The 72089-nt window shown below is 42.5% G+C and overlaps 1 protein-coding gene and 1 long non-coding RNA gene across 4 annotated transcripts in view; both read left to right on the forward strand.

Moving 5' to 3' along the window:
* The first annotated feature begins 1949 nt into the window (after positions 1 to 1949).
* Positions 1950 to 29010, forward strand: LOC132648353 (uncharacterized). 2 transcript variants are annotated; one of them, XR_009586740.1, is made up of 5 exons: positions 1950 to 2103; positions 18226 to 18301; positions 19914 to 20076; positions 21040 to 21130; positions 27240 to 29010. It is a non-coding gene; the product is annotated as an uncharacterized LOC132648353 (long non-coding RNA). The 2 variants fall into 2 exon arrangements; XR_009586741.1 differs by lacking the exon at positions 27240 to 29010 and adding an exon at positions 21588 to 21657.
* Positions 29011 to 56055: 27045 nt separating this feature from the next.
* Positions 56056 to 72089, forward strand: part of Phyhipl (phytanoyl-CoA 2-hydroxylase interacting protein like) — a 148611-nt gene continuing 132577 nt past the window's right edge. Inside the window, exon 1 of one of the 2 annotated variants that reach the window (XM_060369374.1) lies at positions 56056 to 56075. The gene's annotated coding sequence lies outside the window, so the exon portion shown is untranslated. Of the gene's footprint in view, positions 56076 to 58610; positions 58630 to 72089 lie in introns of those variants that run through there. The other variant, XM_060369373.1, reaches the window with a different exon arrangement.

Genomic DNA, 72089 nt, shown 5'->3' on the forward strand with positions numbered 1-72089 from the left:
ATTCATGCTCGTGCTCTTTTGAGGAGGAAAAAAATCATTTGCTTGTGTGAGCTCTAACTTTTAGCTATTTTGTTAACAGAGCAGTGGGGATCTGGGTTCTTCTCCCACAGCACTGTGCTTAGCATTCTGTACTCAGTAAATATTATTCAACCCACATAATGGACGTGAAAGGGCTAAAACCAAGGCTTATAGATTGGCCAGTACTGTAGAGAAAAGAAAACATCTTTTTTCTTTACCCCCTCTTGGGGTGTCCTGTAGAGGCCTTGTGGATTAGACAAACGACAAATTAACAAGAAACACAAACAAACAAAGTTTATTAACATGAGCTTTGCAGATACTCATGGGAGTGCTAGTAATCCATTTATCAAAGGACTGCTAGAAAGGGGGCTTACATCTTCCATCTTAAGGACAGAACAGTTCATGTATAAGGGGCAAAACAAAGTTTTCAGAGACAGCAACTTATGAGACAGCAAAGGAGTCAGGAAACTGATGGGGGAAGGTTTTTTTTATTTATTTATTTTAGTGGGGTTTTTGTAGGAGTGGGTATGAAAATCCCTGTAGGTCCACCTACGTGTGAGCTGAAAAGGGTCTAAAGCTGTCTTCATCACTTAACTTATTTCTGATAAAGAACGGAAAGTTCATGCCCTCATTTTAGGCAGAGAGCTTTATTGCGTCTCTTGACCAATTGATTCGGCTCAAAGTAATCGTCACTGCCAAAGTGGCATGTTTGGGTGTTGACATCTTCTGCCACCACTCTTCACCGTGCTTCCTTGATTCCTCCATCAGCCCTCAGCTTTCATCTTCAGTCTAAAAAGCAGTCTTCCCTGAAAGAAGCGACTTTCCACTAAATAGGTCACCTATGTTCTCTTACAGGAAACCCCCGGCATACTGTCCAGATATCCCCGAGCATGTAGCTGTGTGGTAGCACACTCAACTACAAGGGAAGGAGACCCAAAGCACCAAGGTTCTACAGTCTTCCAAAACTGGCTTTTAGGCTCTCCCAGTCTCCAAACAAATTTGCTTTTTCGCCTGTTCTCCGCACTGACCAAGTCTCTTCCCACCTGTCCAGTGAACTCACTTTGCTCTTCTCCCCTCTCTGCCTTTCCACATCCTGTTGCCTGCGACTCTCTTTCTCTGTGCTGTCAGCTCCTACGGTCAGTCACTCCCCAAATGTGCTAGACACAGAAACACCTAGAGTTGCCTTTCACATCCTGTCCCAATTCAACAGGAACCCCTGGGAACACAATTTGGACATGAGGAGGTTTTTTAATCCTTCCCATGTGACCCTAACGTGCAGCGTGTTCCAGAGCCAGTGGCTTCAGAGGGTGTTTTGCAACTGTTGATGGGCATGGTGTCACCTGGTGCTCTTGAGGAGGCTTCAACATCTTCAACAGACTCCAGGGAGAGGTGCAGGTGACATTGCTACTCTGCAGACCTTGTTCTAAATGGCAAACCGGGAGGCTTCAGCTCCTCCAAGTGTGATTCCAGGCTAGTGCCATTGGTTATTATCTGGCAAATTGTTAAAAATGCATACCCTTAGCCACACCTATTAAGTCAGACACTGGGGGTCCACAGGGTTTAAGACATCCTGCAGCTGGTCCCACGTGCATTGACATCTGAGAACTGCTAACCTAGGCAGTGTCCCTGGCAGCCACATTGACTGTCTTAACTCAGAATCTTCAAAATGGAGAGTCCTTCCAAGGATGAAGATGGAGATGAGAAATTTTTTACCAGACCCCAGGGTCTGTAGGTTCCACATGCATGCCACACACAGAGGTCAGAGCAAGAGAGGTAGAGCCACCAATCAATGTCTTTATCAAGTCTCAGGTATTAGCAAACAGGTTTCTCCTTGGGAGTTTCAGTCAATGGGTTTAAAGCAAGCAGGGCAAGACTTGCAGTGTCATGCTGTGACTAAATGGGAATCATTGTGGTCACCAGATCACATTGGAGCTGTCTGTGCGGTGTCTGAGGATCAGCCAAGTAGGCTGCTTATAGGTAGCAGTTCTACAAGAAGGTGGACCACAGGAGGTTGCTTTGCAAGACACGAGTCTGGATCAACCACACTGTTGAAGAGAGGAGGTGCGGAATGGGAAACCATTGATGGTGAGTGAACCTGCTTCTGGAATGAGAGTCCGGCAGAGATAAACCCAAATTCTAACTCACTGTAGTCTGGGACATTTCTCACTCTAGTCTCTGCCCTCTAGAGGATCTGATGTCTCCCCTGCAGAAGGATGTCTGTCTGCTTCTGGGCCTACATATCTGACCCTGGAGGAGGAGGAGGTGTGTGACGGCTGGGCCTGTGGGATTCCCCACGTAGCACAGCAGCCGACACCTCTAAGCATGCATGTACTCTGTAAACATTTGTTGAATGTATTGAAAAGGGGGGGCAGGTGGCCCGATTCTACCATTTGGATCAATGTGGATCATTTCTTTTCTGGATAGCAGGAAGGATGGAGAAGGGAGAAAGAACAACGCTATAAAGCACTAGCAAGGTTACCTTGTACCCGAACTCTGTCCTTGGGAGTGCTTGTACGCTTGCTTTGTACTACAGTGAGATAAAGGGAGGGTGGTTCTCACCGTTCCACACATCCAGCTGGAAACAGATTCCAGGGCATCGCTCAGCAGATTCACCAGCTGGTGTAATTCTGGAAGAAGAGGCAGAATCACTTCTGACCCACCAGGGAAGACACACGGGCAACGACAGTCCTCCAGTCTGACTCACAGAACCCACACGGGGGTTCTTTATCCCGTTTGAAGGCTGAAGCCATTGAGGACATCCCCAAAAAAGGATGCTCAGCTCAGCCGACTTAGCTCTTTTTTCCTGTGACAAAAAATCTGAACAAAAGCAACTTATCGGACAAGAAATTTGACTCACGGTTTTAGGATATAGTCCGGCTGGTCACATTGCACTCCCAGAAGGGAAGCCTGTTCATGGGGGTGAGTCTTTATGTTCAGCTGGCTCTCCCTTTTTATTCAGTCCAGAACCCCAGCCTATGGACTGGTGCTGCCTAGTGGGTTCAGGGTGGGCTTTTCCCCACTTTAACTAGCCTAATCTAGATGATCCAGAAGATCCAAGAGGCATGCCCAGAGAGGCTTGTCTTCGAGGAGATTCTAGATCCCGTCAGGGTGATTGTATTAACCATGACACCAGCCTTAGATCCAAGAGAGGAGACTCCGAGGGGCAGGGTCCAGGTGATGCATGGTCCCAGGGATGGGATGGGCAGCTTGCTGAATCACTGGCATCCTCTTAAGACAAGGTGTGGGTTTAGGAAGCCCACAGTAGATGATGTGAAAAGGAGTGAGCCAACTCTCTAGAGATTCATGTAGAATCAAAACAAACAAGCAAGCAAACAAACAAACAAACCACTCAGGAAGAGGAGGGAAGGGAAAGGGTTGCAGAAGTGAAGAATGATAGCCACTGTAGAAGGCTCCAATTAGGTAGCCTCTAATCCCACCTACTTACTGGCAGAAGCCTAAAAGTCAACCAGGAGGGTGAGCTTAATTGTTACTGGCTGAGGAGGTCGGGGAGAGACACTCGGGGGGGGGGGGGGCTAGGGAGGAGAAGAAGGGTTCAAGGTGAGTCGGTCTTTGCGTTGTTTCACTTCTCCAGGCTGAGATCAGCACTACAGTCTCTTCTGGCTGCGTGGATGCAGTGTGCATAGATTTGTGGGTGTCTCCCTACATTAAAGCATGTTCTCAACAACAAAAGAAATAGTGATTAATTCAAAAGGCAAAGATTCTGCATTGGCTTCTGTAAATGAGGGTTATGATGCCCTAAGATACAGGTGGCACAGTGGGGGCCGGGCAGGGGCTGGCCGTTAAACTGCTGGGTCACAGAGCCAGCACCACCTCTGCGCTTCTTCGGCTTAAGCCACGCTGCCTGAGGTTCAAAGCCCTGCTGCTCAGGAGCTCCATTTCAGAGGATGCAGGCCTTTCTCTGTCTGGGCTCTACCAGCCAGTGACAAAGCTTCAGTGCATTTCTGCAGGCAGCTCAAGTGCCCGTGTTTTGTGGTGTGACCTCTACAGGACTCTGCACTTGGGCTGTAGAGGAAAGACACAGGTGGACATGCCAGCAACAGGAAGGCAGTCTGTCGGTTGGTCTCTACACTGAAAAGCCCTCTCTTGAGGCAGCCACTTGCAGTGCAACACAGGAGGAGCATGCTTCAGGGCTGACACAGCAGATGCGTTAGCAACTAGACTGAGAGTGGCATTGGAGTGATGCAGAGACTAAAGAGGTCTGCCCTTTTGACTCGCCTGCCCTCTCCCAGGACTTTGCAGGCCCCCAATAGCCGGGTGTCAAAGCGAGCGCTCTCCCTTGGGTCCTAGCTAAGATGTTTGGGAGGCAGGTGCATAGGTCATTTTCTTTGGATAAAGAGCACAGCACCGGGAGTTGCTCTCTTCCCCTCCCATGTCAGCCAGGCTGGCCTGTCTGTCACTGCTCAATGTTCTCTCCCTGCTAGCAGCATTGGTGTAAGGAGGGAGGAGTGGAGAAGTGTTTTTGGAGCATGATTATAGCCCCCAATTAGGCCAAGCAATCAGAAGCCTTAATGGAGGAGTGCCTGTCAAAACACAGCACGGTGTCTGCTAACCTTTGAGGCTGCTTGCTCGCTATAAGCAGAAACCATAAAGTGACAGGGAGACGGGAATGGATGAGTCTGTTTCTTACACCTCCTTGCCTTTGAAGAGTCTGACAATATTGTCAAGCCTTCTGTAGGGGGAGGCTCTGGAGGATCTGGCTGCATTCTTTCTTGGGGAATTATCCAGGGCTACACAGTCAAGCACTAATAACAAGAATAGTACTAAAAATAACAATGCCAAAATTGGAGACTTGGGCTATATATATTTTTAAAGTTTATTTTTTATTAATTACAGTTTATTCACTTTGTATCCCAGCTGTAGCCCCCTTCATCCCCTCCCAACCCCATCCTCTCTCTCTCATCTCCTCCCATGCCCCTCCCCAAGTCCACTGATAGGGGAGGTCCTCTTCCCCTTCTCTCTGACCCTAGCCTATCAGGTCTCATCATGATTGGCTGAATTGTCTTCCTCTGTGGCCTGGTAAGGCTGCCTGCCCCCTCAGGGTGAAGTGATCAGAGAGTCTGCCACTGAGTTCATGTCAGAGACAGCCCCTGTTCCCATTACTAGGGAACCCACTTGGAGACTGAGCTGCCATGGGCTATGTCTGTGCAGGGGTTCCAGGTTATCTCTATGCATGGTCCTTGGTTGGAGTATCGGTCTCAGAAAAGATCTCTGTGCTTTGGCTACATATTTAATGCAGGAATTCGAAGTACAAAAATTTCACAGGAAGAAACAAACAAACAGATGAACCCATTACTCAGAGAGGAGCTAAAGGCAGCAAGTGATAACTTCCCTAATCCAACCTTCCAAATGGACAAGAGGGAGGAGGAATCTGTTTCTTTTTATTTTTCTTTTCTTTTTAAAATTGATTTATTCACTCTGTATCCTGGCTGGGCCTCCTCCCTCATCTCCTCCCTGTCCCACCCTCCCTCTTCTCCCCCTATGCCCCTCCCTCCATTAGTCCACTGATAGGGGAGGTCCTCCTCCCTTACTATCTGACCCTAGCCTATCAGGTCTCATCAGTACTATATGGACCCTCCTCCTCTGTGGCCTGGTAAGGCTGACCCCCACCTTCACCCCAGGGGAGGTGATAAGAGCCAGCCACTGAGTCCATGTCAGAGACAGCCCCTGCCGTGTGGGTTCCCTAGGAATCCTTTCCTTTGAGCATTCTGCCAGCTGCGGAAACTGCAGTGTCATCCTCTTCATGCTGGACTGCAGTAGGAAGAAACACCCTTAGTGCCTGCCTGCAGGGATGTGGGGAGCCAAGGACTGCCCTCTGGGGACACAGAGTACAGCCACCCTTTTGTCACCTCTAGCAGAGCAGTAGTGTCTGGCAAGACTTCTCAACAGAGCCCTGAAGGCTGGCAAGGCAGAAAGCTGTGCTTCACTGATGAAGGATGTCCACCTTGAGTATGGAAGCGGGCAGACAAGCCTTGGCACACCCCATGTTTCACTTCTCTTTGCCTTTTCTATTTAGCTGCATCTTTCCCATTTTCACTGGCAATAGCATCTCCATTGGATTCTGATTGCGTTAAACCATGCTTCTCGGAAGGTTTTAGCTTAGAGGAAGGGCAATTCAGGCAGCAATTACCCATTTTCTAGATCCTACGGGACTGGACAAGTTCATTATTCAAGTGTCAGGGACACGCCCTGCACCCACCCCAGAGTTGCCTCACTTGCCAAAATGCCTAAAAAACTCATGCCAAAAAGAATGGCCTTTGATTTTAGGTTCGCCCTCCCCAAATTAAGCAAGCAACACTTGCAATTCTATGGCCCAAATGAAAATCTCAGTGACTAAGCCTCATCTCAAGAGCCTGACGCAAGCATCTCTGAGCAGGAATCCAGCTTCCCAGTGGGCCCTCAGGCAGCGGTGACAGCTGTGGTGGGTGATGAAGGGAGAGTGGCTGGAAGCAGAACCCTGTTCCCAATGTCTTAGTGCCTGTGGGAGGAAAGACGAGCACAGAAAAGATGACTCAGGCTTGGAATCCAGATAAAGAACCAAGTGGAAGGACAGGGAAGGCGGTGTAGAAAAAGAGACAGAGCAGAATAGAGGAAGGAGTGAAACCTTTGCAGCAAAGAGCCCCACCTCCACAGAGACGTGAAAGACCTTTGTTTTTAGAGTCTAAAAGAGATTGTATAGTATCACCCAGACACACCCACCTTCTCTTCTATGGTCCCCCTTCCTGACAAAAATGGCTTTGAAGCGAGATAATCTTCAGATGGAGAAAATATACTGCATTAGCTGACCCAGCCCACAGTCACCACAAGGGAGGCAGAAAGGTCACAGTTGGTGAAGGTAGCGTAGCCATGAAGGGAAGAGGTCGTAGAAACACGGGGCCACAAAGAAACTCTTGCAGGCACCCTCTGAAACCTGGGAAAACAAGGACAACCTTCCCCCTCGAGTCTCCAGCAGAACACTGTCTTAGGGACCCATCTTAGGCTTCTGACCACCAGGATGGTAAGAGCAGAAGTGTATGAAGCTTTATGTCACCAAGTCTGTGGAAACGGAGGAACACCTGCCCCCTGGCTTAATTCTGAAGTATTGGCCGTCCACATAGTTTCGTTCCCATGGATACCTGCTTTTTGAAAATGAATGTCACATGGTACTTAGAATGTACCTTGGTTACACATTTCCATGACCTTGGCAGGGTTTTCCTCAGGGCAGATTTTATCCAGGTTAAAAGACACAGAGGCACAAGGGAGTCAAAGCCAGGCTGTGCACATGAGCCTGCTAAGTCAGCACCCCAAGACTCTCACTGTCCTGGGCAGAAAGAATCTTTAGAATAGGGACTTCCTCAGTTCTTACCCTTATGAGATGTACTTGCTACAAGAACATGTTTAAAGCTATATTAAAAAAAAATCTCTTCATTCATTTATTTATTATGGGGGAGCACATTTGGAGATCAGAGGAGAGCTTGTGAGATCCGGTTATCTTCTTCCATCCTTGGGATCGAACTCAGATCCTCCAGTTTGGCAGCAAGGCTCTTCACCCTCTAACCTGTCTTGCCTGCTTGTATTTATTTATTCTTGTTTACTTTTAATTTTGTAGTGTTGAGATCAAATCTAAGACCGCAAATACGCATAGACAAGTGCTGTCCTACTGAAATATTCCTTCAGCACTGATTTTCAATATGCTCTGTTGACCTTCCTCTGTATCAGTTAAGTTACCATGAAAATAGTTTCAGTATCAGCCCTTCATCTATGACATTAAGAGAAAGAAATGACTTCAGTTAGGCATATGGATTAAAAACATCTAGATCTTTAGAAGCTAAAGGAAAGTGCATTGAACACGCTTTCCAAATAATTTGTCTAAGGTTTCCATGAGGCTAGGATAGGGCTTCCTGAAACCTTCCCAGTGAGTTGTACCACCCAAGAAAGTAGCTTGGAAAAGAGATTTCTGAGACATAGAACTCAGATGTGTGAATGACTTAAAGAGAAAATTTTTGGTGGGAATTTTTTACTCTGTGAATTTCCCCCAAGAAAAATGCTGTGCATAGAAAAATGCCAAAGGGTATCACTAATTTTTGAAAGAAATTTAGTCTTTGAGCTGGAAGACATTTTTTTTCCTTGAGTATAGATCCTTGATATGATTAGTAGGGAGGAATTTAATTCTCTCTTTTATCTTTGGTTTGAGTTTTAAAATTGTGTGTAAAGGGTATGTTTTACATTTATCGTTAGAGAAAGGTCATTTTACATGAGTGGGTTCTTAAGGAATATGGTTAGATGGCTGGATTTCTAATAGACAGCCTTAGTTTGTAACACTGAGCTTTTCAATTCAAGCACTGTTGAACTCTAGTTTTCTAATAGAAAACTGAGACGTGGAACGAGCCAGGAGATCCAGGGAGAAGGTAGACCTTAAGTCTGTTTCTTGCTTGTTTGGCCATAATGAAGTTACTGAGCATCTTTCAATGTCCACATTCTGTGTGTACCTTGGCCCCCAAATGGGAACCTAGTGGAACTCTTGAAGAATTAAATGAGATGTGAGTGCTGTTATCCCATGGCTTGCACACTGCAGACTCAGCACATGTCAGCTCTTAATTTTGTCACAAACACATTGAACATTGTTAACCTCTATGTTAACATTTCCTGTTGATATGCAGACTGTCTTTTCAGTGCATACAACGGAAAGCACTAGGGATTCTTAGGTTCTTCTGTAGCAATAATTAGAAATGACAGATTAATTAGGTGGCCAGGGGACACGATTAACCTCTCTGGCTTTTGGTATGCTCATCTATAAAAGAAGGGTGTGGAGTTAAACGACCTTTAAGGTTTCTTGCTGCTCTTTCAAAATTCCAAGTTTTGTTTGTTTGTTTGTTTGTTTTTTCTTTCCTTACATTGAAAGCCTTCATTTGAAGAATGACTTCCTGAAAATTTAATCTTTTGTATGTGAACTACAATCGACTCCCTCTTGCAATCCATTGCTCCACATGAATATCTGGGAACACAGTAAGAAAGATGTTGGTATCTGGCCACTTGTCTTTGTGTACTGTAGCCAACGCTGGTGGGTAGCGTCTAACTGCTCTTGTTGTTGCTCAGGGAAACTCTATTTGTCTTGGAAATAGACTACAGGATGACATGGTGTACAAGTTTAAAAGCCGGGACTATTGTTATAGAGAAAAGAGCTAAGCGATTCACAGAGACTGATGGCTAACTTTATGATAAGGAAATTAAAGATTATGCCTGACTAAAATGAGAAGTAATTTTTTGTCTTATAGGTTACTGTACCATGGCTGCCCAGGGCTACCAATTAAGGTGCCACCTCCTCTAACCTCTTCCCCTGTCTCTTTCCCTCCTGCTACAAACATGCCTGCCAAATGTTTCATCCCCTCAGGGCCTTGCTTCTGGTTGCTATGGCAACAAGCTAGCTACTCCAAGCTAAATGTGCCCTCCTGCCTCTTCAAACTAGGGGAGACTTCACGAGACACTCTCTTCCTGGAAGTGAGATGACAGTAACAGGAGAATCTCAAACTAAGATTGAAGACAGGCATTTTGAAGCAAGCAATCCATACCCCTTAAATCAGAAGAGGGAACCAGTCTTCCTGCCTACCTATGCAAAGAGCCAATACACTCCTTGTCACTCTTGCACAGTCCTTTGTGAGACATCTTTGCCTATCTGCTGTGATCACAGTGACATGCCTACTGTGGTCTGTCCTGTGGAGAACTGTTGAGGGCTAAGACTCTGTAGTAATATTCAAATTCAATTAACCAGTGTTCTGTCATAGCCTCTAACTAGTGAAAGCTGCAGAAAGAGAGGATCCCATGTAAACAGGGACAATAGGAAATCTATAGCAATTTCTTATTCTGTATCTCACAGCAGGAACAAAGGAAAATCTACAGCAGTTTCTTACCCTGCAGCTCACTAACATCTTTCTGTCAAAATGCCACTCCCATAAGCTATGTGAATTTGGGAGGTGCTAAGTTTGAAAAGAAAAAAGAAATTTTTTTTTTCCATAATTTCAGCATTATGGAAGGGTGTGGGGGGAGGGCTCTGGCATGAGATTATCATAAAGTGAGATAGCCTTGGGCAAAATTCCACAAGAGCTCATTAGTTTCACAAGCTGCTTAACCTACTTCTAAAATTTCTCATCTCAGGTGTTTTTGTTGTTGTTGTTGTTTGTTTGTTTTGTTTTTTTGTTTTTGGCTAACAAACCCTGTCCCTTCTCAATCCTATTATAAGTTGGCATGAACTTAAAAGGGTAAAAGACCAACAGCAATCTAAAGCACAACCCACCAACCTAGGAATACAAAATTGTTATTCCAGCTCTTGGGAGGCAGAGCAGAAGGAGGATAAGTTGGAGACCAGCCTGGGATACCTAGAAAGACCTAGACTGCCTCCTTAAAACAAAACAAAACAAAACAAAACAGATAAATAACACAAAGATGTAATCTAGCCCTAGAATTACATACATTTTGGATAAACAACAATTAAAAATAAATGCTAAGGAATTTCTTATCCTGTATTTTATTAAGTTCTTTCATGCCAAAGATATATTTTTCTCAAAAACCAATATTCTAGAAAATAGAATTCAAGTGTACAATCACAATGCTGCAAGGGGGAATTAGAGATAATGATGAGAGCGCGCGCGCACACACATACATACACACACACACACACACACACACACACACACACACCCCAGTTTGGTAGTGAATGGTAAAGATTTTAAGTAAGTGGCACACACCTTTAATCCCAGCACTTGGGAGGCAGAGGCAGGTGGATCTCTGAGTTTGAGGCCAGCCTTATACACAGAGCCAGTTCTAGGACAGCCAGGGCTATACAGAGAAATCCTGTCTTAACCCTCTCTACAAAACAACACAACAACAACAACAACAAAAAAACAACAACCAAACAACCAACAAACAAAACAACAACAAACCCCACTGTTTGCTACATGGGGAAACCAGGCTTGAATTGTGAATGAAGGAGCAAGGTGTAGGTCAGTGGGTAGCAAACATGAGAGCAAGTGTGCATTCTGGCTAGATGACCTACCAGCCTCTGAGGCAGGGTTATGGGCTTTGGGATGCTGAGTGTAGGGGTTTGGATGGGAAGCGGTCACCAAAGGCTCAAGTGGTGAAGGCTTGCTTCCCAATGAATGTGGTATCCAAAAAGGCAGCTTAGGGGAAGTGAATAGATAAGCAGGAGATGGAATTCATCAGGTAATCCACAGTGGATGGATAATTGAATAGCATCACTTTGAATTGGTAGAATGGAGAGGGAGCCTAGCTGGAGTGTATTATACAATACTCCCTGTTCATCTCCCTTCTCTCTCTACCTCTCTTCCCTGGTTGTCAGGAGCTCTGGTCTACCACAACCTCCTGCCACAATCCCTGGCCCCACCGTAGGCTAGGAACAGCAGGTCCAGCCAGCCAAGGACTGAAACCCCTGAAACCATGAGCCGAAATTCCTCTTCCCATTTCTCCCATGTATTTGTCACAGTGACTACAAAGGGTTAAACGTTAGAGGATATCAGACTTCACTGGATGTTGGGTGGCTAGATATTGGTGGTGGGGACTACCTGCAAACTGACTTTGTACAATTCTTATTAAAATCAGGTGATGCAAAACCAAACACCAATGTTGAGGCCTAATGGGGGCCCTCTTACTACTCGTCAAAGAGAGAAACTCAAAATTTTAGGAGATGAATAATTCATATAAAGTGTCAAGGGATCAAATATGTGCTTGTTATATAAATTTTTATCACAAGGCTTTAAGCAAAAGTGAACAAGATTATAAAATTAAAAGAAATCATGTATTTGGAGAAAAGTTTTCAAGTCCTTTATCCTTTCTTTCTTTCTTTCTTTCTTTCTTTCTTTCTTTCTTTCTTTCTTTCTTTCTTTCTGCCATTGAGTTGAATGAGTTCTTTTTATTTTCATAAACTATTTACCTTAGCAGCTGTATTTTATTGTCTTTCTTTGTGGTGCACATTTTTTTTTTTCCATTTGGAATAGTCCTACTTAATTTAAAACAATGTTTGCCTTGGTTGCCTGTGTTTTAGATATCATATGAGAACAAAACAACAATACAACAACAAAAAACACTGCCAAGATCATTGCCAAGTTTGTCCCTGACCAGGCCCATGTCAATAATGTCAGCATTTAGGAGCTACAGACACAAGGACCAGCAGTTCAAGGTCACCTTTGGTGACATGGAAAGCTCTAGGTAACCTGGATAACAGAAGAAACTTGTACTTTGTACTTCTTTTAGTAGTTTCATGATTTCATGTCTTGGCCAATAGTTACATGAAAAGATGCCCAACATCACCTGGGGTTAAGAGAAATCTAAGCTGATCAGAAGATGCTATTGTCAAAACCTTTAGAAGGCAGTGTTGGTGAGGGTGTAGTGAAGAGAACCCTTGTAGACTGTTGTTGGAAGTGTGAATTGGTTTAGTCATTATGGAAAGCACTATGGAGATTCTTGGATGGCAAAAAAAAAGACAACTCCCCAAAGTTGTCCCTGACCTTCACACATATCCTGTGGGATACACTTGCCTTCTCCCTGTCCCCACACGAAATAAAACAAAATAGAAAAGAAAAAATAAAGTTGAAAATCAGGATTGTCCACCTGTAATCCCAGCACTTGGGGAGGCAGAGGCAGATGGATCTCTGTGAGTTTGATGCCGACCTGCTCTACAAAAACAAAGGACAGCCAAGGCTACACAGAGAAAGCTTGTCTCAAAAACCCAAAACCAAAACCAACCAACCAACCAACCAAACAGCAACAGAAAACAAACAAACAACAACAACAAAACAGGACTTCCATGTGATCCAGTAACCCTACTTCTACGCTGTAATGGAAATGAAATCACATCTGGGAGCTGTCTAAACAGCATGATCAGTACAGCCTCATTCACCACAGCCAGGATGTGGAAGAGATCTAAATGTCCTTAGAGCAGTGGGTAAAGAAACTGTGATTTATGTATCAGCCTTTGAAAATAATAACAGCCACGGATGGTGCCAAGTGGTTTTCATCCCAGTGCTGGGGAGGCGGAAGCAGGAGGGTGTCTGAGAGTGGAAGGCCAGAGTGGTCTAAATGGCAAGTTCCAGCCTCGCATGGCCTCATAGTGAGATCCTATCTCAAAAACACAAAGAATCAATCAAACAAACAAACAAACAGAATAGCCTGCTAATTGTCCCAACATGGGTGAAAGTGGAAAACATCACGCTAATGTTCCGTACTTAGAAGACACTCATGGACTTTTAGAAAGTCAATTCCTAAAGGAAACTTTTCAGAATTTCACAGAAGCAGAGGGTAAATGGTTGGAGGACAGAGGATGCAGGGAGAGGCCTGTCAGAGCCTGTAAAGCTGCAGTTGCTCTGGATGCCTAAGCTCTAGCAACCCAGTGTGAAGCATTCCCTGATAGCCCCTGTGCTGCTGCTACTGAAGTTTACTGAGAGTTCGCTCTCCATGCTCTCACCTCACAGATAACTATGCAGAGATGGATATGCTAGCCCTTTATGAGAATGTACTTCAAAGTTCCAAGCTGTATGTACAACTTCAATGCTTATAATTGCAATACAAACACTGCGAAGGACTTGTTTCTTCAATGGATATTTATGGATTGCCCAATAATGTTCTGAGTTGTCTGCTGAGTAAAGGAGTAGTGAAAAGGAGGCATGAAGCCTTTGACATTACAGGCCTCTTGCCCTAACCCTCCACATATTGGGTGGAAGGCAAAAATAGGCACCTGCCTGCCTGCTTTAGGGTAGTCATCACCCTGCTTTACTCTTCTGAGAGTTGCGCACCATCATGCTAGGAATGGATTTTTATGAATAAAGCTGTGTAGGGGCAATCAGGCGAGGATCTGTTGGGAATAATCAGGAAAGCATCCCCAACTTGCTGGATTGTTGGGGGTGGAAGAGAATTTTCTGTTACCCCTATCAGTGGGTGGAAATTTCCTCTGTTAGATATAAGACTGACTTTGAATTCGAGGCTGGGTCTAAGTGAAGGGTCAGAGCCAGGGTGTGGCAAGCATCTGTTACATGCCAGGGGCTGCTCTCACGAATCACCCAGTCACACAGTCATCTCTCACGTCAGCCAATGAAGGCATTGCTATTCTAACTTGTCAGATACTTGGAAACTGCTGTGCTAAAGGGCACTGACACCTCTCTCTGGCCCACAAGTAGAATCAGATGAGAGCCTGGGATCTGACATCTCACTTTGGCCCATAACTGAGCTTGGCATCTTACTGTCTAACTCCCCTGGACTCTGCCTAGGCATGTAAATTGTTCAAGGAGTGTTTATGTATCTGACCCCTGTCTCATCCCCTTCCAACGCTGATAGTGCAGAGAGAGACCATTGTCCTAAACATGAGGGTAACTTGGATTCCAAGGCCACCAGAGGCCTTACAGAACTAGGCATGCCCAGTTACTATAGTAACTCCTTTAGGCCACTTCTCAATACCAGAACTGAGACGGTGATGGACCAGAGTACACTTTGACCAAGCCACACATGCCTATGCCAGGTGCCAGTCCTTCCTCCATTAGGATCCTTGGGCTCTTTTATCTGTGCTTCCAAATATGAACATGTTGATTAAATCTCTCTGCTTTTCTTTTCATCATTGCTTATCTCCTCATTTTATTGGGATAGGTGGCTGAGATTTAACATGTCAGGGTTTCAGGAGATCAAGTTTCACCCCAAACTCCATTTCCAACAATATGGAAATATAGGTTTGAAGAGTTTCAGCAACTTGACCCACCAAAATAAGGGGCTGAAACCATTCTAACAGGTTTCTCCCATTGTGAGTAAACCATCCAAGTAGGACCATAAGGCCGTGGTAAATAACCCCCAACTCCGTCTTTATTAAGACCTTAAGCATGTGTCCCCAAACTGTAAGCCTCATATTCGCCTAACAGAAACTTATATTACAGCAGTAGTTATCAACCTACCTAACGCTGCGACCCTTTCATACAGTCCCTCATGTTTTGGTGATCTCCCATCCATAAAATTATTTCATTGCTACTTCATATCTGTAATTTTCCTACTGTTAGGAATAATAATTTTAATACCTGCTATGCAGGATATCTGATATGAGACCCCTGTGAAAGGGTTGTTTGACTCCTCCAAAGGATTCACGACCCATGGGTTAAGAACTGCCACATTACACCAACATGCCTCTGAGACCTTAAGATTTCTGCTTGAAAACAGACAACTGTCTATACTGCAAGAATCTAGGGGAGGTAGGATGTAAGAATGACTTCTACCATCTCATCCTGATATTCAAGGCTCAGAAAATTCCGGCTGTTCTTTCTGGGGAGCTTTAAGAGCAGCTAATAATTTTTTTGTTTTGATATTTTGGATGTGAAATTAAATGGAAGATTACAAATATATAGGGTATTTAGCCACCTGTAAAAAGTACACTATAAAGAAGTATGACTTTTTAGAAGTTATTGGACAAAATCACTCTGGTGTTTTCCATACAAATGTCCCCCATTGGCCCATATAGATATATGCTTAGTCTCAAGTTGGTGAACAGTTTGGGTAAGATTAGGAGGTGTGGCCTTGTTGGAAGAAGTGTGTCACTGTGGGTGGGCTTTGAGGTTCCGAAAGCCCATGCCAAGCCCAGTGTCCTTTTCTCTGCCTGCTGCCTGCGGATCAGATATAAAGCTTCCAACCACTGCTCCAGCACCTACCTGTCTGCTCGCACTCATGTTTCCTGCTATGGTGTTTCTGGACTAACCCTCTAACGCTGTAAGCAAGCCTCCACTTAAACGCTTTTTTTCTTTTATAAATATTGCCTTGGTTGTGGTGTCTCTTCACAGCAACAGAACAGTGGCAACGACACTTAGAAAGAAGTAATTGTGAAGGAGACAGTTGACACTTGAGGCACTTCATACTTCTTTAAGATGCTTCTTGCTTAAAATATTTGGGAAAGAAGAAAGAAGCTTCTAGATAATATTTGACCTTGTACACTAAGCCACTAGTTGGGTGGCTTTATTTCCTTTGTGAAAATGAGGATTCTGAGATCCAGAAATGTTTTCTGAGCCACTGAATACTATTTAGCAAAATTTGAGACCCCACCACCTAAAATTCCAAAAGTATTTTGGATTTTACATTCAGGACTATGTGCGTGATTCTCCCAAGATACTGCTTCTGCCTGGCCATTTTCCTTCCAAGGCAGTCATGATTTAAGCACAAGTGAAGTCAAGACTGAGCAGATAACCACACCTTTTCATGTCACTTCTGTTATCTGTCCTCACTGAAACGTTGCCTCCTGCGGGATGGAGGTGGGCTCAGAAGACTTGGGATTCAAGAAGCCCACAAAGTCACAAGACTCACAAGGTTGCTGCCAAAGCTCACACCCAGACAACCGTTGGGAAGAGCAGTCTCTTCTGTTGCCTGCCAGCAAGGTACACATGGAATTTCAGGGATATGGCTTTCCTGAGTCATTACCTGTTATGATGTGGGCTTTTAGTTTGCAGGTGCCTTTGAGTCCTCAATCCTCCTAGAACAGTGGTTCTCAACCTTCCTGATGCTGTGACCCTTTGATACAGTTCTTCATGTTGTGGTGACCCCCAACCATAAAATTATTTCATTGCTACACACTGTAATCTTATGAATTGTAATAGAAATATTTGGTATGGTACCCTCCAAGGGGTTGTGAACCACAGGTTGAGAACCACTGTGCTATTATATCCCCTCTCCCTCATGCTCCTAGAAGCAATCCCAATAAACTCATCTAGTCACTAAAGCTAGACTTAGGGTAGAGTTGCTGCTTCAGTTTGTCCTTGGGCTGAGTAGATACTTGTTCCCATCTTGTTATGAAAAGTGACACAACTGTATGTCAGACACACAGAGAGAAGGACAAACAACCTCTTCATGCTTTTTTTTTTATCCATGTTTGTTTTGCACATAACCAGTGGATGATTTTAGATTTAAAAGTCAGTTAATGTGTAACACGCCGACCCAGGTGTCACTCATGGTCAACTGCTATTAATTCACTAGTCAGATCTTTGTAATGTAAGGCAGGTGAATTCCCATCAGTATGAGCTTCAGGAGGCTCAAACATTAGTGGCTAGGCTGTAAGAAAAATGAGAGAGCTGGGGGTGGAGCTGGGAGGTTGAGCAAAGGAGACTTGAGACAGGGACTCTGAAATGGGCTGCAGGGAAGGGAAAAATGCAGGAGGGAAACCTGCCTTCACCTTCTTAACAGAGAAAGGCATGCTGGGATAAGAATATAATGTAGAGCTAAAAATTGCCCTTCGAGGAGTCACTTAGAGCCTCAGAAGAGGTCATGGTAACCTTAGCTACCTCAGGGAAAGCTTGAATATTTTTCTTACTTGCTTCATTGTAGAATTAACTGCAGCTAATTTTTTTTTTTTTTGAGAGCTGTAATAACTTCTTGAATGTACTTGTGGCCATTGTGGAGTAAAGACCTACCTTTAACCCCATTCATCACTAGAAGGGAGAGAGTCATTCACAAATGTCTATGTGCTTGTATTTATCCAGGCTGCTAGGAACAGCTTCACCAGGTAGATGTATGTAAGTTTCTTTCCCTAGTTAAACCAGCAAATACATGAGTGCCAAATCATGACGTCTTCCAAACACATATATGGGGATATGTGTATTGTACATTGTGGGGGATGATTCTCAGGAAGAGAAACCTCAATAACACTGCCAGCCTCATTTGTGCAGCTATAAAAAGTAGCAGCACCTTCATCGAGGTGCTTAGAATATGGTATAAAATGTCGGCATATAATTAATTCAAAATGCTCCATCGTTAAATCATGTAATGATGCTTTGTGAGCATACATAAGCTTAATTGGGAGTAATGTAACTAAGGAGATTGAGATCTGGAGAGCTGTAAATAAAACAACTCCTGTGGTGTGAATTTAAAGCAGCAGGCAATTTTGTGAAAGTCCCGGGGCTTGCTCTGGGGCGAGAGGAAGACTGTCAAGTTCAACTGGAAGGCCGAGAAGAGCTGTGGGAGTTCTCTAGTGTGAGAGGAGAACTTGGACATTGGCGAACTCCATAGCGAGTTCGTGCCTCTCAGTCTGAGGTAGAGATGCGTAGCCACAGGACCTCTGGGGACCCGGCATTGCACTATGGTGAGCCCTGTGCTTTTAAGTGTAACACTTGTAATCAGATTTTTTTTCTCATTGGTAAAAGGGACAGAATAACACCTGTCTGGTTTGTTCGTTTGCTTTATTTTTAGATAGTAGAGGAAAAATGCAATACAACAACAGCAGAACAACCTGTGGAGTGTTTGGTACAGGCCTGCCATGTGTGAGGTATGCATTTGATGAATGTTATTGGTTTTCCCATGCCCTGGGCACACAGTGTCCTGCATTGAAACAATAGATGACTGTTGAAGGGATTGAAATGCTCCATTGAGATGGGTCCTCTGAAGGGCGCGGCCTATAATCCCAGACAGACACTGAGGTCACAAATGGGGGCTGAAATCAGTTTCAAGATCCAGCTGAGATTGTGATGACACAGAAACCTGGCAAAACTCCACAAGGCCAATAGTGGCTGCCTTCCCTCCTTGGGATCCTGGATCCGGAGGCAGAAAAGCAGCCTGTCCTTTGTTCTGCCATTTCTCAGCCATCAATAGCTGGTGGCAACACCTTTCCTGTCCCCAGCTGGGTCCCCAGACTCATGAGCACAGTGAATGTTAGGCAACCACTCATAATCCCTTAGCCCTGGCATTTGAGATAAAGCCTATTTGCTATTCTTGGCAAAAGGGTGCAGTCCACTGCCTGTTTGAACCTGTCCGTTGAACAACAGAAGGGGAATAGTTTTTTCCTCATCTTTGTACCCTTTCTGAATGGCTCTGAGAGCTAGAGGGAGAGAGTTCTGCTCCTTTCTCTCTGTTGTGTGACTCTTGAATCTAAGATAGTTCCTTATACTTTGTACACGGGGGACCCTTTATAGCTCTTCTCCTTTTCTCTTTTGGTTATTTGAAATAAGGTCTCACTATGTAGCCTAGGTCAACCTTGAACTCTTTTTTTTTTTCTTATATTAATCATAGGTTATTTGCTTTGTATCCCAGCCATAGCCTCCTCTCTCTTTCCCTCCCAATTCCACCCTCCCTCCCTCATCTCCTCCCTGCCCCTTTCCAAGTACACTGATAGGAGAGGACCTCCTCCCCTTCCATCTGACCCTAGCTTATCAGGTCTCTTCAGGACTGGCTGCAATGAACCTTGAACTCTTGATCACCCTTCTTCAACCTCCCAGGTGCTGGGATTATGGCTGTGAAGCGCCATGACTAGGTTACCACATGCTTTTAAGTATGCTTCTTTCTGAAAGTGGTCAAGGGTGAGAGGTTGGTTACATGCTATGACCTCACTAGACATAAGAGGAAGCTCCCGGAGCTAATAGCTCACCTAAGAAGACAAAGCCAGTCAGGAACATATCTAGAATGTGAATGTTACGATACTGGTTACTATTTAGAGACAAATACTGTAAATTACTGAACTCAGGGAGAAAACTGGATGGTGATAGAACACAATGCTTCATTGGAGACACTTGGGTCTTCAAAGAAGAAAGGCATGAATCAATTAATAGCAGGGCTGTGGTCTAGGTGAGTCACCATGTAGTGTGGAGTGGGAGCTTGGCTTTGTGGGCGTGGCAAGCAGTGGGGGCAGGTAGCAGTCACAGATGGGAAACAGCAGCTGTGGATGAGCCATTGCCCCATGCTATAGCACACAGGCGATGAACAGAGCAGAATGCTGCGCCCTCCCGAGGGGGGAATGCATGCTAGGTTAAGCACATTGTACTGCTGTTTTGATAACAGCTTTAAGTTATGATGGCATATCTATAATTTTATCTAAAAATGTTGTAGAATATATTTATATTTTTTGCCTGTCAAATATGCTCAATATCTAAATATTCTCATTTTAGGAAAAAAATAAACAAAGCAAATCAGGACAAATAAAACTTTTCAAGATTTAAGATGGAACAGAAAGACACATATAATGTTCTTTCATTGGAACACACCGACAACCTCCTCCTCCCTCTGGCCTCTTATGCTGCTGTGTGTGGGGCTTTTGCTCTTTCCTAGAAGGTAAGAAAATAGATCACATACTTAATGTGCAAAATCAGTAAGTTTCACATATATAAATTCAGTAAGTTAAATTTTATGAAGGAGGAAAAGATCTTTTCAAATGACAAAAAAAGGAAGAAAAACAATGACATAACTAAGAATGTAGCTTAAACATGCCTGAAGACTTGTTTAGATATCACTGAAGGCTGAGAACCACTCAGACAATGGAAGACACATACCTTGCTTCTGGGACGATCATCATGAACACATCTTTTTCAAGCTGATGTGTACAATAACTATAGTTACAATCAAAATAGCCCAAGGATACTTTTTAGAATTAGACAAGTTGGTGATAGTTTAATGTTGAAACACTGGAAAGCAACAACATCCACTAGAAAATATAATATGGAAGAGCAATGTGTGAGGGTTATTTATGAAATCATAAAAAGGTTGAAATAAAAATAATGGGATCCTTGGCTGTTAGTACACAGACAAATTCATAGGCTGAATAGAGTCTGACGTAGAGTCTACAAGTAAATGCAAATACACAGATGGACATAGATATTTAGTGTAAGATGAGGGTGATTTTGTTTATTAATATGGTAGATCTGTCAGTAAACTTTTAAGAAATATGTATGCATATATATCTATGACGATAAAGAAAAAGTAAGACATTAGAAGAAAACATTGTGTATGTATACAGAAATAAAGGTTTTGTTAAGTGTGACAGAGAGTCTAATAAATGTAAAAGGCTATCACAAAAATACACTTATTAAAATAAATGTTTTAATCTTCAAGAAAAGCCACAGGTAGTTTTAATGTGCATCTAGTAGTTGCTTTATATATTGCAGAAAGACTGTTTTTCTAACTTATTAAATTTTTATTTGAAAGTTGAAATTTTTATGAAGAAATAGTCCCTAGCTAAACATAGAATTATTTTTTTAAGATTTGCCTGCCTGTATTAACTAATGTGCTATCGTCTAGATGTAGCGGGGTTGACACACCCATCCATCACACTGAAGGACATCCTGCTTACTTCCGAGTTTGGGAAATTACTTTTTCAAAGTCTCTCTGGGTAAGTTTGGATATGAACATGCATTTTCCCAGCCCCAGAATTCCTAAGCATACAAAAGGCTGTGGAATCATTTAAACCGCAGTGATAGCCAGCTTCCCTGCATCAAATGACAATAAGATAGATACTTTACTGCCTCTGTGGGATCGTGAAGAACATCTCATTTTAGAAACTAAGGGTGGAGTGATGAGCAGTAAAGCTCTTGGGGAGGCAATTTTTAAAATTATAAGGACATATTACTTTTATTTCAGAAATCCAATTTCTAAGAATGTGACCTATGATGATGTTAGCACATCTCTATAAAAGAACATGTGAATCCACATCCATCCGTGACTGTTTGAAATGGTGAAAGGTCATCAATATGGAATAGTTTATTAAGCTAGATGCATAGGTGTAGTGAAATCTGTGCGGCTACTAAGGTTTTTAAAAAGATTTTTAATATTAGCTGTCTTGACCACAGCAAAACCCTGAGGTCTCTTTCCATTTTGGCAAAATCCCAGAAAGCTGTCAGGAAGATGAGAGCAATGGTGAGTCACCACCAGCTTCTATTCCTCTGGTTAAATTCACCGTGACATGGACTAATTCATTACAAGTACAATTCATTGATTTTGTATGTGCAGAGTGAATAGACTATGGCTACCCTTTTATGACATCCTCAAGAGTGAGTAGGAGAGGACAAAAAAAAAAAAGGTAGTTGGTTAGAAAGGTATGTGGTAGCCAGTCAGATCCCTGGAAAAGCTCCAAGGAGGCAAAAAATACGAAGTTCCTGGTAGATAGTTTGTTTACATGGTTCTGTATGCTGTGACAGGGACAGAATGAGAGAGGCAGGAAAGACCCCAGAAATCAGGTTTGGCTGCATAGCCTTCTGGGGAGCTTGGGCTGCCTCTGGATGTCAGTACAGCAGGAGAGGGGAAGGGAGTCAAGGTCAGGAGCTCCTTCCAGAGCTTTTCCACTGGATAACACTCTGCTCATCAGCTGACAGCATCCCTGTGCAGAAAAGGGAGAGCACTGTGAAACCAAAGCTTTACAGATGAAGCTGTTGGTTGTGCCATAGGATAGCTCTGGGTTCAGCCCAAGACAAAAATTATAAATTAAAAAAAAAAAATACTGTTTAAAAAACATCAGGGGTGTGTGTATGTGTTTGTATGAGGGTGGTATATTTGTGTGGTTTTGCATGCTCATTAATTTCTCCTTCCTTCCTTCCTTCCTTCCTTCCTTCCTTCCTTCCTTCCTTCCTTCCTTCCTTCTTTCTTTCTTTCTTTCTTTCTTTCTTTCTTTCTCTTTGTAACGCAATAGTACAGTTCTCAAGTATAGATGTATAAACTTTGTAGATGACAATGTGACAAATGTGCCCCAATTCAAATGGCTTGATGTGCCTGGGTTGTACCAAGGGCAGTGGGCCCTCATCTGGGGAGATGCCTGGTTCCTCATAAGCTCTCCTGCTGTTGTCTCTCATCTACAGGATAGCTCTGCCCTGAGTGGTCTGGGACAGAGCAGTTATTGGTATACATGACTACTCTTCTCCCTCTCTCCCTCTCTCGGGCCTGAGAAGAAAAGAGTCCATTCCCCAAATATCCTCCTTCTAATCCCCTGGGAAACTCGTTTTTGAGACAGACTCTTTGTGCGTCGTCAGAGAAGTTGGCCTGGAAGTTGTTATGTAGCCCAGGCTGGCCTTAAACTCTTGGTCCTTCTGCCTCACCTGCCTTAGTAAGTATTCACATCGGTTACACACCTGTGCCTTTAGGTCAAGGTCAGTAGCTAGAGCCAAGTCAGGTTTTCTGAATGTGAATCCTAGGTCTGCCTCAGCTTGGCTCGATCTGTCTGTGTCTGTCTGTGTATGTGCGTATGTATGTTTGTAGGCATGTAGGTATGTATCAATCATCTATGTATGTATCTATCTGTCTATCTATCTATCTGATGGTATGTCTCAGTATATAGCCCAGGTTGGCTACAAGTCTCAGTCTCTGTGGTGCTGGGACTATAGGCATATTCTACACACCTGGCTTTCTTACTCCTTTCCAAATGCTCATACCCATGAAAGTGGAACTTCTTGTGTTTGATTTATCTCTGCTCACCCTCAAATTCACTCAAGTATCTCACTAGGTATAAGATGGGGAACAAGAGAGAGACTTCAATACAAAAATACACATATGTCAGAGCTAGGGAAGGTGTCAATGGGAAAGTGAAGAGAAAAGAAAAATCAGTTATTCACTTCAAATTCATTCTAGAATCTTAACCCTAGCCCCTATACTTCTGCAGTTGACATACTTCTGCGTTGATTTTTTTTCACATTGAAGTTGGGAAGCCCCAATTTATTGGGAATACAGTTATAGTACAGTCAGCAGAGGGGGACTTAGAGCAAACACTGAAGGGTTAGAGGGCTCATAGTCAAGGAGACTTGGATTAAACCGTGGAGTCTGTGCAGGTTTCTTGGACCTTGAAACAACCTCACAAAATAGAGGACTAAAAATCAAACCCCAACCAAGTGTACTTTTTAATGGCAACTCCAGCTGATTTAGGCACTTAAAACGAACCTCCTTAATGACACTGGCCACTGGATTTAGAGACTAACTTAATCCCAAATGACCTTATGCTGATTCGATGACATTGCCAAGATCCTATTTCTAAATAAGGTCATAGGTAAAAGGAGTTAGACTTTAACACCTGTTGTCACAGGGCATAAGTCAAGCAACTGCAGACAGGTGGCACAGAACAACTTTCCTTTTATATGTGGCTATTGTGCCCATGAGAGCCAGAGCAGCCACACTTTTCATATATATATATATATATATATCCAGACTTTTATTTGCAGCCCTAGAAATTATTCTTTCTAGAGTCATATTTCCAGCTAGTAAAACTACAGCTGGAAAAGAAAGGAGGGTGACATCCCAATGCCTTCTCTTTTTCCACAATGCTAGGAAGCAATTTACACTGACCATGCAGATGCCCGGGGAGTAAAGTGCCAGTTTGTAAGAAAGACAGTAATGGTCAAGAACCCGTGAAGACAGTACCTCATTTTAGAACTCATTGCCACACCCAACTGCTAGAACAGCTCAATTGGCCATGAGACATTAAGTGGCTCCACGTGGCCCCACCCTCATGTTTGTTTTCTCTTTATTAAAATGCCAATGTGAAAAAGAAAGGAGCTAAAAGAGGGAGCTAAACAGCAAATGCCATGAGGACTTGGGGGTCTGTTTTTGTCTTTCATTGAGAAAAATATATATGTATACATATGTGTGTGTTGTGTGTGTATATACGTACATATATATTATATATGCACATATATGTATGTACACACATATATGTATCCACACAACACACACACACACATATATACATGTATTATATATATATTGTATGTACATATATTATATACAGTACACACATATATTTCTAAGACAACCGCACCACAAATATCTGAAACAAAGAAGAGTCTTTACTCTTTGGCCATTACAGAGACAGAGCTCTTGGTGTGCTTGTCTCTCTTGGGGTTTGTCAGCTTTGTGCATTCTCTGCAGCAAGTGTCATTCCAAGTCGCCAGTGAGGAAAGTCTCCAGAAGCAGGGCCCACTGGAATCTAGGGCCAGAATCGTAGTTAAAAGGGTATTGAGAATCAGAATATATATGTGTGTGTGTTGGGGGAGAGGGGGAATGTGTCCATGTGAGAGAGAGAGAGACAGACAGACAGACAGACACAGAGAGAAGGCAGTCAGTCAGAGAGGCTGATACTTGTGTACCGGATCAAGGTGGGTTCTCAGCACTGGGAATGCCTCTGACTCTTGACCCTGGTAGGTCTGATGTCCCTTCTTCCTTCATGGCGCTCAAACTGCCTCCAGCAACATCACTGAAGCTTCCCTACAGTCACCCATTCAAGGAACTCTCATACTTTGGATTTTGCTTTCATGTTTAAGGGAGAAGCAGAAGGCACAGGAGGAGGAGCAACAGGACCCAGAGCTTTGATTCCTTTGTTATTCTCAATCCAAACACACGAGTACATATAAATCATGTTTCTGAATTAATTGATCTGATTTCATCATCTTCCTGCTTTCTTTCTATAACTGTGAGTCCAAAGCAATGGGCAAATATGAGAGAGGAGGTTTCTGGGAGTGGGGAAACTATGGGAAGTGTTTCATGGAGTTACATGGGGCAAGGCATTATGAAAAGATTCTGGCTCAGCAGTGGGTTGCTACTATAAGTGAAGGAATCATCATCATGCAGCTTTCTTCTTCCAGCATCATGCCAAGCCAACTGCTGAGAGGTAAGGCTATTGCCTGGACTCTGGGCCTCATGCTGTTGGGTAACAAGAAGCTTCAGACACCAGTTCTGAAGCGACAGCAGCCCCTGAGAGAAAGCTGAGCCTCGAGAAAGAAGGAGATCTTGGAGATGTGGTACACTGGCTCCCGCATTGATGCGAGTTTGTGTTCATTTATTTTCTAGCCCTAATATACAGCTCTGGGTGACTAGAGCAGATGCTGTGAAGTAAGTGTGGGAGGGTGTTTAATGTGTTTGTTCTATCTCTGTGTCTCTCTGTCTCTCTGTGTGTCCCTATCTCTGTCTGTCTGTCTGTTTGTCTGTCTGTTTCTCTCCCCTTCCCCACTGCTTCTCTTGTCTGTGGGCATCCTCATGCTCATTAAACCCAAAAGGCTTGGGAAAGCTATTTGTCTGAGCCTGAGCCACGCTATTACACAAAAATATTTGGAATGTACTACTCCGTAGGCTGTGCTTGAATCTAAACTATCCTCGTCTGTTGGAATAAGGAAGGCTTTGAGTTGCATAGGAAAAGGCATGCTAGTTCTGAGTTGTGCAACAGAGTTGCAACTCTGTTGTCTTTACTTAAGAATTAGACATTTCCTATGCCAAGTCTCTAGACTTTCAGACTTTCATCCACTAGAACTTCATAAATTCTTTCTTTCTTTCTTTCTTTCTTTCTTTCTTTCTTTCTTTCTTTCTTTCTTTCTTTCTTTCTTTCTTCCTTCCTTCCTTCCTTCCTTCCTTCCTTCCTTCCTTCCTTCCTTTCTTTCTTTCTTTCTTCCTTTCTTCTTCTTTTCTTCTCTACTTTTCTTCTTCTTCCGTGTTTTGAGACAGGGTTATTGTGTGTAGCCCTGGTTGTTTGAGAACTTGCTCTGTAGACCTGGCCTCGAACACACAGAGATCCACCTGCCACTGTCTCCTGAGCGCTGGGATTAGAGGCATGTGCCACAACCACCTGGTGAGCTCCATCCACTTCTCATACCCTGTACTTTCTTGTGAAGAGTCAAGGCTTAGATCCACGCAGGTAACAATGTACTTTGCAGCCTGCATGGCAGCTCTCTTAAGTCGGTGGCCTCCACTGCCCTATTCACTGCTGTACTGTCTCTTCTGTTGCGTAGGAGTGAAGTGGCTCCCTCCCTGGTGTTGCTGGCCAGCTTCAGATGTGTAGTGCCTCTTCAGTATTCACACAATCAAGAGAAGCTTCTTTCATATAAAGGTTTAGGTGCAGTGAGTGAAAAACATTTGGCTACCTGCAAGTTTATTGTTATATGTTAGTTTGCTTTTGGTGTCCTTCAAAGTATCAATGGAAAAATGGCATACCATGGGAGCCAGTGACCACAATTTGGATGGAGAAGGCTTGGATTTGAATCTCTGCTTTCCATGTCACATTCGAACATTCTGAGGAGAGTTGTGTAATACTGATGACCATTTTATTAGTCTCTAACACTGTGATTATATATGTCCTACACAGCATAGTTCTAAGGGTTAGGTGGTAGATATGACTATGATTGGCACATGGGAGAAAGTTAGATGTTTATCAAACAAATAGGCCATTACTTTAAAGTTTTTGCAATGTTCCTTTATATTATCTACCTACTACTTTAATACCCAGTGAAGCAGGCAATGATAATGATGACAAAACTAATATTATAACCCAGGCCTTCTGACTTCCCAGTAGGAGACCTGGGGTTTACTAGGTAAATTCAAGGGAACAATGGAACATGCTAGAACATTTGTCTGCTTAATGGCTTTGGGCTTCAACATATTAGGTTGAAATTCTCAGAGGGACTGAAGGAACACACCATTTGAATAAAACATTTAACTGTCTTCTCTTATTTCGTAAATAAATTCTTCTGCTCCAGGTATCTGGATGTGTCTTACAGCTGTGCAGTCCGAGAAGCTCATTTCAGAAGTTGAACACAGAGTTTTCCCTACGTGAATCCCAGGAGCCCATCCAAAGGATCTTTGCAGCATCATTTGAAATGCCTGCTGTCAGGCCCCTGGGGCAGTTGGCACAGTGACTGACTTATTGCCTGCTCATCTGTGTCAACGTACAGGTTTTTCTGAACCCTCAGACAGGCTTGTTTTCTGCAATAACAAGCATTGGCAGGCATTCCCTGGAGGAGAACTGGTCCTCTGCCTCTCCAGGGGAGGTTCAGTGATGCACTCCTCAGGCACTGACCATTGACCTCAACAGCTGTCTTCACTGCAAGTGGTTATTCTTTTCACCACCAGGCAAAGCCTTCAAGAATTAAACTATTGGGTTTGGGGATATCTGGATGAGTGAAAGCATGGAGTTCCAGAGGGAGAACACATCTACGTCTAAGTTACAATGAGTTATATGAGTTTATATGAGCATATGCACATAATTAATGTGCCTATGGAATGCAGATTTAGGAATATTCAGTTAAATGAAACTGGAGATTTATTAAGTCATCTGACCATTATATTTGAAGACAAACAAACAAACAAACAAAACCCCAAAAACAACGAACAAGCAAGCAAAACAAAAACAGCATAGTTTAGGTTTCTAAAGAGATTTTTATTTCCAAGTCAATCTAGCCAAAGATCTCAACATCAGCTTTTGTTCTTTTCTTTTAAATGCCTCCAAATCATGCTGAAAGAGTTGAACTTATTTCAAAGATGCTAATTTGAGCCTCAGACAGCTGTGGTGGTTATTAATATGAGCACAATGGCTGACAATTTGACAACAGTCTCTGGTTTCCATTACTGCCTTCATACTAAATGTCCCTTTTGTGCACAGGGCATAAAAACCACAGTCAGATGACTGACTTGGGAGATGAGCTTGTAGACTGATGAGTATCTGAGCACTTTTGTTTAAAAGGGAGAGTCATGTAGTTTTAATAAGGAAAATGGAAAACCCCATACCAGACCACACATCTTTACATATTATTAATCTCTCCAGAGTTCAGTAAAAACTCAAGAAGAAGAACCTTATTATATAAAATTAGTGAGGGTGGGTGTGTTCTTAATGTGTATTTATTTACTCTAGATAACTTGACACATAATAGCATCATGGACTGTTGACTTAGAAGCAAACAGATAAGCAATTATTTATGATTCAACTGAAGTATAATTTAGAGGTAAACATACTCAGTTAAATTGTTTTTTAACCTGCTTATCTCTGTAATTTTCTATGAAGAGATGCTATATGAATATAAAATATATAAAAATAAATAAACAAAAACAACCTTAGAAACCAACTAAAAAGTTTCTAATTACATGCCCTTTCCTGAGTCTGTGCTGGATTCATTGTGTCTAGTTTGTGGTTTCTCTTTCTTTTCTTTTCTTTTCTTTTCTTTTCTTTTCTTTTCTTTTCTTTTCTTTTCTTTTCTTTTCTTTTCTTTTCTTTTCTTTTCTTTTCTTTTCTTTTCTTTTCTTTTCCTTCCTTCCTTCCTTCCTTCCTTCCTTCCTTTCTTTCTTTCTTTCTTTCTTTCTTTCTTTCTTTCTTTCTTTCTTTCTTTCTTTCTTTCTTTCTTTCTTAACAGAGTGCCACCTTGAACTTTGTTTTATAAAAGCACAGAAGGTGAAGTCATCCTGGGGGCATCTTTGAATGTAATTTAGCTGCTGTAGTGTTTAAATAAAAGTAAACAATCAAATACTGAAATACACACAACTGAATACTTCTGACCTGGGCTTTTTTCCTGGCTCATATACTTCCATAACTAAAGTCAACAATATGATGGATGAGCCACAAAATGGACCTTAATCAAGCTCTGATCTTAGCTCCATGTGCCTGCCACGGTATGAGCTCCAAAATACCAGAGACCAGGACCGGTTTTCACTTTCAATCTTGCACCTGACCTGGGGCCAGTTACATAAATGAATAAATAATTGGACTTTTATAGCACTTGCTAATATGTAATCTATATGTAATATTCTTGTCCCCCCAGGATTATCTAGCTAGAGAGGAACATTTAATAGTATTGCCTGTGTAGTTAAAAATCTAGACTCTGAAAATCTAATTGCCATCACACGCCTTTAAAGAAGGATTGACAAGCGTAGTGAGGGTCCTTCATTCCAAAGTCACATTCTTAGATCTTGCAGCTTTTACCTGATTTTCATGAAGGCAGGATCTCTCTGTCATAGTTCTGTCATCTTGAGGAGCTGTTGTAGTGGGTCTATCTGGATTTTAACTCAACTCAGCAACTCAGCTCAGTCTGAGTTATATGACTTTAGGCAGCCAACGTTATTAAATGAGATCAGCCCAATAAAGCACATATAATTCTCGAATCACTTTATACATATTAGCTACTGATAATTGTATTATCTTAATACTCCCCTTTTTAATACTATGGTATGGATAAACTTAGATCTTTCATCTTACCAGAGAACCACAAATCATAGTTAACTGGCAAAATACAACCCAACAACCCACCACCCATTTTAAAATGCTGCTTTTTGAAGTACCTCCATATTTGCTTGTATAGGCATCCTTTTACAGCTCCTGGTGTGCTAGTCCTGGAGGACTAGAGATCTATGGTTGCTAATCTGTCATCTTGTATTCATGAAGTCTAGGAAGAAATGACTTGTATTCTCAGAGGCTGGGGTATAGGGATCTTGACTCCCTAGCATGAACTCATTGCCTCACGGTGCATCCGTGAATGACACAGAATTCTGGATGAAGCATGTTCTGTGGGGTGTACACTTTTCTTCCTACCATTTAAATGTTCACTCCAGACGTTGACTGCTTTTAATACTTCAATAGAAGTATTTTCCTTCCTTTGAATAGTTTATAAAAATAACATTAAAGGAATTATGCAAAAACTAGTTAGGACACAGGAAGATAATATCACAGTACATGGTCAAAGCTATCCTAAACTGCACTCCACACCCCAGTATCATCTGTTTCCTCATTGTCTCACCTGCAGGGATGCATTGAGACCACAGACAAACAATCCCACTTAGAAGGCCAGGATGCAGACCGTTTTGCTAGATCAGCATGTATGGTACTGTCATGGTGCTTTGGATGGACAGATCCATCATTGGACTGCAGTAGTGGAATTGCTGACCAAAAGTGGCTGGTAATAATGTAAAAAACTATAGAAAAGCACACCTGATTTTTCAGAGTAATGACAGTATATATCCAGTGCTTTCTTGACACAAGTGAGATGTGTCAATTAATTTCAAACACCGTAATTATTTCTCCAGTTAATATTTATGCAAATGGTCTTATTATTCTCATTGGGATCAATTTCTCTCCTCCAATGTCTCCTTTGTGCCCTATTCTAATACCTGGTTGTATCTTGCTACAAAATACTCTCCAGGGAGCTAAGGAGGCAACCTGCCTCTTTTCATTTGCATATCTTGCTCCTTGTGAGTCAGTGGGCAGGCATATATGATGTAGGTTCCTCAATGCAGCGAATGATGAAACAAGTTATCTTCATTCAGAACTGGTGCTTGACACCAGTAAGTCACAAAGTGTGAACAACTGGGATGTGGTGGGAAGTGAGACAGGCTAGCCTCTCCTAATGCAGCCGAAGGAATAATGTGAGTCTAAATATCTAGACATTTAAGATTGAGGAAAGTTGGAGTAAATGTGAATCAGCAAGCCTGGTCTTTAGGAAGTGCAATGTTCCTTCAAGGACAGTGGTGGGAGCTGAGGACCAACTTGGGGAGAGCTAAGACTGTGTTTAAGATAACCATCTTTTACTTGGTTCTTACTAGATAAGGCAATTTATCTTCCTATTCCCCCCCGCACTTGCCTTGCATTTGTTAAGACACTGGCTGTTCTGTTGGAGAGATGTGCATAAAACAGTTTTAAGGAGTCTGCCTTACTTTAGTACCCCTTGACTTCTGCATAAATTTATCGAAGCACCTACCCTGAGTACACCCAGGTGCCAGGTGCTGAGAAAAACAGTGAAGAAATGCTTCAGTCCCTGCACACACACACACACACACACACACACACACACACACACACACACTTACATATTCACTGTATGTATCAGTTAAGTACAGAGCCAGGCAGGCACATTAATAATTGCCAAACACAGAGCTGTGGACAATCAATCCTTCGGATATTTTTAGCAGTGAGAGGTCAGGGGAGTATAATCACTAGTTCTCAAACCGATGTGCATCTGGAGACTTCCATGGAACATAGACACGAGGTGCGATCTCAGATTCTATATTCGTAGTAGGCACCAGGAGGTCCACTTGAGTCACTCACAAATGTGTGCACTTGTTCACAACTGAATTTTTTTTTTCATATGCCATGCATGTTACTGTGAGCCAGGGATCAAAGTTTAAAATACAGACTTTCCTTTGAGAAAAGAATTGCTGGAAAGGCGAGAGATTATAATGCAGGCTAATAATTGATAGACATAGCCCCAGGGTCCTATCTGAATGTAGATCTAAGATAGAAAAGGAATCAGGAGGGATGGGTATGTCTGGGATCAGAGATGGGGTTAGCAGATGCTCAGGAAGGACATTTGGAGCCCTGGTGGTGTTCTGTACCCTTAGTAATGTTTTCACAAGTTCTATTATATGAATAAAGTGGACTCTGGGGTGGAGGACTACATGGGGAGGAAGAAGGAGATGTGCAGTGGTCAGGGACCAGGCTATGGAGGGTCTCATAGGTCAACCCAAGACCTGGTATAATCCTAAAAGCTAACTACTTGTAGAAGGAAATCCACACACAGCTTTAACGTCCCCATGTCCTCAGCCTTGACCTTTTAGTCTATAAATGACAATACCAATCCCTCTGTGGGACATAAGTCCTGGAGTGTATCTTACATAATTGATACTTGCCACTTTACCAAGGGCACATGATCTATGCCACAGCTCCTCTAGTGTTGCATTTTTCTTATTTGGAAGTGGTTAACAATGTTGAACAAAACAAAACAGATTTGTTCCAGGCAGAGCCCTTGGGGAGTTATGTGAAGTTCTTTCAAGTGCTGGAGTCTGCTTGTTTATTTAAAAACAAGTGTAAAATAAGGTTATCCTAGTTAGTTTCTATTGCTGTGATAAAACACCATGACCAAAGCAACTTAGGGAGGAAAGGGTTTATTTGGCTTAAAGATCCCAAGTCACAGTGCATTGACAGAAGCCAAGGCAGGAACTCAAACTGGGCAGGAAGCTAGTGACAAGAGCTGAGACAGGAGGCCATGGAGGGTGCTGTTTACTGGCTTGCTCCCCATGACTTATTTACCTTGCTTCCTTAACCAGCACCACCAGCCCAGGGGGGGTACCATCCATAATGGGCTGGACATTCTCCCCTCCATCACTAAGAAAATGCTCTACAGGCTTGCCTACAGCCCAACCTTATGGAAGCATTTTCTCAATGAAGGGTCCCTCCTCTCCAATGACTCTAGCTTGTGACAAATTGACATAGAGCACAAATGTGATAATGATTTTGATGTTTGTATTGATTAAATGAAAACTTTTCCACTATAGATACATTAAATGAGTATGCTATTTGAAGTCACCTATGTTTTGTAAATATTAAGGTACATTAAAAGACAAGAGACATGAGACTAACAGCTGCTTTCAATCCCATAAGCATGTGATCACAGGTAGGATGGATGGAAAATGTGTGGGAATTTATGGGCTACGTGGAAAAACACGAAAACTTTCGCCAGCCTGAGGCTGGGCCGCGCTGGCATCTCCACCTCCCATCTTCCCCAGATACCCATCCCAACAGGAAAGTTATGGATACCTTGGAGACTCCCTTTTCTTGAGTATTTATGGAGAAACATGCCAAGAGTTCTGAATGCACATATTGTTGGACTTTGTGCATCGGATGAAGGAGTCCAAGCACCAAACATCAGTAAACTCGCAAGGCCACTGTGAGAGCCAAGAAGCCCACTGGGCTCATCTAACAGTACCCACGGGAACACATGCAGTGTGTCAGTCTCATTTCACACTTCTGTGACCAAATACCCGACAAGAAGCAGTTACGGGGAAGAAGTTCATTTAAGCTCATGATTCGAAGAATTACCATTCATCGTGGTAGGGAAGGCAGCATATGGCTCCTGAAGCCTTCATATCCCAGCTGAACAGGGAGAAGAGATGGGACTGGAAGTGGGGATCTGGGCTAGAGAGAGAAAGCCAAGTTTGTTCTTCAGAGATCCACTTTCTCCAACTAGGCCTGCCCTCACAAAGATTCCACACCTCCCAGAACAGAATCACCAGCTGGTGACAAACTCTTCACACATGTAAGGCAGCAGGGGAACTTTTATATCTAAACATGCAGGAAATGACAAAAATTATCAAGCAGGAAATTATTGAGCTGGTCCTCTGTCACCACCCTTGTTTTGCTTTTTCTGATTTTTCTTTTGTCTTTATTTTGGCTTTGGCCTAGTGGACAATTTCCTGATTTGAAGAGACAGGTTTATTTTGGAGATAGCAAGGTACAAATGAGTGCGCAAACAGAAGGCACATCTGATAGCCTAGGGAGCAACATAAAGAACAAGGACACAGACCAAATTTAGGCCCCATTCAGCAGAAGAAATGGCTACTGGGTGCCTGGTGAGCCACGCAGAACAGGCCTGTGCATCTCTGGGGTGTGCTGTGATCTTCACGTTGCAGATCCTTGTGGGAAATGTTCTTATGCTTGAATGATTTTCCTAGGAGAGAGAGAGGGGAAAAAAGTCCAACCCACAAGCCATAATCTACATGTTGTCCCCAACAGAGAGCTGACTGGGCAGGAACTGTACCCTGAGTTATGAAGATCAAAGGGACATCCAACAAAAGAAGATTAAATGACTGTCTAGTTAGATTAAAATTGTCCAGCCTGGCACAGACTTGCCCGGCCAGATTTAAATTGGGTATGAAATTTTATGGTGATATCTTTTAAAGCCGTGTAAATTGGCAGGCATAAAGCCGAGAGGACCTGGTAGATTTCAGCAGACGGCGCCATCCTTCTCATTTCTTTAAGGGAACTTTGGCCCTGCTCAAAGACCTACAGTAACCGGTCCCTGTATATGTGGCTTAAATAAGGCCCAGTGGGACTTGGGGTTATCTCAGGCTGCATTTAAATGTAGCTCTATTCTCTGAAAGTAAAGGGCCACAGAGCAGCAGATACAGGCCTGGGGAGTCAGCATCTGCTGCCCTTTTGAATGTGGCAAGGCATCTCTGGCATGGCTGAGCAAAATTTCCACCTTCTTCCCTTGAGAATCCCAAACTCTTGGTGTTGGAGTCATGTTTTCAGGGCCTGGTAAAGCTGCAAAACGATCAAAGTAAGCTGATGGTTTGACCAATCTGGGTTTCATGCTGTGTATGATGTAGAGTCAAGTGTCTGTTCTTGACAAGAAGGAGATCGGAAACAAGTTGGCGTGCAGAGAGGCCGCAGGCTATGAGGTACCAGAGCAGAGATCTCTACTATCAGTGTGGTGAGATGCTCTTCTTTCTAGAGATGACCCACAGGGAGAGTCGCCGCATGATCTGCTGATGACCAACAGCAATGCATTGCTTGGGTAGCATATATATAGCAAGGAGAACTCCTGACTGGCATGAATAAGATGCTTTGCCAAAGGACTTCCAAACCTCTTTCTCACTCTCACTCTCACTGTCTCATTCGAGTCAGTTTGCAGCTCGTCTCATGCAGGATTCTACTCAGGGTTTACCACCAACCTTTATTCCCTGCATTTTCACGGAGCTAGTTTTATGACTGTTTTGAACACAGCAGAAATGACATTGTTCAAGTCAGATGTCTTGCTTTCTTCTGCTCCTCCTCATCTCTTGCCCTACAAGCTAGGACCAGCCTACTAGAGGGAGAGGGTCTACACCAGAAGGCCTCAGGTTGCCATTACCTGTGAGCAATAATTAATAAAGATGCGGCCCCGAGGCCCTCTGTTCTGTGTGGTTTGTTTAAAGCATTTGTGTGGCAATAGGTGGGTAATGAGCAGCTGGCCACGAGAGGAGGAGAAAGAAAGCCAGATAACCCAGCAGTTAGGCCCTGCATTTGTGTCATCAGAGACAAGGGACAGTTTAAGAATGGGAAATCTCTAAGGAGGATTCTGGGAAACTCCTTACCGCAGCGCTGGTGCGACCTAAATGAAGACATTTCCGAAGCATTTCTCATCACACTCTGGAGCTTCCAGATGTTGGGGGAAATCCAACCCCGATTTTATAGCTGAGGAAGCAGAGGCTTGGCAGTCTTCAGACATCACCAGATTGCTCCGCAGGTGATATGAATGTTAGATGACATGGAGTGCCTTCTTATATTAGTGAGAACTTCAAAGTAGGAAAACAACAGGGTCCTACTATGTGTGGGTCCTCGTGATAGCCTAAGTATACATTTATATAACTGGCCCAGGGATAGGCAATTGGCTTAAAGATACTGTTTCAAAAGATAAATCTATCTGGTTCACCTTCAGTGAAAAACAATGCAGCTCAGCTCGGCATATTTGTTAATGGCTAGTGTTTTCTTTTTTTAATTTTTTTATTTTTCCAGATCATGATTGTACAGCAATCTGCAGCTGTCCCTTGAGGATAACATCGAACTGAATCATTCTGCCCTAAATTAAAAGCTGTATGAGCCTCTAACATCGTGTCTTCTGATAATGTCTATTTTCTTATCATCTATTTTTTTTCTTGTGTGCTCCTCTAATGCTGGGTACTCTAGACACCTTTCCCTATATTTTCTCTACTTTCCTTCACATGACCCTGAAAGACAGAGTGCTGATGAGTGCCCTCCGTGCTTCATTTAAAAATTGCCATAAAATTTATAGCTGGCTTAGGCTGGCCATCACCAAGCCCCTGGATGTGCTTACTGCCATGTGCTGTTTTGTGATTATCTACTGACTTATTTATAACAAATACAACCAGGTCATTGTTGACGTATCCCGTAATGCTTTTCTTGCATAACATGCAGCACAAGCCACCTTCCACCTGCCCCTTCTCCCCAAAACCCCCAATCTACATTTTCAGTTCTGGATTCAATTTTGTTTTGCCTTTTTCTCTGCCTCTTTATATTTAATGTAGCATTATGTATTACAAGAAGATTAGAAACTAGTTTGCCCAAATCAACTTAGATCAACAAAGATGAAGAATCTGCGTAGATAATGACACAGCTCTCTCGGGGGAGGGGAGCAGGAGCCAGAGTTTGAATTTTCTCCCCTGAGGAGATGTCTATAGCAAGCACTGACAGTCACAGGAAGCTGACAAGTGCCATTCATTTGTTCAGGTACTTTTATATTAATTGTGCCAGAATAATTGTGGTTTATCTTACATGTTTGGTATACCACCATGCAAATTAGGTAGCTTAGGAAGCTGAGTGGCTTGCCCATGTTTGCATGGCTGGTAAAGGGCAAAATCAGGTCTTCTATGCCTCACTCTCTTTCTACAGCTTGTTCCCTTAGCATCTCCCCATGGGTAAGTGACACCAAGACCACAATAATCACCTCAACACTAATGTCTAAACATAAGGAATGTAACTTAATTGCATCTTTATTTTTTTTAGCTTAAATGAGCCACTTGGACCCAGATCTATATTAACATACTGATTAGCAAATATTAGATACTTGTCTACAAATTAGTACTAGAATGTTCTAACTACAAGTGCTTGCTATTTAGAGGGGGAAATTTCAGTGCCTTGTCATTTGCAAGACTAGCTACTGTTCTTGGCTAAAAGATGACAGAAAGTTCCATAGCCTGGGGATAATGTCTTGAGCTAGGTATCCCTGAGTGCTTCACTCATTATCTATCTCTGTCTCGTTTGCAGTAAAGACTCGGGAGAGAGATTAGGAGCTCATCAGAGCATGACAGGTATGAGTGGTCCAGACTGGGAGATGTTCTGAAATCCACACACAATCACCATCTCCACTCTTCAGTGAGCCTCCTCAAAATTGGTCTTGGCATTATATCTCTCCTTTTTGAACAAAGTCCCCTCTGCTATAAATGTTTCCCTGCCATCTTTGTCTAAAGACCAGAATTGAAATGATCTGCCTCCAAAGAGGTTCACCATGATGACTCTTTGGTAGGCTTTAAAGCCACATTTCCCACTGTTGTCTATATTGGCAAACGCCTCAACTGAGTAAATGCCTTTGAGTTAGTAACTTTCACTTTCAGTGTCCAGAGGTATGTTAAGTCAGAGTTTTAGTAGTGAGAGTTCCTTGACTGTTAAATGTTGTTACTTCTCTTGAAATTAGGCTTTGAGCACTTATATGAAGGACATGAAAACAGGGCACTGCAAAGGCCGGATGTAGGCCTTTGACCTTATGGTGGGAGCCTGGACTTTCTGGGTTCAAACACCAGAAATTAAAAAAAAAGAGAGAGAGAGAACCATTCTAAGCTATCTGATTAATGTTACAGAAGCAGTTTGTGGGATTATTATAAGAGCTCACATCTCTACCTATTGATAGGTAGAATACATCATGTACATGTACATGCATGATTCATTTTTTTCACATAGAAATAGGCACTGTTGTAATCAATATTGCAAGCAATTGCTTTGGTAACATGTCATTCAATCTGACAGTGTGCACTCTCTTAGTCCACAGGACAACATAGGCCATCTATTTAATTCTCATCAGAAGACATTTATAAACCCTGATATCAGAAAAGAGTTCCTGGGAATCATTAACCTAAATAATGGTGGTTCTTATGCAACCATCAAAGTGGGGAGAAATGTGAAAGTGCTCAGAAAGATGAAAGTGGTAATTCTACAGGGGGAAAAAAAGATAGGACGCTTCTCCCACTAGCAGTTAATCTCTGTAGGGAAGCTGGCCTGAGCATCCTCGCTTTCTCTTGGAGCTATAGAGCAATGCTGCTTGATTTAACATGGGCGTTAAAGTACCCGCTATCAGCACACTCAGGGGAGGAACTTGTCAGGACTGCTGATGACCTATTGAAGCTTCAAAGTGGAATCGTCCTCAGGTACCCACAGGAACCTAGATGAACTTAGATGCCTTCCATAAGACACACAGCAGGTCTGGGCCCTGGGTAAGGGAACCAACAGCTGCAGGGCTGTGTCTGTGAAAGATCTGCTTCTGTCTCGTTCAGAATAGCAAACAGAATAGACAGCAGAAGCAGCAGAAGAGGGAGAACCTACTGTTGAGGGTCCTCTGAGAGGCTCCACCCAACAGGGGATTGAAGCAGATGCTGACTTTGGGAAGAGCACAGGGAATCTTATGGAAGAATGGGGGTGGGGGGATGGATCAGAAGGATACGGAGGGGACAGGAGCCCCATAAGGAGACCAACAAAGCTAAAACTCCTCAGCCCAGAGGGTCCTGCAGAGACTTAAGATCTGCTTCTGAATAAACCAGTGGATCAACCCAAGGGGCCAGCAGGCATACAATTGTGTTGGGATCTCACCATCACCCTTTCTGGCACTAGAAACTTGGTTTCCCTTTAGAAAACCCTGACTATACCCATTGCTATACACATGGCTTCAACTTAGTCCCAAGTTGGTCACTGGGGCTACTGGGTGTGTGAATTCTTTAAGATGAGACAAAAATCTCATCTTAAAGAGTAAAAGGATGTTTAGTGCTTTTCCTGGTCGTGTTTGATCTGAGTGTGGAGAGCCAGCTTGAGAATAAAGCAGCACAGAAGATAGCTGGCCAGCAAACAGAGAAAGAACCCCCAAAACATTTGCACAGCTGTGTGTTTACACTCAATGCGGGGGAGGGGAGTTGTAGCAGTCAGTCAGGTTACTTTGCTGCATACACGTTTAACTTAGGTTAACTTCGGTTACTGGCACCAAGGAAATTCATTAACACGGGGGCCCTTCAGCTTCCAGTGAATATCTCTACTCTCTTTATGTTGTTTCTTTCCACATTCCAGTTCCAAGAAGACTTTGCCATATCCTTGCTGTAGGAGTTCACTGCTCTGTGCCCTTAGGCACCTTGTTAGTAGGGACTAAAAAGATTTGTTTGTTTGTTTGTTTCTGCAGTCTAGCAGTTGGTTTCTAGGGAAGTGGCAGTCCTTTTGACTGAGAGGGTCCCAGAAAAGGCAGGAAAAGGAGACCCTATAGTCCTGCTGAGGAAGCTGGCTCTGAGACAACACTGAAGAGTCATCTCAAAGCAGAATGTTCCAAAATACAAATCTAAGCATCCCTCCGGCTGGCAAAAAACAGCGAGTGCAGCACTGCAATGCTCGGAGGTTGCCAGTTCCTGACAGAGCTACCCAGCCTCCGCTGGGGATGCTGTAAGTGGTAGGGCCCGAACAATGCTTTATAGAGACGAGTGTCTGGATGCCAACCCTTTGCTTTTGCCTCTGTTCCTTTGTCATTCTTGTTTCACTGGCCATGTTCTTTTCCATTATAGTTCCTTTCTTTGTCTAAAACTGGACCCGCAGAAAAGAGCTGTAATCAGGGGACATGAGGATTCCTAAATTGCTCTCCTTTGATTTTTCTTCTTTATTAATATTTCAGCATGTGAAACAGAAAGCAAGCATCTAGATCACCAGCCTTCCAATTTAACAATGGGACTGTCTAATCTACTGTGTGGAAAATCTGAATATGCATCACAGTATCTAAAGCCGGCATTTCTAAATCCATTTGGGGTACATTACGTAGGAAATTACTTCAGTCTCGCTAGTGCTGGGGAAACCTTCTGCAGACATCACTCCAATATGCTGGGGTGTGAAGGGGAAGTGTGAAGATTCATTTGTACACCAGGGAAATTGGGAACTAGCAACACTGCATCCTATTGATAAAGATGAGGCTTTCTCAGGCTTGATTGGCTTCACAACCCTCCTTGGCTACTTAATATGTCATCAGGTAAGGTCATTGTAAGTGATTTTTTTCTTTGCATAGAAGAACACTATAAAATTAAAGGCTTTATAGCAAACAAAGCATCCCCAGATAGGAACAGGCAACCAGCAAGCTACTTGAAAACAGCATACACAGCACTTTCTAGTCATTTACGTTCTCTGGTCCAAGTACCTGGGACTGGAACAATTAGTTTCCTCATTTAATAAATGAAGATACGGAGAGTGATAGGAACCAAGCAAACTGTTCAGAGCCAAGATCTAGGTGTGTCTCAATTTCAGAGGAGGAGGGAAAAAGATTGGTGAGCTACCTGTTCTATTAGCACCAAAGGAATTCATTAGATTCAGAAAGATCCCAAAACCAAGAGCTGGGTGCAGAGGAGAGAACAAGGCAAAATCATTTCCTATGTTGTTGGTTTCAGATAACTCAGGAATGGGCAGGGCGTGATAAAGACTGAATTGTGGGCGTTGTTTAGGAATGCCTGAGGCATATTATAGTGCGCAGTGGTGTGGTGTCTTCTTACTGATGGCCTGACAATGGCTGGCATGATTAAGACACTCTGGTGCCTTCTCCAATTCCCTCACCCTTCCACTCCAACCAGGATGGACCCACAGTACCTTGAGCTGCTTCTTTTTCTTCTTTCCATGACTTTACACATTCTTTTCTCTGACTCAATATATTCACCCATTCTCTCACCCAGTATCAGGTTTAAGCATAAGCAATCTTTCTTCATGAAGTGTCCTTTCTGACATCTGAACAAATTCATTTTAGTTTTCCCCCTTGGGATGAACAGCTAGAAACAACCGTGTCTTTTGTTCACTACAGAATCCTCTGTGGCTAGATGAATACCTAGCATAAAAGAAGTACTTCGTTGATTATTACTAAATAAATGAATGGATTAAACTGCTGGTTGGTTACTGTTGCTGAATATCACAGTCAAATTAGCAGCTATTGGGCTAAATGTGACGAAATGAAGCTAAAAAACGACACCTGTATGATCAGTCCAGCCCTAAAGGATCTGACAATATCAAATATTGCCCAGAAAGGGGAAACAATGATACCTTTTGAAAAGTGTCATGTGGGGCACTTTAGCTTTTTCATACCTCATAATTGGAAATGTCTTACGTTATGGGGGCTGGACAGATGGGGGTTCAGCAGGTAAGAGTGCTCACTGTTCTTCCAGAGGTACCAAGTTCAGTTCTCAGCACCCACATAGAGTGGCTCACAACCTCCCAAAAGGCCAGGTCCACGGAATCTGTGGCCTTCTGGTGTCTGACGGCACCTGCAAGCTAGCAGTGCATGTAAACCCATGTAGGCGCGCGCACACACAGAAAACTAAGTAAATATTCTTTTAAAAAGAAATTGCTCATATTATGACCCGGTCTCACACACCCACACCTAAAGTAAATTTTCATATTAGAGTCATCTTTATTATGTGAGGAATCATAGTATTTTTAAATTTTACCCCTATTTTGTACTTTTAAAAAATTCCATTACAATGCAGCTAAAGAGCCTCTAAATTGAATCCATGTCTTTCTGATGGGTTTGAACACCTGTGTGTACTAGAGCATATATTCTGGAGTCAGACCATTTGGCTGGTTCTCCCACTCACTGCTGGCACAACTTTGGCCCAGTCATCCACGATCATGGTCTCTCCGGTAAATTAACCGAGAATATTCAAATTTGGCTCCATGAAAGTGGCAGAGCTTGAGGTGGTGCTCGTAAAATGAGTGGTGACATAGCGGCAGGTGCAGGTAGTTAAAGGATGGGCACAGTTTGCTATCAGCGACACCACGGTTTACCCACCACTCCGTTTCTTGCCAGCTGAACAACTGTGTGACTTCCTTTAGCTGTGAGCCTCAGTTTCTTCAGTTTGCATAAAGTGGACTCTACCGTTCTGTGAAGAGTGACGGCGTGCATGGAAGTACATGTTGTGTATTGCAAGTAAGTGTTTAAGAGCTGGAAGTGATCTTTCTTAGACAGGATTTGCTTACAGACCATCTGAGTCAGACCTCAGTCTCTTTTTCAGGGCCTAATTAAATTTGCGATTTGTAGTCTTTAATGGAGGCAATTTGCAGTCTCGCTGAGAGTGTGAGTGGAGATGCCTTGTGCAAATGGGCTTTATTATTCATTATCTTGAGTTGTTCCAAATAAAGCGACTGAATGACAATGGACGTTTCAGTTATCAATGGTACTTTAGTATTAGAGTTTGTCCAACATAATTTCTTCCAAGTTTACTGGCAATGCAGTTTGGCTTCCCCAGTCTAATGAAGAGCAATTTTGCCTCACCTAGGCACCATCAGACTTTCCTGTTGGTATTTTGACAAGTACCGTAGAATATCAGATGGGGCCAACTCGGCAGCAATGTTCATTTCCAATTCAGCTTAATTGCTAAAGCTGCCTAGCTCGATTCTGAGAACAAAATGTCTGCTTCTGTTTGTAGTCCCTCATATTTCTGTCACTGTGGACTTAAAAAGAAAGTCAACATACGTGCTCCCTAGGGAGCCACGGAAGGTATGTTTTGGGGGGACTTAACTTGATGTGTTGCTTCAGATGCTATTGAGCTCTGGTTAGTCTGAAGTCACTCCATTTAATACTTCCCCTGGGGACCCTGCAGAGCGTTCAGTGGTTACGAAGCCTGTGAGTCAGAGGTGGAGCACAGCTGTGGCGGTACAGGGTTCAGGCAGGTGGAACAGGGGGATGCAGAGCCAATGAAGTCAGAGGACTTGTTAAGACTGTCAGCTGCAAGTGAATTACAGAGGCACAGAGAGAATGAGTAAATCATTTTAGACTTTGGACAATTAAAATATTCCTCAAACAGAAATATGAGGAACCGGGGAAGTGTCAAAAAGGCAGTTGTATTGCTACGGTTGCTGAAGAAGAAATGTAATTTCACGTACCAAGGAAGTTCCTGGGCAGTTTTAGTTATATTTGGTGATGTGAGAAAAACACTTTAGCAAAACACATCCATTTGGAAAGTTATTTATTAGTGGTTAGTAGGAATTAGAGCTGAATTTGAGTGTCTCCCTCTTCATGTGTGGTCCCTTTTCCTCATTTGTAAAATTTACACTTATATTTAACAACACTATGTCCAGGTCTCACGTTATATTGTGGTTATAAAATCACGTGACTGAATTCTGAAATTTTATTATGATTGAATCAACATCTGTTTTAAACTGGGATTTCATCCCAATGATCTTTTCTTCTAACAGAAGGGAAATTATGTCTGAGGAACTCTAACCCAAAAAGTTAGCCTTGTTGCTTATGAGAAGATAGAAAAAGGAATAGAATACTTCAAGAAAACATATGCTTTTAAATGTTATATTCAATAATGAGAAATAAGAAAATTAAAAAGAGAAATTTTAATTTTAACTTTTTATTCACTTTACATCCTTGTTGTAGCCCCATTCCTCCTCCCTTTCTGTCCCACCCTAATTCTTTTTCCCTTCCCTTCTCCTTTTTCTCAGAAAAGGGGAGCCTCTCTTTCCCATCCAGCCCAGCGCATCAAGTTGCATCAGGACTCTGAGCATAATCTCGTCCCCTGTGGCCTAGCAAGGCAGTCTCACCAGGAGGAAGTGATAGAAAAGCTGGCAAGTGAGTCTGTGTTCCATGCAGTGCCCACTTGCCTTACTCAAGGACCCACATGAAGCCTAAGCTGCCCATCTGCTATGTCTTTGGTTGGTGCAAAGGTCCAGTTCGTGTATGGTCTTTGGTTGATGATTCAGTCTCAGCAAGCCCCTCTGGGCCCTGGTTAGTTGGCTCTGTTGGTCTTCTTGTGGAGCTCCTGTCACCTCCAGCTACTTTTCTCTTACCTCCCTCTTTTGCACAAAACTCCCTACACATCACCCAATGTTTTGCTCTGAGTCTTGGCATCTGTTCTGAGGCACTGTTGAGTAGAATGTCTCAGAGGACAACTCTGTCAGGCCCCTGTCTGCAAGCTTAGCAGAGTTTCATTCATAGTGTCAGGGGTTGGGACTCACCAACAGGGTGGCTCTTTGGTTGGAGCAAGCATTGGTTGGGCATTTCCTCAAGCTCTGCTTTCTCTTTATCCCTGAACATCTCGTAGGAAAGGAAGACACTACTCCATTGCTGGTATAAACTTTAGAAGTCAATCTGGTGCTTTCTCAGAAAATTGGGAATAGCTTTACCTCAAGAACCAGCTATACTTCTTCTGGGTATATCTCCACCATGCAACAAGGACACTTGCTCAACTATGTTCACAGAAGCTTTATTCACCATAGCCAGAATCTGGAAACAACCTAAACCCCTCAACCAAAGAAACTGTGGCACATTTACACAATGGGATACTACTCAGCTATTAAAAACAAAGGAATTATGAACTTTGCAGGGAAATGGATAGAATTAGAAAAGATCATCCTGAGTGAGGTAACCCAGACCCAGAAAGACACACATTGTATGTACTCACTTATAAGTGGATTTTTAGCCATATAGTACATGATAAGCATACTATGAGGCACAGATGCAAGGAAGAGAAGTAACATGGAGGATCCTAGGGAGAATTGCATAAATTTCATTTGGAAAGGGAGGTAGAATGGACAGAGGTAGTGGCTGAAGAGAGGCAACAAGGTAGGAGAGGGGGTGCAGAGAGTTAAGAGGGTGGAGATCAGACCTAGAGAGGGAGAGCAAGAGGACAGAAGGCCTAGGGGAAAAAAAGAAACTGAGGGTGGGGGTATCTCTGTGACAAGCTGGAGGCCTAAGTCAGGGTAGGCTCCTGGGAGGATATGAGGGGTACTCAAGAGGAGACTCCTAGTAGCAGAGGCCACAGAGACTGAAGAGGACACCCTCTAACTAGACTAGTCTCCTAACAGAGGGGGGGAAACACCAACCCACCCACAAAAACTTCAACCCAAAAAACAGATTAAAAAAAAAAACAACAGAATTTTTAAGGCTCTCGCGTGCTGTCATTTTATCTGCATGAAAAATCTGTAAGTCATCATTACAGTTACTAAAGGAAAGAGATGATTTAAAAAAGGACCATTGTCTGAACCAGCAGATGTCATCTTCAGAAGTTCAGGCAGGCCTTCTTTTGAAAGATGACTCCAGCTGGGCATGTTGACTGTTGACATCCCTCAAAGGAGCTGCAGAAAGTGGGAAGAGTCATGGAACCCTCACCTGAGTATCCAGCACCCCTCCCAGTTGAATGCAGTCCTGCCCTAATTGCACATGGCATTTCGGAGGAGCTATCGCTTGGTTCTCAACATATAGATTGAAATCCTTTTGGGAGTCAAGCGACTCTTTCACAGGGGTCACCCAAGACCATCAGAAAACACAGATGTTTACATTACAATTCATAACAGTGCCAAAATTACAGCTATGAAGTAGCAATGAAAATAATTTTATGGTTGGGGGGGTCACCACAACATGACAAACCATAGTAAAGGGTTGCAAAGCTGAGGACCACTGAACTAGAGAGCATAGGCTGGGAAGGTCTAAAGGAGGGGGCTCTATCTATACAGTCTTGGGGGAATCCTCATTCATGCTGGGCACAGACTGCCTAATGTGGCTGTTTTACGGTCACCCACTCCTCTGTTAGTAAGCCTACAAATCCAATTGATTGCCCGGGGTGAATTTTTGTGGGATTGAACTTTGGTTTGTCATTGGGACCTCAGGGGGTGAGGACAAATGATGCCTTAGTGCCTCCTAGGGAAAAAAAAATCTCCCAATTCTTGCCTATACTTACCTAATTCACAAAAGGGGAGTAAATTTTTAGCTCACTGTAAACTCTTTATGCCAACAGTTTTAATAGGAGGATACACTTTATACTTTATCATATACTTTATGACTTCCAAATGTGTGCTCATGAAATTTTGGGATAGCCAAAGCAAAAGCTGTTAAACTGTGAGATGAGTGGAAAAGTGGGAGGAAAGGGAAAAGGACCTGGAGGTGACAGGAGCTCCACAGGAAGACCAACAGAGCCAACTAACCAGGGCCCAGAGGGGCTTGTTGAGACTGAAGCACCAAGCAAAGACCATGCACCAACCAAAGACCATGCAGGAACTGGACCTAGGCCCCTTACAAAGACATAGCAGATGAGCAGCTTAAGCTGCATGTGGGTCCTTGAGTAAGGGAAGTGGGGATTGCATGGAACACAGACTCACTTGCCAGCTTTTCTATCACTTCCTCCTGGTGGGACTGCCTTGCCAGGCCACAGGGGAAGAGGATATGCTCAGAGTCCTGATGCAACTTGATGAGCTGAGCTGGATGAGAAAGAGAGCTCCCCTTTTCTGAGGAGAGGAGGGGGGAGATGGAATGCAGGGAGGGTGGGACAGGGAATGGAAGAGGGATGAGGCTACAACAAGGATGTAAAGTGAATAAAAAACAAAACAAAGCAACAACAACAAAACTGTGAGATGAAAGGTGGCTGGAAGGGTCTGCCTAAACCAATGTTTCTAATCTTCCTAAGGCTGCCACCTTTTAAAAAGAGTTTCTCATGTTATGGTGAGCCCAACCATAAAATTATTTCATTGTTACTTTATAACTGTAACGTTGCTACTGTTAGGAATCATAACATAAACATCTGTGTTTTCCAATGGTCTTAGGCAATCCCCGTGAAAAGGTCATCCGACCACCAGATGCTGAGAACCACTGATCTAAAATATTTGAATCCTCAGGGGCATTAAGCATTACCTATTCCCCAGGGATGCAGCCTTTCAAAAATATTTGTCTACCGTGCTTTCTTTTTCAATCATTTCAATAAAATCATGATTATCAAAACAAACAAGTATGGTAAACATTCCTGAACAAATAGTATCTTTGCCAATGTGTACCTTTTCAATCAACAGAATCTGAAAGCACAATGAATAGGGCCTAGAATAAGCAATACTGGGTATTAAAAATTGTTCATATGAACAAGTTATGATTAAAGAAATAAATGTTCTAGAGATCTTGATTAGGGTACTTGCTACTCAAATGCATTTTTTCAAAGTCATTTAACTATATAGCTAAGTTTTGCTACTTATTACATTATTACATTTTTTAATTAAAAATACTTTTTTCATACAATATATTCTGACTATGATTTCTCCTTCCCATATCCTCCCAGATTTCTCCCCACCCATTCAAAAACACACCTCTTTCTCTCTATTCAGAAAACAAACGAGGCAAAAAACCAAACCAAAACAAACAAAACCCAGAAAAGAGAATAAAAAAAAAAACTCACAACACACACACACATGCACACACAAACCATAAAAACAAAAAAATAAGAAAACATAACATACATGGAAAAAAAACAGTAAGATTTAAAAAAAAAAAAGTCCAAACAAGGAAATATGGGTCATAAAAAGCCCAGAAGCACCACTGAGTTCATTTTGTATGGGCCATCCACTGCTTGTCGTGGTGCCTACTCTGAAGTATGGTTTATATACCCAGTGGGACTTCACTGGAGAAAAGTAATTTTTCCTTTGCAAGCAGTTGTCAACTGGAGGTAGCTTTTTGGTTAGGGATAGAAGCTCTTGTCCACACCTCCCTCTCAGCACTGAGACCCTATCTGGCCTGAACCTGTGCAAGCCTTGTGCATGTTGCCAAAGTCTCTGTGGGTTCACATGCATGTCACTACTGTTGTGTCTGGAAGATACTGTTTCTTTGGTGTCATCCAAGAGACTGACTTTCTGTTTCCTCTTCTGCACAGCAGAAGAGCTCTGAAGGGGAGAGTTTTCATGAAGACATCCCATTTATGACTGAACGTTCCAAAGTCTCTAACTTTCTGTACACTGTCCAGTTGTGGCTCTCTGTATTAGTTCCCATCTACCACAAGAGAAAATTTCTCTGATGGTGTCTGAAGAAAATATTGGTCTATGGGTATGGCAAAATGTCATTAGGAATCGTTTTATTGCTGTGTTCCTTTAGCAGCACAGTAGAATTTGGTTTTTCCTCAGGCCCATGGCCTGTCTAGTCTCAGGTCCTTGGCCACCTGAGCAGTGCTGGCTATGCGTTTCATCTCATGAAGTGGGCCTTAAAGCCAATCAGATAGATTGCTGTTTAGTCCCAAAATGTTTGTGCCACGAGTGGGCCTTAAAGCCAATCAGATAGATTGCTGTTTAGTCCCAAAATGTTTGTGCCACTATCGCACCAGCGTATCATGCAGGCAGGCCATAGTTGTAGACTGCAGGGTTTGTAGCTGGGCTGGTGTTTACCTTTCCCCTCTGGTAGTGTGCAGAGTACCTTCCAGTTCCATGAACACTAGTCAGTAGAGATGAAGGCTCTAGTTAGACATCACCTTGACTTCTGTGTTCAAGGAGATATGTTAAGTATTGTCTTCAACAATAGGGTCTTACTATCAGTTTTTGGAGAACAACCAATATCCTTGTCAATAGCCTGGAGTAGTTGGGGATTCCCTTGGGACCCCTTTGGTCAACAATTCAATTAGGTGTAGCCAGTTCCTGGTACTGAAAGCTTCACTTAATGGCAAAAGAAGTCTAGTTGGGACATTGTCTCCTGTGTTATTTGGTGACTCCATTTAGATTTCTTTCATATATATGCACATATTTTAAAAGTCTTCTACAGTATTAGGTTTCTATATGACCCCTAAAACGGCTCTTAGTACTAATTGTCGCTCCTAATATTCCTTCCCTTATTCTTCTCTTCTCTCCCCTACTGGTTTAATCTTCATTTCAGCCTTCAGCTTCTTTATAACTATATTCTATTTCACCTTCCTTGAGAGATTGTCCCCTCTTCAGTTTAACTACATGTTAACATTAAGGTCTCAGGCACTTAGAAAGTTGACACCTGAAAAGCACAGGGGTGTCTAATCCCAGCCAGCCTTCCTCTCAGGGGAAGTACTTACCATGGAAAGTAAGCTCATCTACTACAGAGCAGCCTCAGCAAATTAGATTTACCTGGAAGTGCAGATATAGAAATCTCATACATAAAAAAGATTTACCTTTGCCCCCCCTCCATTCAGCCAGAATATAGGTGTTTCTGAAAAAGGTGCCTGTCCTGAGGGCTCTAATCCGTGCAGTTCCCACGGAACACATCTTCTTCAGATTCATTAGTCAGCACTTTCTAAGACCTTGACTCCTCTCCTACAGGCCATAGCTTGAAAAATGGCCTGGGAATATTATATGTGGGAAAGTTCTCTGGATGAGGGCAGAAATGAGTACTTCTTGTATTTTAGGTAAATAACAATGTCTGTCAGTCAGTTCCTGTGTTCCTGTCAGTTCCTCCAGCTCATAGGCTAGAGAGAAGACAGAGAGCAGGACCCAACTCGGCCAGCAGGGAGAAGGGGCAGTGACTTTGTGTTGTACACCAGACACTGAAGCAGCTTCTGGACAGCGAACAAGTATTTGCTGAGTTGTTCCACTTGGAACCAGGCAGATGGGCTCATATAGGGACAGTGTTAACATGGGTGTAATGTCAACGCCAATGATCAGGACTGACTGAAAAAGCAATAAGAGATAAGAGAATGAGACTTTGATTCAGGAAACAATCACTGGATGTTTGGGGAAAGGAAAGAATCCAAACAATTGATTGGCTTCCATGAGCAGAGGAGCAATGAACAAATCATTGATCTGAAGTGGAGAAAGGAAACCTGAAGATTATGTCATACAGTCCAGAGAAATGTTCTCAATCTAGTAGGCTTAAATTTACCTTTCTCTTGGACAATGTGGGCCACGTGGCTTAGTCTTGGTACAGGTGAAATGAGCTCAATGGTCACTGTTGTTTGTTCTGACACCCAGTCTTGCAGCACCTTTTCTTTGCTGATTTGGCTCTTCAGCCATCTAATTCCGGTAAGTAGACACCATAGGAGGATGTCATTGCTACTTTTGATATCCAAAACAGTCTATTAAACTACCTTATGCTTTATACATCAGCAGTGACAGGTTCAATTGCATTAGCCTTTGTGTCTGATATTTCTAAAGTCCTTGCTTTATGTTTATGGACCTGAGAGAGTTTGGTCACTCCTTGCTTTGTCAAGAATTTGGGGATTTTCACATAGCGGGGTATATAGTTCAAATTTATTCACACAAAACAAAAAGTTTGTTGGCTTATTTAATGTGTATGTTCAAAGCAACGAACATTCCGGGGAGCTTTAAACATTTACCTGGGGGTACCACACTGTGCCTTTAGGTTCTGCCTTGCTGAAGATGCTGTACTCTGATGTCGGGCTTGGCTAAGACTATCACACTTGCTGCTGTTAGGCATCACCCTGTGGCATCATTATCTCCATTTTCATTTAGGCTTTCTTTTTGTCTTGATAAAATGGCTGCTGTAGATCTAAATTAGTTCCAAATTATTAATTATCCCATTAAGAAAGAAGAAAATCTATTTTCAAAATTTCCCAAATCTGGTCCAATATCTAATTGCTTTGTGTCAAATGATAAAAATCGAGCTAATTGCTGGATCAAGAGAAACTGAAACTGGGTGTGATGATCAGCGTGAGATGTGGGTCCTGGGACCACAGCAGAGGGTGGTGGAGGGTGGCTTGGCCCCTCCTGATTCATGAGGTTGAAGAATTCGGAAGAGATGTTTCCAGAACAACCTGGTGAGGAACTAGCATCTGCGGGGGGGGGGGGGGGACGGGGGGAGAAACGGAAGCTAAGCAGGAAGGTGGGACAAGTGGTCCCCAAGCATTCCTGAGGGTTTTCTTTGGCATCAGCCAATCACTCCTGACTCATCATTACATCTCCCTTTACTCCTTCAAATTCCCAGGCCAACCTAGTGATTAAGCAATTATCAGTGACAAGACCTGTAGTATTTTTAAACCAAACTATTACGAACATATCCCATCATTCTGATTTTCTTTCCATTCTCCTCCTCCTCCTATTTTTAAGGATCTGTCTGACTAAGAGGACCCACCTCCACAATCTAAGATATTTTCCTCCATGTGAATATTGGGCGGTTGGCAACCTTAATGCCACCTGCAACCTTAACATCCATTTGCAGTGGGATTTAACAGTCATCGTTTGTTGCAGCAGCATGTGTTCCATGGAATGCTTGGATCTCCCTTTGGAAAGCAGGTGATTCAGCTGCCTTAAGAACATGTTTCAACTTTTTTAAGGTCATGGCTTTTCCGAGTAGCCCAGTCAGTGATTAACTATAGCAGAAATATTATATGTTACATAAATATATATTAAATATTGCAGGAATAGAGTTAGGGCATTTCTAGCCAGGACAGCAAGCCATCTGCTGTGGCTCCCTCAGTTTTACCTGCCAAGACTGAGACTTCAGGCCTGTGCCTTCCAAGCCCAGTTGCTATATCACAGGTGTCACATTGGCCCTGTGGTCTGAAGAATTCCTCTGTGCATTCATGACTTCTCTACCTTTATTATTCATAGATGATGCGCCCCATAACCCAATTTCCATCCACTATACCTGTGCTTATTGTCTAGGAGCCCCAACTAAGACAAAGAGGGGACTAAGCTCAGAGATGAAAAAGAGCAAGAGCTGCCGAAAAGTGGCTTGGTGTAGCCAGGGTACAAGATTGCAAGGTGGACCTGAGCGTGTTTTATCCCTGAATGCCCACTGGTGGTGTGTCAGTCAATGCAGCCTAATGCTTATACAAGCTACATGTTTTACCAGCCTAACACAGTACCTACTCTTTTCCTTCCCTCCATTCAGCGGGAATACAGGTGTTTCTGAAAGGTGCCTGTCCTGGGGGCTCTATTCCATGCAGCTACCATGCAATGAACTTTCTTCAGTTTCATTTGTCAGCCCTTTCTAAGACCTTGACTCCTCTTCCTACACACCATAGCTTTGGAAATGGACTGGGAACATTATATGTGGGAAAGAAGGAGGAAGGCAGAAATGGATACATTGTAATGGAAGTTTTGGTTTCTTTGTAAACTCAGTCATGTTATGTAAATATGTTTTTGTTTTAATCCCAAGGGTGGGATTTTACCTGAGCTTTAGTTTGTCCACAGCCGATAACTGTCATGTGCAGGGTGTGGCCTTTGCCAGCTTGTGTAGCACGAATCAGAGCAGGGTCTAGGGCTCTGAGGATATACATATGAGAATACAGAAAGAGAAAGGGTGGTGTATGGTTTGGGAGTGTGACATGTGGCAGTTTGGAGAGACCAGAGACAGATGGTGTCATGGTTTGGAGCAGACAGAAAAAGAGACATGCTTTGGGGCTCAGAGGCCTGGGGGAGATTGCTGCGTTTGTTTGCTGTTCACAGAGATTGCTATGGCCCTAAAAGAACCCATTGACCTTGAACAGACAAGTAAATGGGTCTGTGCCCACTTCTCCCCATTAACCTTCTCTTTCCTACCTAGGGTTAGGGGTTGGAAGGGAGGTAGAGGCCTAAACACTCCAAATAAAATAGAGTTTAAAAATGAACTCTACAATAATCCTGTATCTTAGGAAAATAACTACCTCTGTCAGTCAGTTCCTGTGTCCTGATGGGCTGATGAAAAGACAGAAAGGCCCAACTCAGCTAACGGTGAGGAGGGGTACTGACTTTGTGTGCCGCACAGACACTTTAGCAGCTCGTGGGCAGTGAACAAGTATTTGCTGAGTTGTTGTGCTTGGAATCAGGCAGGTGGGCTCAAACTTCAGCTCTGTCAATGTCCATAAGTAAGTTACTTGTCTCTAATTGTCTCTGAGGTTTGTTGGTTTGTTTTTCCTTTTCATTGGTGCAAAGAACATAAAAATGTCCATGGCACAGTTGTTACAAAGCTCCCGTGGGCTTGAGCATATGTAAATGTAACCAATAATTGCTGCATGCCCCATATGTGTGAACATGTGAGTTATAGAAATCATTTCATTTCTCTTCACCGAGAAGCTAAGCAGTGGTGGTATCATCACCCTGGACGTCATCACCCTAGGCATGGAATAGACACGTGGAGGCCTTAAGCGGCTTGCTCCAATTATGCAGGTCATAATTGATGGAGCCATGACTCATCCCAACCTCGGAGTCAGTGTTCCCAACAACGCTATTCATTAACCGAGGTAGGCTTCATGCCAACTATGGCATCTGGAGTCCAATCAATGCTCAATAAGTTGCAAGGCAGGATGGAGAGAGGTGTCTAAGAACAGATGGTGTACAGGTCAGTGGTCTAGCAGCTGAGCTTAGGAAAGTTTCAAGCAAAGATCTCTGATGCGGGGTGGAATTCTAGTTCCTACAAGAGATTGACAGAAACAAAAGCAATTCTCCTTCCTGGCAATGCTTCAGAGACTAAATGTATGAGCCTAAAGAGACAGTAGCAGTCCCAAATAGTAGCTCAGGTCTTGGGGTTGTCAGGAGTTAATTCAGCCTGGAGTTGACCTGGTAAGTAGGTGAATTTAGCTGTAAAGAAAATAAGAGGGGGAAAAGGAGATGGGTTTAGAACCAACCAGTCAAGAAGAGCTGTCCCAGCCCTGTTTGATGATGGAGGTGAATCGGTGTCTCAGACGTCATGTGTTCTGTAAATGTGTGTTCTGTACACCTAAGCACACCCTCACTGGTGGTGCTAATCAGCCTATTAGTGTCTCTGGGCTAGTTTTAGGATGCATTCTTCATGGGGCTCTTCCAATTCTAAGGCATCCCACAGGCGGCTCATCTAGATGACAATGCAGAAAGAAACAAGCTTGGGTTTCAGTGACAACAATACAGTATCATAGTAGAAAAATAAGCTGCTTAAAAAAACATGCTGGATTTGAAACTGAGCAGTAATTCAGACACTGTCTTTAAAATATGCAAAATCTGGGCTTGGAATATAGCTTAGTGGTAGAAGGAGGTCCCTGGTTATATCTCTAGCCCTGCCAAGAAACAAAACAACACAAAAAAGCAGAACATTACTAGCGTACAAGAAACATAGCAGCATATACAATCACTAAGCAAAGGGCATTCTTGGGAAAAGATTTTAAAGAAATAAACCATTAGATAACTTTCTGAAAATACCTCACATTTCCTTTTCTGTTTTTTTTTTTTTCCTTTCCTCCTCCTTCATCTTTTTCCTAACCCTTCCTTTTCTCAAGCAGAGTATGAAAAGAAAAACCCGGTCAGGAATCTTTAAAGGAACATGGCATCCTCATCCCTGGCATCCTTTGATGGAAGCATGGGCCAGGGTAAAGGACAGCTTTATTGTTCATCATGTTGTGTGTGGATAAAACTCACAGCGGGATTAAATGTCTTTTGGGGTGTTTTCCCCAACAAGCTCTTCAGTGGTTTCCCATAGATTAATTGTTAAGGAAAGAAAAAAAAATCTAGTTTGTGAAGGTTTACTGGGCCTGATATTTTCCTATAAATGAAAGTTTTACCTATGTTCAGATTTGCAATATGCTGGCATTTTGGTAACATACTAAAAATTTCATATTCATAGGCTAAATATGGAGAACATGTCCACATACAGCAAACTTATAGTCAGGCAAAAAATTATGGCTGCTTCAAACTTACAATCGATGAATTAAAATGATCTGCTGAGATGGCTGAAGGACAACCAAAAGAATAACAATGCTAATGAAGTGCTAAAAATGAGACGGGGGTGGGTGTCATTCGCTTTCAAGGCATTTCTTTTAGGAGGTCTATCGAGTTAGACATTACATTTTCCCTTCTACATGACAGCAAATAGTTCTCAGACACAGGGCCAATAGCGATCATAGTAGACAGTTCTTGCCATGTCACACACATTGTTTACACCATTTTACAGGGCAAGAAACTGGGGCCCTCGAAACAGAACCAGGCTAACATAATGGTGGCTATGAGGACTGACTTGGGTTTTGAAAGTCTGTGTTCTCTCCACTAGGCTGTAAGTCTCCAACCTTGGAAATAATTCTTATACCAGTAGAATGGCAAGAACATAATTTTGGAATTAAAAAGGAACATAGGGCAGAAAAAAGAATTTTCATATATTAAATTCTTTTTTTTATTTCACAGACCACTGAAAACACTCAAAAATCCTTAGCAAGCATCCAAGAAGCACAAGATAGTTTCAAAAGGCCTTTTCTAGATGACTTTAAGTCAAGTGCCCTGGCAGTGTTAAACATGACTTTTCTAATCTTAAATCAATTTAAAATTCATATAGAAGCATCCCTGTTTTTAGAAGGTCAGGTTTACTTTTAACTCTAATCTCCAACAAATCCTTGGAGGTTTTACATGATGACACAGGCCTTTACTGGAGAGGAGTGAATTCGCTGCATATTTTCTTAACCAGATTCTGAAATCTAGCTCTGTCACAGGGTGACCCTGTCACAGGTTCAGATGTTTTGAGATGTTTCTGGCATGGAAGTGCACATGTATTGTTGTGTTCTCAAGAAAAAGAGTATGCATATACCCATGCGTGTATATATGCATATATATAATTCTCTTTTCCTCTTTTTTTCTTTACATACATACATGCATGCTTACATGTATTCACAAACTTACTTTTAAAATGCACACACATATCAGAGCATCAAGGGAGGATAGAGAAGGCCAGAGACAACATGGAGTCAGGATTTCCAGGCTTGAGCTACTATGTGTGGTTTTCATGGGTCTCTAGAAAAGTGACCTCCTCTTTGTATAATGCCTTGTTGTTATAAAATCAGGGAGATTTTGAATTGAAAATTTATTCTTTAAAAATGTAATCGCTCTGCTTTCCTTTTGAGGATCCACTGTAAGTGCCAAGTGCCTGACAGAGCAACATAACCCCAGACAGATAGACCCGACCCTGTACAGATTTGTTCGTTACTTTTACTTGTCAAACAAGAAAAGCCCAGGAGTCACTTTTAAGTTTGCAAACCGTAAGTTATTCAGGAAAACCATTAGGCAGTGTTGAAAACCTTTTCCTACATAGGCTTTTAACATACATGAGTATGTGTGTGAGAGACTGTTCTCTTTACATGGTTGTGACTCAATAGCAGCCTATGGCTTTCCCCCACGTGTATTTCACTCCTTCCCATACACAATGGGACATTATTCTTTCATTTGGTGATTTCAAGCAGAGGAGGACAATGGCAGACATCCCCTTAGAAAACAGAGAACTTTGTTTCAAAATCTTCTATTCTCTTTTTGTTGTCATAAAAACAGTGAGCATGATGTGGACTCTGAGAGATGAAGAGTGACACTGCTCACAGGAGACCCCACAAGTCTTCAAACCTGCACAGTATGTAAGAAATAAGCTTCACGTGTGTGTGTGTGTGTGTGTGTGTGTGTGTGTGTGTGTTAGGGGAGGGGGAAGGTGGGTGCACAAAGCCAGTGGGAATCTGACATTAAACTCTGGTTTTGCGCTCTGTCTTTATTTATTTGTTTGTTTGTTTGTTTGGATTTTAGAGGCAGGGTTTTTATGCATAGCCTTGGCTGTCCTGGACTCTCTTTGTAGACCAGGCTGGCCTCAGACTCCTAGAAATCCTCCTGCCTCTGCCTCCCCGAGGGCTTGGATTATAGGCATGTGCCACCGCGCCCAGCTCTTCTCAATAATTTTTAGTGGTTCTGAAAATTGTATGGCCAACACTATCTCACTTTACCTATTGAGAAAACAGAGGTCTAGAGAGATCTAAGTAGTGACTGTAGGGTAGATGTTACATTAGTGAACAGATTTCTCAGTTCCAGAACCTTGAAGTAGTCTTTTGGTTTCACCATACCATAGCTCTGAGAGGGGATCAGATCTTAAAGTCAAGTCAGATAAAATGTCTCACACGACCTCATAGAAAGAGTTTCAGAAGGGTGGGGTAGATTCTGAGGCCATGGCAGCTCAAGCTGAGTGACGTGCAGCCCACTTATTTTGGGTACTGGGAGGGACCCAGAGTTTTTATAGACCCTGTATTATCCTAACAAGTTGATATGCTGATTTAGGTAGTATTCTGATCATGGAGTGCTGAAGTCTTTTAGCATACAGCAGGCAAACATCTCTTTCAATACTTAATAAACTCAGCAGTAAAGTTTTGGACATTAGAAAATGATAATTTCTTAAAAACATTTAAAATCACGTTATTTGTGTGGTATTTTCTCCTGTTGCTTTTGCTAATCTTCCCTTTCCAGTTGGGTGTAACTTCCTGCCATCAGTAATAACCAGATCAAGTATCCCAGTGAGTGAGTGCCTTTACAGGCCAGTGACCAAACCGTTCTCAAAGTCCACCAGCGAGCAGCTGCCCATCACCACTCCAGGGGTTCTCTCAACCGGTGCTGGTGGCAGGCATCCCATTAATTCTGTTTTTCATGTGGATGACAATGCAATTTACAAGTCTCTCATCTTAGATGGGAACCTCCGTCAGAAGAGCACCAGGCCCAAGTCATAACCGAAATTTTGGTACCTTGCAAATAAAGACTAATTTAATAGGCAGACAGATGGAGGATGGATGGATGGATGGATGGATGGATGGATGGATGAGTGAATTAATGAATGCCATGAAGTAGCTGAGAAACAACTTGTAGACGGTGAGGTAATTGTACTTAATGGAGCGGGAAATAAAGCTAAAATGGTAGTTTGAAGGTAAATTCTACTGGGACTTCTGTAATAAATAACGTATCATGGCCTTTGTAAGAAATATGGATCCACTGACCTTTGGGTTTTGTTTGTTGAGTTTTTATTTTAGTATATGAATAACCTTGGCTAGTATGTGTTTATACATAATTCTGGTAGGGTCCAGAGGAGGACTAACAGTAGCTAGGGGTGGTTACATCATATAAAGGAAGGTTTTTAGAAAATTACAGAAAGTTATTTAATTGTGAGATGACAATGACTGAATGAATAGCAATGAAAGGACAAAAATCAGAAACAGACTGAAAATAGCTCTGTAAACTACAGCTGGAAAGACTGGCAGGAATATAATCTCAGAAGGGAAGGAGATGCTCTGGGAGAAAGAAGAGGACAATATGCGTAAGTTAGTCTGGCTTAGGAATATCAGCCAAGAGGTATGGCAGAATGTATATATATAAATACAGATTCAGATTTAAGTATTAACTGAAACCAAAGAGGAATTAAGATTTGCTGGGAAATGGATGGCGAGAAGGACTGAGCAAAGAATTTCAGACACTACCTAAATGTAAAGGGTAGTAGGAGAAATGACATAGTGAGTGTAGACTGAGAAATAATCAGAGATACAGAAGAACTGAACCACAGTAAGACAGAGATCTCAATGATAACGAGGGCACAATCATACAACTACAGAACACTTAGGAGAGAAACATCCAGTGGCAAGGCACAGAAACCAATTGGAGCTAATGTGTGTGGAAGAAGAATGCAATAGTTAGATTCAAGAGTGTTCTACTCAACCTAAAGGCTGACCTTGGGGCTGCATCTCACAGGAGTCCAGAACTGGGAACTAGAAAGTTGGTAGGAACCAAAGTAGACACGTGACCAGTTCTGACATGACCATCTTACTCTTCTCTTTGAAGATTCTGTCTTTGCTCTAGCTTCTCTCACTGTTCCTGACTTAAATACTAAGCGGATCTCTCAATTACAGTGTATGTCACAACTCAGAGAATCTGGTTGACCCTGGTTAGGGTGGGTATCCCTTAGTTTCAGTGAAGTTTCCTGGAGGAAGATGGGAAATAACAGGGAACAAATATGGTTTCAGGACTCATTTCAGTAATTTTCAGAGAAAGACCACTCTGGATTGAGCAGGTATTCCCACAGACGTCTACTACCAGATTGATGGAAACAACTCCATTAAGACCCTGGTTGATCTTTATTGGAGGCATCAATTACTGGAAAAGTTGTAAGTACCTTGGCTCCTTTCTTCTTTACTCCCATTTCCTGCTAGCCTAGAGGGAAGCTTTCATTAATGCCTCTGTTGATTTCTCTACAGCAGGAACATGAGTAAAAGAAATTGCTTGTGAAATGCCTTGACATCTCTAGGTCAAAAGGCCCAAACAAACACAAAGGATATTTTTTCTTTCTAGAAAAGCTAGAATTTTTATTTTTACTTTTTTGCCTGCATCTCATCAATTTCCCAAATTATGTTAGATGATTTCTGGCTTTCATTAATCAAACTACTACCTGTGATAGACTGCTGGACCCTCATCTCATTTTGATTAATTCCATTCTCTCATTCATCTCTCTAGCACAGTTTTCACTAGGTAATTTTTTGAGGGCCAAGAGGGATGGGATTGACTAAGGACTTGAAAGTGGAAGTGTATCTCCCAAATCTGACTGAGTCTGTCTGTTCACAGAAGTATTTTTTTGTCATCTTTTCTAGCTCTAAGAATAGCGGTGCCAGCTGTACTTGCCTGAGCCATGTCTAAATTAATAAAACAACGTGGGATTATTGACATTTTCTTGCTTCAACTAGCAAATGTGCATCTTTGGATTTTTATCAACTGAAATGCTCTTATAACGAAACATTCGCACAAACAGGCTCAACATAAAAATAATAATGCACATTTTGTTCATGCTAATTATGATTTAAATGCCTTTTACTTATCTTTCTTGCATCATTTCTCTCAGAAATTGGAACTAAGCTGGGACAGTTCAAAGAAAAGAAACCTGATAGTATGAAAGGGATATGTGATCATTGATCACTGTTGTTCACAGCTCTATTACCTAAAACCCATGAGACCTGGGAATGACTTACCCTTCCTGAGCCTACATTGTCATACCAATGCAATTATGCTACGCTGAGGAGTAAGTGATATTTTAAGAATGCCACATAGCATAGCATGCCAGGCACACCGTAAACGCTAATTAACTTGAGTTCCAGAATACGAGGTATTTGATAGTAAGAAGACATCTTAATCACTGTACTCACAATGCCTGACTCACACATAGATGTGGAAGAGTCTAATGTGCACATAGACCCATGAGAGACACACAGGGTAGACATCATGAATGTGGTCACGGGTTGCTGTTGACATTTGTATTGACAGCATCTCTGTATCATATAGGGCATTGATAACATTCACCTTTGAGAATGTAAGGGTACTCTGCACTTGACATTGGGTGCATCTGGAGTAGCCATGGCTGATGCCCTATTCTCTATTAACATAAAGTCCCCTAGACAAGACATATTCTAGGTCCAACTGAAGGCTACAGGACTTGTTCAGTAAAGGGAGGGATAATTAATCACCTTGTCTACTATTCCAGTGTCCAGAGGTTTAGAGTCTAGCATACATGCCTGGAGCTTGTGAGATAACCAAAAGATTTTTAAAATTAAAAGGAGAAAAGGCCTTCACTCATACTTCAACAGGGCATTCAGAGCACAAGTTCTCATGGGTTGTTCCTGGCTTAGTAATACAAGTCAAGGAGAGGTAAACCTCCCTCTCTTGAGATGACAGTTAGAGCCGGTAAGGTTGAGGACAGTGGCCTGAATGGCAGTTCCAAATGTCTAAAAGATGAACCAGTAGCAGAAGAAACAGCTGAGGTCTCTTGAGCCCTTCGAAGCCTTCAGACACAGAAGGCGAAGGCACAGGGATGGGAGCGCCTGAGGAGAAGGAGAGTAAGAAGCATCCTTTGTGGCTTTTGCTGAGATACTGGTCTTACTCTTTGGCAGCATAGCTTGGTAAATGACCAGTGCCTAACAAATATTTGTGGAATAAATCCGTACTAATTAAGCAATTTATATGCATGCTACTTAGGTATTGTCTTCTTTTATTTATTTTGCTGTAAGGGATTAATATTGAAGTTGAAGAGTTCGTAGGAGTCTGTGCAGTGAAAACACAGGCTTTGGAGTCTGAGGCAGACTTGGCAAGTAATTCACACCTTCAGTGCTGTTTTTTAATTTCATCTATAAAATAGGATTATTGGGAATCTAATTGAACTTCCCACATAGAGTAAATGGATGTCTACCTGACCCTAATCAGGAAGCTCCCCACACAGCGATAGTCAGTCGTAAATTGCTTAGCAGGAATTTGTGTTCATACTTTCATTCCCTGAGTCTTCTAGTTGAAGATGGAAACATACAGAAACTGCATTAAAAAACCAACATAAAATCAATGGGGGAAAGACATCTGCAATGAGAGGAGCAATCAGTTTAATTTGTTTTATAATGATAATAATTTGATGGTAAAAGATGTGTTTTATATTTTCCCAAGTTAGCACAGCTTTGGCTATACTAGGGAGATGCCCAACAGATACATGTCAGTGCTGATTTGGGAAGTCCCACAATCTGAAATAATGTGTCAATTTTGCTGCTAGTCAGTCCTCAGCTTGATGCAGAAGAAAAAGTAATAGAACTGATGCTATAAAGAATTTGCTAATGGATGTGCTTGAGAGACAATGAATCACTCAAAGTAGAATTTAGCTAAGAGAGTGATGCCACCACCCCCATACCCCAAAGATAAGCAAGTTGTGTGCCAACCTGGCCTGTTAGAGATGAACAAAACTTAGGTTGTGAATATTTGTTCACTAGGATTGACCAGCCATTAGGCTCTGCTCCCATAACAAAGCAGACAGCCTACTTAAACCCATGCATTAGGCCAGTTGCCATAACAAAAGACACATCTCTGAGGGCAGCTCAAGATGGGCAGCATGGAGTCACAACATCATTAATTCGCGGTGGGCACGATGATCCAGGGTAACAATTAAACTTAAGAGATAATTCGGGCAATATCTTCACTCTGGAGATCTCTCATTTGCCCAGGTGGTCAGACTTGCAGTTTCTTGTTTCTGTTTAAATTATCCAAAGTGTAACCTGGAACCAGGAGCTAAAAGAGATTTAAGGATGACAAAATATGCAAAATGTATAAGCTTAAGGTGTATATAAGCTAGCAGAATCTCCTATTTAAGACTGGCTCTTCCTTGGGCATTAGCCAAAAGTCACACAAAGGATATTAAAGAGCTTTCTCCTTATCTCTCATTGTATGGCATGAGTTTTCAGTGGGAGGGTATATTATTTCTGTAACAAGCTTTCTTTTTCAATTTTCCTTTAGAATCCTTTTAACTATTGTGCCTATATTTTCTATAGACATTCTTGAGATGTAGAAGAATGTCCAACATGAGAGACATATTCATGTTGCTCTACCTGCAAATGACACAAGGAAGCATGCCTGTGAGAATCAGAGAAATGTCAACATCATCAAAGGCCCATGGATAAAGCTCAGTAGTGGAGCAATCATCTAACCCACACAGGCATGTGTTTGGTCCCCAGGACTTCAGGGAGAGGGAATGAAATGCATTTGAGGAAATTGTTTTCCTACCTATCAAGTCTTAAGCATTGTATTGAGTACTTTTCAAACATCATGTCATTTAATCCCTAAGATAACCCTGTGAAACAAATATTTACAACCCCAGTTTTCCATTATGAAGTTAGCTAGTGTGGTGGTGACCTGAGTGCTGGGTTTGCCTCTTACTGACAAAATGAATTGGAATTTTATACTGGGATTATGGCTGTAGTGTTTGTTTGTTGTGGCTTTTAACCTTTATTGAATTACAAGTTCTTTAGTGAATTGTATAGTAGCAGAAGTCATAGACCCTGAAGAGAACATTTTTGGTTAAAGAGTATCTCTTCAACAAAGGTCAACTTTAGCTCACAATCTTCATCTTCAGCACTGGCCTAATGAGATCAAAGAGCATCTTGAACACAGTCTGGAGCATGCTTCGGAGGTGTAACAGGGCAATTGAAGTCTTCGTGAGGCCTTCCTTTTCAGGATGCTGAGTTTCCTCCACTTCTGAAATCTGTGCCACCCATATGTCTATTTCCCGGAAGCTAGAGTACTTGCCTTGGAACAGTAAAAGGCAAATGTTCAGCCTGGATTTCTGCCCTGCCTTCCATCTCCTGCTCCCTGGGCTCCATGCTGGATCCCCTCCCGTCTCCCATTCTGGCAGCTGATAGGTAGCAATGCCTAGTGCTTGCATGGTTCTTGTGCTAGTTCTTCAGGCTGCGTGTTTATGCAACCTGCAATCTGCCCAGGTTGCTTTAGGTTACATGAGGTTGCCCTCTTACCCACTTAGAGATGCTTCCCAACTGAATTAGTTATGAGGAGAACCGTGTATGTGTGTGGGGGGGGTGCTGAGGATGTGAAGGGTGTAAGTGTTGGTCTGTGTGTGTGTATGTGTGCATGTATGTGTGTATGTGCATGAATGTTACATGTGTTGGTGTGTATGTGAATGTATGTGTGTGCGCATGTGTGTGTTCTTATCATATTTGTTTCTTCAGAATGGTACTGTGACTTCAGGAGATCTAGGTTTGCACACATGACCTGATAACAGTAAGCAGGAGGGTTATGTCATCTCCAGCTGTCCTCTGAGCCTCTGCTGGTCATGGTCATGCCCCAGGCATCTAGTACACACTGCACAGAGCTTAGCTAGTCATGTGCTAAGTGACTAAAGCACTACACGCTCTCTGAGTACTAGCATGGGCCTATTAGTGGTTTACTTATGAATCATTGCTCCTCACTAAGTTAGCCACAGTGCAGTGTGGCCCAACGTCCGTCCCTTGTAGTCAGTGATGAGCTACTTTAAGTCACCTGCACACAGCCTTTCTTTGCATGTCTGCTTATCCTTGTGGGCACCTAGCCCAATTATTTGTATACACCTATCAGGCTATCAGTAATGCTTACTGATTGAAAATTCCATGTTGGCTGGAGAGATGGCTAAGTAGTTAGGAGCACTAAATGCTCTTTCAGAGGACCGGGTTCAATTCCCAGCACCGGCATGGCAGCTCACAACTGTAACTCCAAGATCTGACACCCACAGGCAGAACACCAATGCACATAGAATAAAAATAAATAAATTATAAAAAAGAAAATTCCATTTGCAGACTGAGTGGGGTGTTGTGTCTTAAGCAGACTGTTTAGACAATCACATCTACAGCCTTTCTACACTTGCACTGCCTTTAGAGAAATTATAGAGAAACTAGTTTGGGAATTTTAACTAGGATAGCTGGTAACAGTAACAGCACAGAGGGCTTAAACTAGAGGACATTTTTAAAGGTCACTGGGTCAGTTCCCTACCTGACATGGAGCAATGCTGCAGACTATGGGGTGGGGATGGATCCCTATTTCTCTCTCCTGGTTGATCCTTTCTGATGTCACTGAACCCTGGTCTCATTTTGTTCCAGCCTTGGCTAGTATACATTTGCACAACTGTGCTAAATCCATTTCAAGTGTAAAATAGGATGGCCTTCATGTGTGACCCAGTGGAACCCTTAATTCTGGCTCCGACCAATGGGGTTTAAGTCCCCTTACAGGAAGGCCTTCTTGGTCAGGAGTGAAAATGGTGCCGTTAGCTTGTTTGTGGCATTTTGGTGGGACTTCTCATATGCTTGCTCCTCTCAAAGAAAAATGTAGCCAGCATAGCCCTGACAATAATAAAGTCACCATTTAATTACATAACCAACAATTTCCATTTCTAGGGGTTTACCAGAATTCTGATACCACCTATCTGCTTATAAAATGCCTGCATAGATCCGGACAGCCAGGCTAGCTCTTTGCCTAAATTAGCCAAGTTGTCCCCAGAGGCAATAGGCTTCAGTATCTACCTCTTCACTATGTGTGTTCAGTCAAGGCTCCTTGCTGTGATGTTTATTCATGTTCATCCACGTAGAAGCATAGCACAGCCTGGTTGCATGATCTTCATAATAATTCTTAGATTTTAATGTTATTGTCAATTTTTGGTTTCTTTTCTCAAGCTAAAACCCCCAGTGCTTTCATCTTCCAGTATAGCATCCCAGATTTTGGTGTTGTTTTACCTCCTGGGATCACTAGAAGCCTCTAAATGTCTCTTTTAATACTTCCTAGCACAAAATTCAGGGAGCAGGTGATCTCAGCGTTCTGATTAAGGAAGTAACAATGACACATAATTGAAATGCTTGTTATAAGCTAAGCATCATGGAAGGCAATCCTACTGCTAAACCCTTTAATACTCAAAATAAGACAAATTAACCACCAATACCTCCATTTGTTTATGTGAGGTTCTAGGGTCAGCAAATGGCTGGGCTCTTAACCCAGCTCGGTTGCAGCTCATTAAGTTGGAGATCATGACAGCAAACAGATGGCTTGTGATGAAGCCCCAGCGTGTTCCTTAGAGAGCAGCACTGTTCTCATTTTGCACCCTGGAATTTAGAAGTCACAGGAAGAATCACAACATGGTCCCCCAGAAATGGAAAGGGCTTTTTGAAAAATCTTCAAACACTCACGTGCATCTCACATTTCTGTTGAACGAGCTATGAATGCTCATCCAAACATACAAACTGGGACTTAACAAACGGCAGGCGAGACTGAATAAAGGTACGCTGTAGTCTGTTCAGGTTCCTGAGGGCTATGGAAAGGTCAACTTGAGAACCACGGCCGCGGCAACGAGTAAATGTTAGCATGAGAAATTTTTCAAGTGATTTTTATCATTGCCCCATTCTCACACACTCACTACAACATTTTTCTTCAAGTCTGCTTGGTAAAACAGCGTAAGAGATTGCGCATCAGAGCTCCGTGCTGGCGGACCTTCCAACACATGCTGTTTGTAAAATGCCGGATTCCATCTCTCCCACCCCCGCAACAAAACAAAACCTGGGGGTTAACTACTTAGATGAACAGTTTTCAATTTAAAATTGTTCATTTGTTGTCTTGATTTATGGGAGTGAGTGTATACAGGAGAGAAGCTGTTGGTCATTAATCTATCCTGTGTTTGTGGCAATTGGGCAGGGTGTGCAAGAGAAACCTGCTTTTATTTCTTTACAGTTCCAGAGCCTGGGGGCGAAGGACCATAAAGCAAACCCACATAAAAGTATAACAGAATAATTGTCAGATAAAGCTAAAGGGCAGGGAACGCTCTCTGCTTCATCAACAGAACTTTCTGGGCATCATTAGTGCCATCAGTGACTGATGCGATGCCAGCTGTAGGGAGTGGAGCGTTTGCTTGCCATGGGATCCTGGGCAGAGTGTATAATTTATCATCTCAACTAGAGCGCTCTGAAGGAAGAAAGGGGGCGCTATTAATAAGTGAACAGAGAAAGTACAAACAGCCCCTGCCCTGAGCAATGCAGGTCATGCAGTTGCTCTGTTTGCAACCAATTCCTCAAAGAGACAAAAGCCAAAGACCTGTCAGTTATATTAAAACCTAATGTTATCCTGCCTAATTTTTGTAGTGTGTGTGTGTGTGTGTGTGTGTGTGTGTGTGTGTGTGTGCACGCGCACACATATGAACTCATGCATGCATCCAGGTGCGTGTGTGACATAAGTACTGGTGTTTCAGCTAAGTAATTGCCTGGCTAAATTTAAAAACCTTCCTGTCCCCCCAAATTCCTTTATCAATGTGACTTTAATCTTCCATATTTTAGAATGTGATATGGTTTCACTAATAGTCACTAATAATTATTCCTGTCTGAAATAAGCATTCCATTTTGATTGGAAGACATCTTTTGCAGAAAAAAAATTATCAGGTCAATTTTCTTCTTTGTGTGTGTGTGTGTGTGTATGTGTTATATTTCTAATTGTATTCTTCATCACCATCGATGTTTCACTTTGTTTGAAGGACTTCCCGTAAGTGGCTGGTGCTAATTCTGATCTCTGTCCTGAAAGGCTCTCGCCAACTTGACCTGGCTGTTCCCTTAATTAATGGCTGTTGATAATAATCCCAGAGCTGCTTGGCGTGATATTATTACAAGTTCTCAAGGTTACCTCATGGCTGTGCAAGCTAAACAACCACTGTGCTTCAGTGTGTTCTCTGGGACCCTGCGCCTGAGTAGCAGATGGCAGTACCTTGAAGAGGGAGGCCTATGATGATATAATGAGTTCATGAAAGGTCCTGACCTTGGGAGTGATCTCATAGTCACAGGACCACTGTTTAGTTCTAACGAGAGAGGAAGGCTGGTCCTTGATTCTCTTTGGCTTCCTCTCTGGCCATGTGATCTCGTCTGTATAAGTTTTTGTCATGATGATATTTTGGCCACGAAGCCCTCATTGAAGGCTGAACTAAGGGGCTGCTGAACCTTGACTTGTAACCTTCAAAATGTGAGTTGAGTAAATCTCTTCTTTTTTGTAGACTACCCAGCCTTAAGTAGTTTTCCATAGCAATGGAAAATGGACTGGTGCGCCTCTAAATCTCAGTCACCGAACAAACCAGGAATTCTGTATGTGTGTGTGTGTGTGTATGTGTGTGTGTGTGTACACTTGTGGTATGTTTCACTCTGGTCAGAACCCACTGGGCATTCCTAAACACCAGGACATTTCTTCTCTGATCCTTGATTTGAAACAATTTCCTTCCATCTCTTTGTTCATAGCTAAGCCAACAGTCTTGCCACTTACGGCCAAGTCCACCCATCTCCTTTGGCCATACATGACTCATATAACCAGACCTCACTGCAAGGAGCCTTAAAATGCAGTGAGGCAATATTTCCACAAGTGAGAGAAAGCAAATAAGTGCTTAGCCAGCCTGGGCCACATGGTGCCATGTGGTGATTTTTCTGTCCCATTTGTTTGAAACATCAAGCTAGTACTGTTCCAGCACAGTTACATTCACAATCTAGTCTCAGCTTTATCTTCTTCATGTGAGAACAGTCATCCTTGCAGAGGAAATGGATCAATAGACTCAAATGTGGTTATAACTCTTTCGAACTTTTTACATCTTACTGCCCCCACCCTTAACTTTCTGTAAGCACTGGGTACCATTCCTGGCACGGGAGACACTCTGGCAGTGTTTAGTGATATCTTCATGCCTGAGAACTTCTAAGTACAATCCATCTTGTTTATTAATGCATTACTCCATTGATTCGGCTCTTTCTTTATTCTAGAGATACTGTACATTTTGCCTCATGGCGGTCAGCAATTCTGGGCTATTTGAGACCCTTCATCAGATATTTTCTCAGGGCATAATAAGTATGGTTTAAATAATTATTGGTATGAAAGTTACAAGTTGTTTAAAACCCAGAAACATCTTCAGGCACTGGACACCATTTTCAAGCACTGTCACTTTAATTTTGCATTTGTCTTCAGGTAAAATATGTCACGGGCTACATACCTATACCAGATGGAGGAAAAACACAGTCACAGGCACATGCATGCATTGTTCCATGCGCACACATTTAATCCTATTAGACAAGTGTTGACGTACTATTCACATTAATGAGTAAACTGAATTTCAGACACCAGCTGACTTGTGCATTTTGAGAAGCTAGGGCCTTCACAGGAAACCCATGCTATGTCTTACCTGAGAGTTTCTTAAGGTGTGGCTGGGACTACCCTCTTGAAAATCATCAGTAAGGTGCACACTCAGTGCCTGAAGATGGCCCTCAGAAACCAGCAGTTTAAGAGATCCGCCATGGTTAATGTTGGCACCTCACTATAATCAGCTGAAAGCTACCCCAGCTACCTCTGTATTGTAGGGAGCACTCTGGCTGACCTGTTGACACTGACAACCTGAAGAAGCACTCCCATCTCAGTGAGCCTCTTGCTTCTGATTTTGTTGATTGCTTCCTCCCTGAGGCTTTAATGCCCTTGACTCTTGTAGAAGTTCCTGCTCTATTTTATTTCTATTCTTTCCTTCCAGTCTTCTTCCTTACTTTCTGCTCTGCCCCACAGAACTGCTTTTCTCCAGAATTATGTCCAGTGCCCACTGCTGTGACTCACTGTCCCCCAACAACACAGCTACATTTCCTTCACCGGCTGCTTCTTCTGCCCCATGTCCACATTCTCAGTGATCTTTGTGTAGTCTTGTCTATTTCAAGATCTGGCATACCCAAAACTGAACTAAACTTTACACACCCTAATACTGCTAGGGCTTTGCTAAGGTTTTTATTCACGAACCACACATGTGCTAGAAAGAACACAGAGCTTAAGGACGCAGTTTAATGGATTTCCAGAAAGATATCTACAGGTATGTTGGTAGAACCCACATAAGAAATAGGATAAAAATTGCTACCCTTCTCACACTGTTTTCCAATCACACTCCTACCACTCAAAATATGACACTATCTGGACTATACCACAGATCAATTTATATGGCTGTGAATGTTAAAGAAATGGAACAAGATAGTGCTCTTTCTGTTTGCCTCATTAGCAAAACATATTTATGAGATTCATTCATATTTTCTATAGCTGTAGCATGTTAATTTATAAAACTGTGGTAACCTATTACACTAACACATTCCCATTTCCTCACTTTTACCATGGTGTCATTGGTCCAATTTTAGTCATTTAGGTGCATATATGACTTAATTTATAATTCCTGGGAGGAGTATTCACTGATTACTTTTGTATACTCCATTTCATTGGGTTGGGACCATCGTTTACTCAGCCACAAGCTAGACATCAAACTTAACCTTCTCTTTCTTTACAAGTGTTTCTCAGATCTCTAAGAATACTATGAATGATCTCCAAATTCTCTATGCAGGGCCTCTTTTTTTGTTGTTTTGTGTGTTTGTATGTGCTTGCATTTTGTTTCTCTTTAAAGTTTTTTTTTTTTTGTAAATTTCACATCATGCACCCCAATTCCACTCATCTCCTCCTCCTCCTCCTGTACCTACCCTTCACCCTTGCAACCTCCCCACAACAGAGAAAAAAAAAGACTTGCTGTGGAAGCTGTAGTGTCACAGCATGGCCTACAGTACACCCTTTGGTCCACACTTCTTGGCTTGCAGGTGATCATTGTGATGACACTTTGGTCTGGGATGAGGCCTCTGGCTTCTACTCTATCAATATTGGAACCTCACCGGGGCGCCTCTCAGATATCCTGTTTTGCCCTGGAAATCCTGCAGTTTTGGATAGGTAGGACAGGCCCCTTCATGCACTCCAGCAGTTCACTGATGGGGTAGATACTAGGGTGGGCTAATTCAAGGCCGTGTCTCAGAGCTGGTCAGCCTGCTCTCCTGCACTCATGTCCTTTGGCCAGCTCACCAGAACCCTGGTAACCAGGGTCACCTCTTCCGTGCTGCCCAGGTGGATGGGCCTCATTGTTATTCCTTAACTGGTTACAAGTAGATTCTTTTCCTTTTGTCTCCAGATAAAGATGCATCAAATCAATGACCTCAAACCAAATCTGCATGTTCCTGCCATGTTCAACGTTTCCATTCTGTCCTACCCCATCACCCGACTAGAGAGCATCCGAGCCCTTAACAGGCACATAGGAGGACCTGCCTGTGCCCGCCTAACACTTCACATGTGCCTAGCATCATCTTCCACTGGCTTCACACTCCATCATTGCCAGATTCTCAATTCAGCATTCCTTTCCCTCCAGAAACACTGTATCATCTGCCTTCTCACTCCAAAATACACTTTACACCTCTTGCATTGCTCTCTAAAATTCCCAGCTTGCATAATGAATGTCTGCCAAACTGTGAGATATTTCTTCTTCATCAGGTATTTTTATTTTAATAGAGGATATAGAATAACAGTTTTTGTAATCATGGAATTTCTAGTATTAATATATAGGAAAAAAGAGACTTATAAAGCATTACCCAATGCACAAAACCAACCCTTAAAATTTCAGCCCTTGAAAATATTTAGGAAAGAAAAATGTTTGTATATTTATGGAAAGCCTTACATTAAATAAATTCCAGATGGATCAATGGTTTTTAGAAGAAAGTATCTTCTGAAAATAAATTTTATGTGGGAAAAGCCTTTCAAAGCATTATAAAGAAGAAATTACAAAAGAAAATATGAATACATTTAATTCCATTGAATAAATACCAATTAAAAATGAAAACTGTTACGATAAATAAGTTTAGAAAACAGAGTAAACTGGACATGGTCACTAGGATTCTACAGATTATTACTGCTGCTGAAATGGATATGACCTTGTGGACAGCAGCGTAGCACTTGTGTCAAAAATGTAGAACTGACAGATGACATATGATAACACTGTTTATGACATTCTTGAAAAGAGACGTACATTACATTCTCTTTTAAAACTTTTTAAAATCCGTGTACACACATGCATGCCTGCTCGTGTGTGTGTGTATGTGTCCATGCGCATGTGCACTATGTCTGTAGGTACTAGAACAGGCCAGACAGAGGGTGTAAGATCCCCTGGAACTGGAGTTATAGACAGCATCATGTGGACCAAACATGAGTCCTCTGTGAGGAAAAAAAGTGCTTTTTTAAATGCTGAGCCAATGCTCCAGCCACACATTCTGATTTTAAAAGTTTTAGTTGTAGAGAGGTAGATCTAGTCTGGTCAGAATTTTGAACATTGTACTTCTATTAAAATATGTAACAGGTCTTCATGCAGAAATAGATATGTCAGAGGCCACAGGCTCTGAGCCAGGAGACAGTGACATTTTTCTTCCACATCCATTTGAGTCCATGGTACTTGTCATATGGCAGATGTTCAATAAATATTTGGAGGAAGAAAAGGTTCAGCAAAGAGTGAAGATGAGAAGAATAGAAAAACATTTTTGGGGCAGAACTATTCATGGTCTTTGATTCATTTAGGGTCACTTTATTTTTAAATTGTATTTTTCCTGTACTGCTGATTATCTTTTAATGTACATTTAAAGTACATTAATAAATAAAAGGGTTGCAGCTAGCTGTGTGTTATCACAGAGTAGCCCAAGGAGAAAAAGCCCTCACATTGGCAAAGAACAAGAATGGATTTGAATTTCATTTGCAGTTTCTCTGTCTCTGTCTCTGTCTCTGTCTCTGTCTCTGTCTCTCTCTCTCTCTCTCTGTCTCTCTGTCTCTGTCTGTCTGTCTGTCTCTCTCTCATTCTATCCTCGGTTAAGAATGGAGACTGTGGACTCTAAACTTGACAGATGGTGCTGAGGTTCCCCCGGCAGCTTTTCTCTGGCAACAGAAGTTCCTGGAACAAGCTGACCCTACCTGAGCCTTCTTGTAGAGAATCTGTCGGGTCCAGCCTGACTTGCATTTTCTGTTCTTTGACCTAATTGCTTTTCTTTGCCTTCCTCTCCCCCTGGCCTCCTCAAATAGCCTTTGCAGCTTTCCCCCTTGGTTGTTGATTTCCATCTTATTGGTTCTCTAGGCACATGATCCAGTTCTAGTTTCTGCAACAGACAAAAAGAAACATGTCTGTCTGCCAGGAGAGGAAACAGGATGCTGAAGTGCTGGTTTGTCCCACACAGAGTTCTTCTGTCTGGATCTCCTCCCAGAATCCTTACAAGAGGCTGCTGCCAGTGGGGTATGCTTTTTTCAGAAGGGATTTGGCAAGACAGAGTTTGATTTCTCTCTGTGCTGAGGGCTCACTCAGGCCAGATTACAGCAATGCAGCCACTTTGGGGTTTGCCCTAAACGCCTCTAGGAGCCAAGGCTGGTGCTCAATGTGTTATCTAGCCAGGTTGGAGCCAGCAAGTCTCCA

The sequence above is a fragment of the Meriones unguiculatus genome, chromosome 16 (genome assembly GCF_030254825.1).
Source record: "Meriones unguiculatus strain TT.TT164.6M chromosome 16, Bangor_MerUng_6.1, whole genome shotgun sequence".
NCBI classification, from domain to species: domain Eukaryota; kingdom Metazoa; phylum Chordata; class Mammalia; order Rodentia; family Muridae; genus Meriones; species Meriones unguiculatus.